The sequence below is a fragment of the Schistocerca nitens genome, chromosome 3 (assembly GCF_023898315.1).
Source record: "Schistocerca nitens isolate TAMUIC-IGC-003100 chromosome 3, iqSchNite1.1, whole genome shotgun sequence".
Lineage (NCBI taxonomy): Eukaryota > Metazoa > Arthropoda > Insecta > Orthoptera > Acrididae > Schistocerca > Schistocerca nitens.
In genome coordinates this window covers 305881635-305953723 of record NC_064616.1, presented here as the reverse complement: position 1 = coordinate 305953723, position 72089 = coordinate 305881635, and positions in this window count along the sequence as shown.

Genomic DNA, 72089 nt, shown 5'->3' with positions numbered 1-72089 from the left:
CAGTTCTGAAAGCTGTCATTGTGACAAGCAGCTTTCATCAGCTGAAATGCGAATAGCGTGTCTTCCAAGATGAATCAAACAATATGTGACTTCCTGTCACATAAACCTAATGAAATAATCATGACAGTAAATCAGAGATAACTAATCTCATATTGAGTCCGACCGACATTTGTTTTCTCCACACACCAGCCCCAGATTGACAAGAAAGGAGAGAAATGATAGCGGTATCAGAAACCACCTCCACCACAAACCATAAGATGGCTTGTGGAATATGGCTGTACACGTAAATGCTACACTCAGCCCTGAACACGGAAAAGAACGATAACCAAACAACGACCACCATAGATTAATATACGAAGAAGAAAAAATACTTGACAGTAAACATTTTAAAGCAAAAAAACAGAATTTACCAAGATATTTTCGAATATACTCTAAAATGCACCTAAATATTAAGAAAAGAAGCAAGGTGAACGTGTATTGACTGCAAAAAAAAAAAAAAAAAAAAAAAAAGGAATCTGCTTTGAGATTGCAGTATGGACTTTGGAGGCTATATTTACCGCTAATGATGTTTAACAGCATTTTCAAATATGCCTACGAGCCCCTGAGATACTTTTGAGAACTGACGGAAACGAAAATGGTATTTTTCAGTACGCCTTTTTTTTTTTTTTTTTGTTTTTGTTTTGCTAAACAATAAGATCGAAGCCACCCAAAATCCATATTTGATGAGCGATAGTGTTCAGGCCGTTGGTTTTCTAGTCGACTGCGCAGAAATCTAGGTTTTCACGCAGACGCCGTTGTCGCTGTAAAATTTTGTTTCACATGTGAGAAACAACTTTGATAGTAATGAAATGTCGTACTTTCCTCACCTTTCACCTTTACCCGTTTATGAGAACGATACCGCGTAATTTCCAAATATATATAAGAATAATACAAGACACATGTTTCGCTTACGTGCGACGGATCGTCATAGAGCTTTACATTCATGTTCTAAAACTTGATCTCTAAATCATGTAATGGTCCATCGTTTAGTATTGTATTAGGGTGATTCAGTATTGTGATTACTAACTAACGGAAGTTTTGTGTTGGGAGCATCAATTAATTCTCGCTGTTGACGAAGGTTGACAGTAGTTGCACTAGTGGAGCACTACGGACAGAGACACTAGACATATTTAATAGTAGAAACACCAGGCTTTCGCATATGTGTGTAGCTTTCGAGTGGAGTGAAAAGAACATGCCTTTTTAGTTACTTGAACATGTCGAGTTTTGTATCTACCAAACAGCATTTTCGGGAAGTTTTTCCCTTCTGCTTTCATATCAAGAAGTCTGCTAAGAAAACTGATAGTTTGCTAGTGGAAGGTTATGGAGAGCATGCTCTGTCGGAAAAAAAGTGCAGATATTGGTTTCGACGATGCAAAGACAACGATGTTGAGGTGAGTGACAAAATGTGTCTCGGTCTGTGTGGGGTACCATTATCTGCTGCTACCGGGTGAAACGGTGAACGTTGAACGCTACGGAGCGCAGCTACTCAGTTTGAATCGCGCACTTACAAACAAACGCCTGGTATATACTCAGATACATGACAAAGTCATTCTGCTTCGTGATAATGTCAAACTTCAGGCTCCAAATAGGGTGAAATAAACCTTGAAGTGACTTCGATGACATGTCTTAACGAATTCATCATATTCACTAGATATCGCCCCTCCGATTACCATCTCCTGTCGTCCATACAGTATGGCCCTTCTGAACAACACTACACTTATTCTAACGATTGGAAAACTGGCTCCATGAGTGAACTACCTCAAAAACTTTTATTTTTTTCTGTATCTCCAGCAAGCTGGGATGAAACAGGTCTCCAGCATTTATGTGATTACAATACCTGTTGGAGGAACCGTCTCAATTTGCCTAGGAAGTTTTATTTTCTTCTTTCACTTTTTGACATACAGCGGCGTTTATGTGAGGACACTGCTTTGTATGTTGCCACGTTTATATGCTTTTTGGCCAGTAACTTAGATGAACGTATGGTTGTAATGCAATATTTACGTACTTGGATGATCTGATAATGGACAAGCCATCCGAAAGTAGTCATCAGTAAATAAATAAAACTTCGCACGCAATCTAAAACGGTTTCTGTAACAGTTACTGAATTTTTTAACGTGGAATCCATTTGTTACTCGAAAGGCGAAAAAAGTTGTAACTGCCGAAAGACGCTAGTTTCAGTAACTTATCTTATGCCACTCCACTAGAGTATACATAGGTTTTCTGTCCAACAAACAGCGAGAATCAGTTCAGGTACCAAATATGTGTTCTGATTGATGCACGAGGCAGACGTCTTGGGTGAAAATAACTTTCGCATTAAATGTATGTATTTTTTGAGGTCTTGTTTACTACATACGCAGTATAGTGAAAGTATCTGCTTACTGTTTGTTACATCTTAAACAAGATGATGCTTTTTGTGGCATACGCGCAAGTAGTGGCAACGACCCATTCTCGTGGCACGATCTCAAAATCAATTGCTCGTCAGATTTGCATGCGAAATCGGCGCAGTGAACATGGTAGCACAGGCTGTTATTTTATGTTGGAACGCGAATCCGGCGGCTGCTAACCATGGCCACAGGTCATAAAGGCAGTGATTTTTGACTAGTTGAGGCACCAAGGAGGACTATGAGAAGGTAACATGTGAAAAGGGCATTTCCGGCAGATCTAGAAAATTAAATGTTTCTTGCATCTGTTGCCGACGATTTGATTGTAATCAAATGTGCAGCCTTCAGGTTCGCGGGTGTTATCATTCATGCTGTAATGAACTAAAGAAAACGATTTATATAAATTTTGAACTGTTGCCGAAAATCAAGGACGGGTCCTATATAGTTTTTTGCAAATAATTTATCTGATTTGGTAGCTATGCAACAGATACCAGAATAGTGTATGTCTGAATAATTTGACATTGATTTACGATACTCGATTTAGTTGCTAGAAATGTACAGAGCCCAATCAGAAACTGTCAATAGAAAAGGGACCTATCCACGATCTAACTAGCACCCTCAGGACCCCTAACAAGAAAATGAGGGTGACAGCAAGTTGGTTGGGGGGGGGGGTGCTTTGGGAGGGGGGGGCTGGGAGTTGGGGAGAACCTGGAACAAAATGTAATCCTTCCAGAACTGAACCCAGCATCCCTGCCTGAAGCACGAGTCACTCAGGAGGATTCGAATTAAGCTGCTACCTTGAAGCATGTAGAAGTCTTTTTCGCCCTGATCATAGCGGCGACGAATAGTGAAATGACCTGCACGAGACACCGAAAGCAACGGGAAGCCATCCTGATCCACACCCTTTCTGGCAGAGCCCACTACTCACGATGGTGAATTTGAGCTGAATCGATGGTGCATACATCCCGCTCGATGGTGTCCAAGATGCTCTCAATAGAATCGAGATCGGGTGACCTCGCTGGCCACTAGTGCTGGTTCCACGAATCATGTTGTCGCCGCTCAGGTGCGATGTGTTGTAAATTGGTTTGCTGACTATATAGGCCAAATGCTGTGTGTTGTAATCAGACAAACAGATGCATGCGAGCTGAGAGCTCCCGTAATATTTTCTGATGAATGGCGATGGCAGATGTATCAGGAGTTTCATATCATCCCATGTAAACATCTGTCGGACGAGAATACTTTCATTGGTTCAAATGGTTCAAATGGCTCTGAGCACTATGGGACTCAACATCTTAGGTCATAAGCCCCCTAGAACTTAGAACTACTTAAACCTAACTAACCTAAGGACATCACACACACCCATGCCCGAGGCAGGATTCGAACCTGCGACCGTAGCAGTCCCGCGGTTCCGGACTGCTGCGCCAGAACCGCACGGCCACAGCGGCCGGCATACTTTCATTACCGAAATGGATAGTATCACGTGGAAAAACTTGCTGCCCTTCTAGAAGCAGTTTATCGTAGGTCGCTTGGGGAGCGAAAGGTCCCTAGTGACTGGGAAAAAGTCATTTTCCTTTTCAAGAAGGGTCGTAGGTCACATACACATCAATTTAGGTCTATATCCTTGAGGCAACCATGGACCAAACCGTCGGTAGAATGGCTTGCGTACCTCGGCGATACAGATAGTCGTACAGTAGCTGCAACCACAACGGAGGCGTATCTGTTGAGAGGCCAGACAAACGTGTGGTTCCTGAAGAGGAGCAGCAGCCTCTTCAGTAGTCATTGAATGATTGGCATTTTAACATAAACCAAAATGATGTTACTGTGCTGGTACTGCAAATGGTCGAAAGCAAGGAAAACTACAGATGTAATTTTTTCCGACGGCAAGCAGCTCTACTGTATGATTAAATAATGATGGCATCCTCTTGTGTAAAATATTCCGGAGGTAATCAGTTCCCTTTTCGGATCTCCGAGAGGAGACTGCTCAGGAGGATGTCGTCATCAGGAGAAACAAAACTTGCATTCTACGAATCGGAGCGATGAATGTTACATCCCTTAATGAGGTAGTTAGGTCAGAAAACTTAAAAAAGGGAAATGAATCGGTTGAAGTTAGATGTAGTGGGAATTAGTGAGGTTCGGTGGCAGGAGTAACAGGATTTCTGGCACAGTGAATAAAAGGTTCCAAACAGAAAATCAAATAGGAATAATGTAAGCGTAGGTTTAACAATAAGAAAGAAAATAGGAACGGCGGTAACCTACTATGAACATCATAGTGAACGTATTATTGTAGGCAAGACAGACACGAAACACACACACACCACAGTTGTACAAGTTGATATAACAATTAGCTCAGTTGATGATGAAGAGGCTGAGGAAATGAATGACGAGATAGAATTGGAAAATTTGCGGTAAGGTCTCATGGGACCAAACTGCTGAGGTCAACGGTCCTTAAGCTTACACACTACTCAACCTAAATTGAACTTACACTAAGGACAACACACACCCAGACCCGAGGGAGATGCAATAGAAGAAATTAATTAGACAGTTAAGGAAGACGAAGATTTTTATTGTGATGAGGGACTTTGAATTTGATAGTAGGAAAAGTCTGCTGACTGAAGATCACAACAACAACGTCGTTGATGTCAATCTGCTATAGGATTGTGGAACGTGTTTTATGCTCAATAATTGTGACGTATTTGTACGACGACAATCTATAAAATTCAGCATGGACCCCGTAAACAGGGATCTTGCGAAACTCAGTGCCCTCTGTTCCTCCTTGGGATCCATAATGCTGTAGACAACGGCGCTCAGGTTGATGCTGCGTTTTTTGACTTCAGGAAGGTATTTAAAACCGTCCCATACCACCGTTTAGTGAAAAAATACAAGGTTATGGGGTTTCGGACTATACTTATCCATGAAGAAAGTGCCATAGAAGTCGCTTGTTCGACCAATTATTGAGTATTTTCATATATATGGGAGCCTTATCATGTACGACTGATGGACGAGATAGAGAAGATCCAATGACGAGGGATGCGTTTCGTCACGCGATCGTCAAGTCGGCACGAGAGCGTTAGAGACATGCTCAACAAACTCCAGTGGCAGACGCTACAAAAGAATCGTTGTGCATCACGGAGAGGTTTACTATTGAAATTTACAGAGAGCACTTTCCGGGAAGAGTCTGACAACGTATTACTTCCTCCCTAATACAATTCGCATTATGACCACTACAAGAATGTTCGAGAAATTAGAAAAAAAGGAAAGAGATTCCGATGTGTGTAGGGTCGGAAGCTTTGTATTTGATACTATTTACCACTTATAGAGGTGTTTCAAACAGCTGACTGCTACAATGATTAGGCAAGCGGTTGTAAGAGAACAGGAAGTGCCGAGTCACAATCATATTAGCGGAGCACCGTGACTTTAACTCGATAATTCATATAAACCGCTAGCCACTAAAACTCAAACGAAAGGAAGAATAATAAATTACGAAAATTTACTTAATGTGTGTATATAACATAGCAGTAATAATACAACATTAGATTTGCTTGTCATTTGGGCATTAATGGGTACGAAACATGGTACAGTGATCTGCCACGTTTGACAGCAACAATGGCTTTAAGCCGGATGGATATCAAGTCAAACTGAGCATTAATTACTTATAGGGGTACGTCATTCTCCGTTGTCATCAGTTGGCTGGCGAGTAGTAGATTGCGAGTCTCTCGGCTACCCATGAAGAGATTTTTTCATGGGGTAGGAGGTCTGGAGTAAGTGGGTAGGGTAACAGTCGAACACCCGATGTCTCAAGGTATGTCGGGATAGCACGGGGAAAGTGTGGTCTTGCGGTATCATTTTGAAAGATTGCCTCACTGAAACCTGGGACATACGGCTGAGCCACTAGCCTTGAATCGTCAGGAATGTAACGTCTTTTTTCCATATTACTAGAGGTGATCGTGTTGTGAACAAGCGTCATCCCGTATAATCACCTCACGTGCTAACGATAACGAATGCAGTCTCCACACACGAATACGTCGCTCGTTATGCTGTACATAGAACCAGGAATCGTGTGAAAAGCCACCGTTGTGTCATTACTGTGTCCAGTGTTGTCGTTGGGAGTACAACGGTCGGTCCGCGCCTCCCTTCTGTCGCTTCAAACCAACCCGCGACCTTGGAAACCACAGTGGCAACAGGTGGACGTCGTCGAACTGTCCATGCACATTATTTATTTTGTATCAATAAATACATAATTTCTGATTAAAAATCAATAAAACTGTTCATAAAGAAATGTGTTTCTACATGTATTGCTGCAAACAAGCCTAGTTCCTGATTCAAGGTATATGACGTGGCTGTACGACCTAGCACGCCCGAGGGACAAATGCGTGTGTCGCCTCTGGTGATAATCAGTAAGGACGTTGAGATCGTAAATGGAGTTGAGTACGCTCCTCCTGACCACACTGATTACATATTCGCTGGATAATCGTAGGATCCCACCCGACCAGTAACATCACGGAACTATGAACTGAAGTTTATATACGCAACGGTCCTGCAGCTATCGAATTCTAACATGTCTCGATAGACGTTTATATTTGTTACACGATGCGTAACATGATATTTTCACAAATAAGCAACTTTCATTTGTGATATCTGAATGAGAAACTTGTTGTTTAATGTATGCCTGCAGAGTCTCGCGTAATCTTTCCTTACGTACAGAATGTAGAAGGCGTTACTTCTACCTGCTTTGTGCACTTCGGCTGAAATTGTAATCATCTACTAATGTGATGTTTGTTACATGCCACGTGCGTAGTGTAAACTGTACACTGAAGATTTTCATGTATTAAAGCACACAGACATTTTGTACTGAAACCCGAGGGTATCAGTGTACTACTATTGGTCATCAATTTGATTGGTTAAGAATCACTCAGTTAAAAAATAATGTTTGCAAGTTGTGTTTTTAAACTCTGCCTTTTGCAAAATACAACACGTCCCTTTTCTTTCTATTTATCTGAAGATGTTTCGACTCCTTTATGTCATCTTCTATTGGTCTTTACTTATTTATGTAAAAATGTTATACAAAGTGCATGGTTGTTTTCCAAAAATTCTCAGAAAATGTATGCAAAATAACTCGAAGGAGATTCTTTCGATTATTTTGTAGGTTACATATACAATAGCATAAAAATAAGCCAACGTGTACAAATTAAGCTTCACAATTATTCTAGTTTCAAGCGAACAATTGAAAAAAGTGCAGATGTTATTGGCTCTAAAATAGGAAGACAACCCTGAATGTTATATAATATTTTTACAGAAATAAATCTAGACCGACAAGAAAATGGTACAAAGTTGTCGAAACATGTTTACGTTGGTAGAAAAAGGTAGAAAAAAATACTATTGGTTTTGCAGAAGATATAAATCGGAGTTTAACTAGCAAACTCGGCGAGAAATACATCAACAGGAGCTTCAGATCCCAGGAAAATCATTATGCTGTTTACACGATGAATACTTCTGTTACTTGTACGGGGATTAGAAGGGTGAGAGGGAGGAGACAGGTAAATGTGAGCTATGATAAGCGAGAGCGGAACCTGATCGTGTAATACCTAGCCTGTAGGTGCTAACATTGAGAGTGCAACGGAAGACCCTACAACTGTGATGGTATTCTTTATTTTATATTACTTCCTCACAAATGTTATCACCCTACTTCACTTTATTTCGGCATCTAAAATGCATTCGCGAAACACATGTAAGGTTCATGTGCATACAAGGCTTGTAAACTTTAAAACACGTGAAAAACTTTAATGTAACATAGTGTTAATTTATTGTTGCTTCCCAAATATTTTGTCTTTTAACAAATCGCTAGTTTCAAGGTATGGCGGCAGTTATTAACTGTGATTGTTACTTATTAAACACTCGTGCTCCGGTAGAACCAAATAAACATATAATTTGGCCAGTTAATTTCGCTAGCGAAATAAGTTCTAACTGTTTTCTTCAACTCAACATAATGAAGACTTTAAGTTGCACTTGGTTCACGCTGTCTACGCACGAAACTATTTGTTATGTTCGGTGTCCCATACACCAAACGCTTCATCTCTCCCCGAAAAAAAAAAAAAAAAAAAAGAATCCATAGTAGTGAAACCGGGTGGACGTCGTGGCTACGGCACTGATCCACGTTTTGCAATTCAGCAGTTGGAGAAAACAGTGTCTAAATGTGCTCCGACATCGACGGTAAAATGTGGAAGGGCCCCCACATTCTGGAACCGTAGTCGTTGCCCGGCTGCTAGCGGAACTTTCTCCAACATTTCCGGTAATACCTCACGGAAAAATATACAGTAATTTCCTCCACCAAACGTGTTACGCAGAAGATACGACCCACTCAGATGGACGTGAACAATACCAGCCCACACATTAGTGGTAAAATTCTGTTTTTGGAGGAACATACGACTTGATTTACAATTTTCCAGCTCCCAGGGATGGCTGTTGTTGCTTCAGAATACTTTTTTTTTCGTTAAGGCAGCTTCGTCAGTCAACAAAACACACGGGATGTCTAAAATTTGGGTCAAATACCATTGACAGTATGGCACGCGGTGGGAACAGTCATCAGCTCATAGGTTTTTAAACTTCTGATTCTTGAATGGATGCATGCCCGCTCGTCTAAGGAACCCTGTTTCAAGAAGACGGCTATCAAATCTTTGAAATTTGAAAAAGTTCTGCGTACAGGCGCCTTCATGCTCGACGGTTGGATCGTACCTACCCAGAAATGAGATGCATGCCAGAATACACGGTTAGGGCGTATGGCCTAATCAGCAATCACATACCTGTAAACATCAGGAGAAAATTGATGTGTTGGCAGAAGAGCCAACACCGTGTTGCTAGAGGAGGCCGAAATGCACGCGTTTAATCTTACGCAGACTGGCGTGTGGTCTGGAACAAGGTAAAGTAACTATCCTATGAAGAAAAGAACGTAGTTGATTGAATACTTAACTTTAATCCATAATTGGAGAACATCGCTCTTGATGATACATTAATTACAATCTCAATATAAACTGGTAATGGCGCCTTGCTAGGTCGTAGCAAATGACGTAGCTGAAGGCTATGCTAACTATCGTCTCGGCAAATGAGAGCGTATTTGTCAGTGATCCATTGCTAGCAAAGTCGGCTGTACAACTGGGACGAGTGCTAGGAAGTCTCTCTAGACCTGCCGTGTGGCGGCGCTCGGTCTGCAATCACTGACAGTGGGGACACGCGGGTCCGACGTATACTAGCGGACCGCGGCCGATTTAACGGCTATCACATAGCAAGTGTGATGTCTGGCGGTGACACCACAAAAATTTCATGTGAAGACAATTTACAAGATAATAATTTAACTGTCTATTCTGGGATGTAGATTCTGTAGGCTGTAATGAAATCTTACCCTTCCTAGCAGTAAGATGTACTGTTCTGCGTACGAAGCAGCCCCAGAACAACTGCCGGCCTTGCGAGTCTAGGCGCTACAGTCTGCAACGGCGAGACCGCTACGGTCGCAGGTTCGAATCCTGCCTCGGGCATGCATGTGTGTGATGTCCTTACGTTAGTTACGTTTAAGTAGTTGTAAGTTCTAGTGGACTGATGACCTCAGAAGTTGAGTCCCATAGTGCTCAGAGCCATTTGAACCATTTTGAACCAAGAACAACTCTGAATGTTATTCTACGGGGAGGCTCAAAATGGCTCTGAGCACTATGGGACTTAACTTCTGAGGTTATCAGTCCCCTAGAACTTAGAACTACTTAAACCAAACTAACGTAAGGACACCCACACACATCCATGCCCGAGGCAGGATTCGAACCTGCGACCTTGGGCTCACGGTTTCAGACTGTAGCGCCTAGAACCGCTCGGCCACCCCGGCCGGCTCTACGGAGAGGTATTTACCCCTTAAACAACCCCTGGCGAGGGAAAGGTGCACCTGCAACATTTTTTATCGCACAAGTGTTTTTTGCCTCTCCTAATAATTACACAAATCTGTAAAGGGCCCCCTGTATACGTAGACTTTTACACCTATTATAAATAAAAAGCCTTGAACATTCCGTCACAGCCTGCGATAAAACATTTCGTACCTCACCGTGTGTACGCAGTGTTCGATAGGGATGACTGTCTGTCCTGGAGACGAGCTGCTTGGTATGATGTGCAGCGTGACGAAGCCTCCCGGCGTCGCTTTTTCGAGTAAACCGGGCGCCAGCGGCGGCGACGTAGCGCGACTTTCACCCGTGGCGGTCCGGGCCGGCAGCCCTGACATATTAGCAACCTCGTATAGTTCCGTTCTACTTTCCGTTCGGAGGCGCTCCGCAGGGCTTTGTGATCGGCGGAATGCTCAAGGAGCTCTACCCGCGGGGAGATCGAGTCGGCATAATGCGCCGCGCCGCGCCGCGCCGAGCCGGGCGGAGCGAATCGTAAGAGCATTAGCGGCGCACTGTATTCACGGAGCGCGCCCAAATCTCGCACACAATGAGCGCCCCGTGTGCCATCGTTTCCCCTGCGTGTCTTCTTATATTGCAATCTCTGACGCGGCTGCCAAAAAGTTTCGACTTTTTTAATTATCCACACCTGGCGCTTCTGATCCTTCCTCCTCTGACAATGCTGAGTTAACTCGTCTATTGTTAGGGCAGTTCCAGTCACAAGTATTCTTCCCTGCTGGAATCTCGTACTGATCCTTGTCATTCTGCTCCGCGATGCCCTCTTACAGATTAGTTTGCACAATTGTTAACAGTATTCTCCTTTCCCAATCGACATTTTTCTTCTTTTCGGTTTTTGACGTACTTGTTAGTCAGTGGAGTAGATTTAAATTCACTCTTCATTCCAGCAAGGAGTCGTTCGCTTGTCGCGCTTATCTTTACGCCATCCGATCAAAAGTATCCAGAGACCAATTAATGGTCATTAATATGGAGCATGTCCACCCTTCACCCTTATCACGACTTGAGCTCTGCTGGGGATACTTTCAATGGAGCGTCTGAAGTTCTCTGATGGAATGGCAGCTCATCCTTCCTCAAGAGCAGAAACCAGAGCTGTGATGTTGACCTCAGAGGTCTGGAGTAAGGTCGACTTTCTAAGCCATCCCATTGGTTTTCCATTTGGTTCAGGTCGGGGCTCTCGGTAGGTCAGTCCATTTCAAGACAGTTATTGTCCACAAACCATTACCTCATAAGTGCAGCTTTATGGCAGGATTTATTGTCATGGCCGCGCGGACTGAGGTGCCTTGTCACGGTCCGCGCGGCTGCTCCCGTCGGAGGTTTGAGTCCTCCCTCGGGCATGGGGGTGTGTGTTGTCCTTAGGTTAAGGTAAATTAAGTAGTGTGTAAACTTAGGGACCGATGACCTCAATAGTTTGGTCCCATAAGACCTTACCACACATACACATTTATTGTCATACTGATACAGTCATCGTCTCTAAGCTCTTCCTCTGGTGTACAGAGTAGGAAATTCTGCAAATGTGTTCATGTTATAACGCATTTAGTGTTTTCCTAGACGCAATAAGGAGACCACCGGTAGCCACGAAAAACACCTCGATGACATGACATCACCTCTTCCGCACTTCACTATTGTCATTCGAGAAACCAGACCTTTCCATCGGATTGCCACAGGATATAGCGTGACTCATCTTTCCAAATCACGTGTTTCCAGAGTCATCGCTCTTTACACCACCTCAGCACTGACTACATAAATGTGTAGCTTATAAGCAACTGCTCGAACATTGCACTCCATTCTTTTTAATTCTCTACGCACAGTCATTGTACTCAAAGGACTGCTGGTAGCACTTTGGAGCTAACGAGTGATTCCTTCTGTTGATGTCATGCGATTTTCACAACCACCCAACGCAATGCTAGAGAACTCCTGTATAAACATAAAGTTTACTTGCTCTTAATTTAGCTGTGGTTGTCTTTCCATGTTTCCACTTCACAGTCACATCACCAACAGTCTACTTGGGCAGCTTTAGAAGGGCTGGAATGTCCATCATGTATTTGTTACTCAGATGACATCCAATGACTAGCCCACGTTCGAAGTGACTCAACTCTCCTGATCGACACATTCGGCTGATTATGCTTCTCTGCTGACAACACGACACTATTCGACTCATTTTATACTACTGAAGGAGGAGGATATTGGGGTTTAACGTCCCGTCGACAACGAGGTCATTAGAGACGGTATACTACTGGGACCGCCTCTTGTGACATGTAGTGATCAGTTCCATATTACGTAGGTGTGTCCGAATACTTTTTCATCATATAGTGTACGAGGTCTGTTCAAAATATTCCGGAACTTTGTCCACAAAATTTTTCTGCGTTTACCTTTTACTTGTGCATGGTCACCGAAATCCTCTCATCCACAACTGATACACCGCTCCCAACGCCGTTTCCACTTCCGGAAGCTAACTTGGTTCGCCTCTTGCTGTATCGCGTGAAGCGCCGTCTGCGAATTTTCTTTTCTGTCGTCCATCGTTGTAAATCATGGTCATTTCATGGGGTTTTCAACTTTGCAAATAAAGAAAAAAAGGTCGAAGAGGCCAGGTCTGGAGAGTACGGAGGCTGAAGCACCACAGTCACGAAGTTTTCTGTGCAACTGTCACGCACCAACAGGGATGAATGTGCGGATGCGTTATCGTGATGCAAGAGATATGAATTGTTTCGCCACATTTCAGATGGTTTCCTTCTCACATTTTCCGGCAGGAGTCGTAACACGTACTGACAGTGCCATCGATTTACAGTTTGTAACTAATCCTTCAATGTCAAAGAAAACTATCAGCATGGCTTTGACATTCGACATGACAAGACGAGCTTTTTTGCGACCCATTGCACAGAATGAACCTTAGTCTCAACATCACAACCGTAGGCCCACGCCTCCTCATCAGTTATGATTCTCTTGAGGAACATCTCATTCTCTCTTGCGCGATCCAAAAGCTCATCAGAGTTTGCGAGGCAAAGGTCTTTCTGCTCTTGACTCATAAGACGATGGACGAACTTGGCGTCAACACGATGCATTCCAGGATGCTGTGTCAGGATTTTATGACAAGATCTAACTGAAATGTTAGTTTCTTCTGCAGTCTGTCGGAGAGTCAGTCTACGACTGACACGCACAATATCGTTGACGTTCCAGACATGAGCGTCGTCGGTAGACGTGGAAGGACGTCCAGAACGAGGGTCATTTTTAACTTCCGCACGGCCATTTTTAAACCGTGTGAACCATTCGTAACACCGGATACGGCTTAAGCACTTATCACCAAAGGTTTCCTGCATTATTTAGCGTCTCTCCTTAAAGGTTTTCTTGAGTTTCACGCAAAATTTAATGCAGATTCATTGCTCCTCTAACGCTGTCATCTCAAAATTCGCAAACTGTGCGACACAATGTTCTCCTCAGTACTGCAGTGAACAATAACTATCAGCCATACAACAACGAAACTTCCGGCAGTTACACATTAAACATAGGCGTGTGCAGGGATACCAGTCGTATTTCGCTCCAACACACCACTGACGTGAAATTACGAATGTTCATGAATTTTTTGAGCAGACCTCGTATTTTACTTCGACTATGTAGTTCGTATGTTCACAATTGCCCGAATCGGCAACAGTTTTAATGAAGTTTGCTTCAGATTTGATAGTCAACAGGCTACCTTCACACCCGTTTTATACAAATGACATTCTGACCAAAATCAACTATCCGCTGTCGGTGAGCACCACGTGCTTGCGTGTGAACCAGCCGCCAACCACGTCGCGAGGGCATAAGTGGCGTCAATGATCAACTCACAGTTCCGTCGTCTGATAACGTCGGCAGTTAACCTATTCTAGTTATGCTGTTACCTATTATAGTAATGGATTATGTGCTCCTGTGTCTTCTAAACCATTATTTTATTGTTTGTTTCGTGACATATTACAAGGGCTGCACAATGGCCTCCAACTTTGGCTACAAGTGTCATCCCATAAAACGCAAGAAATATCTGAAAGTAAAAAGGCATATACGTTTCACTGTACCAGGAAAAAAAGCCTACACTACGCATAAATACACTGATGTGAGAAACTCGACCTTATATGGCGAGAGATGGGAACACTTAATGCAGCCGAAAAATCGTCCAACATAATCTTTTTGGTGGTCAAGTGTTATGGTGTGAAGTGGAATATTGTTGCATGATCGTACTAACCTCCAAATCTTTTAAAACGATACATTCACCGGTCTACGTTATTGTGAAACTATACTCCTTTGCCATGTGCGTCTATTCAAGGTTGCATTCGACTATGCATAAACTGAATCATAATGAATAACGTGGCAGTTTTTCAGGCATCTCAGTGCATATGAAGTAATATCTCCTGAACTATGTGTCGTAAAATGATATAATTTTGCAGCCACATCCAGTGGTATATGCGGTTATTGTCTACAAAAGTTAGTTGTAAAGAAGAAATAAATTAAAACAGCATGCGTTAAGCAGCAGTAATTCTGCATGACCACTGAAAATTTAGCAAGTTATAAACTGGTTTCCTCTCATCATTTTGTCGGTAGCGTCAGTGTGTAGTCTCGGGAGTGTTTGAAATAATGCGTTAAGTTTTATGCGAGTCACTAAGAGCTCTCATTGTCAAAGACTGCATGAATATAGACTGACTATTTGCGCGTCCTGAACCACAATACTTTTTCACCCCCGCCCCCACTCTTTTGATAGGAAGATGGGGCTTAACCCCATAGTTATACTTTCCAGACAGTAAGTGATATGTGTACCAAGTTCTGCTTAAATCGATCTAGTTTTTTAGGAGAAGATGTGTAACATATATCGATTCATACATTCATACGTACAAACATAAACACGTACATACACTTTACTGATATCTATGGATACAAGATACGTTTGAGGTTGCGTGTATCAACCGTTGCACGGTGTTCTTTGAGGGATACCCTGTGCCGGGATGACCGACGGAATCGTAGTCCCTTCGTCCTGGGCACGAGTCTCTAACCGACGACAAAACGGTTTGTTGTGTCGACGTTTTGATGAAGCAGAGTCGCAGTATAATTGTGTGTTCACTATCAGTGAACGTATGAGTGGTATTCACAAACATGGTGAGAAAAAGAATGTGGAAGAGCATAGATGGTAAAGGAAAAGTTGTACGACATTGTATGAACAATGGATGTGATTATCCGTGGCCTCTATCGAAACGTAATTACTATGATTCTCGACTGTTGTAGAGTTCTTCTGTCAATAAAGTATCTTTCACATCTCAATACGTTTCACTTGGGCAATCCATGTAATTTGTGATGGAATTAGTTGTGTTCTCTACTCTTGTTATTTTGTCTAACATCGATTACAAGCACTTGATCTAAATCTCGATCTATATGTAGTCGACTGCTAACCTCAACTTCCTATCAACGTATTTCAAAAATTAAAATTTAGACTCGTCCAGGTGTTTTCAACATTGTATTATACAGCCCACCGCTTGCAAGTAACTACTACGTGCACTGACCTAGGTTTTGACATCTACTAAGGGTGTCTTCATCAGAATGAACCTTTTGACAAACCGTAAAATTACACTGCGAAAAGGCAATGGTCAGAAATTAGAGAATCTATGCTCTAGTTACTCTAATTTCTGACTACTGCCTTTTCGCAATGTAATTTTACGGTTCTCAGAAGGTTTTTCTGATGAAGACACCCTTGGTAGGCTCGAAACATAGATCAGTGCACCTAACAGTTACTTGCAACTGGTTGGCTGTATAATCCTATGTTGAAACTAGTATACAGCTGCTGAGTAACAGCCATGATTAAAACTGTAAATTATCGATGTGTCTATAGTAGCGTAGGTTTTCAGAATTGCATATGACATCACGGAAAGATGTGGAGAATTAGTTCATACGTTTAAAATGCACTATTAAAACTTAAATAAATTAGTTAGCTTGTTTTCCTTTCTGTAGCCTTCTCGAAGTTTCTTCAAGCTGTATCAAAGTCGGGGTATTTTCCAGACTTATTAGGAAGAATTAGGAGTTTTGGTTACTGGTACGTAAATTTTAAAAATAAAATATTACAGAAACTGGTTGGTCCTCATCATTTACGTAATTTTTTGTTTCCACAATAGCCTCCAACATCGAAAAGTAGTGCACATTAAGTCATTACAGAACTGAACAGAGCACCGCTATTCAGTACCAACCACAGCGTTACAGAGCACAGCAAGTATTCTAGAGCCGACTTGACATGCCATACCGCATTACAGAGCAGTGTAAAAAAAGTTAACATAAAAAAAAGATCCGACGATGCTCATCTCACAGCGCAAGGATATATATATATCTGCGTACCGATCTTTAAATCCTAAGGTAAATGTTATATGGAAGTAAATTTCTTAGAAAATTTCGTTTACAGATGCTTTTCAAATTATAATCAAAAAATATATAAATAATAGTAAAATAACAATAATAATTTTGATAATTGTACAAGCCTGTTTCAAAATTAAGCCAAGATATTTTAACAAAACTTCTAGTTGTTTGATTCTTGTCTTGAAATAATTTCTTATTACACATTTAATATCAGTACCTAACTAAAATAACAGTCGAAAACTTATTTAGTTATAAAAAAATATGATCTCTGAAGGATGTCCGCATATCGTGTAGTACACTCAACTGAGTTGGCCGTGACGTACATTAAAGGAAGAATCTGTCACTGACCAGTTCCACTACAAGACGGAAGGCTCCTCTTCCATCATAACCTGAATTTTGTCTTGATAAAAGATGAGTTTAGTGCTATGTAACACAGGCTTTGAGCTACAATTTATTATGGCTCGAAATCATTCTTTAATTTCTCGACTATCATCACGTGATTCAATATTCAACATTTGATTTCCTGTTTGTCTCCAACATTACTAGCATTTATTGGAAGACAGAACCAACTCTTATTCACATTAACATAAAAGTTTTTGTGGTGGGATATCTGCCATGAACGAATCCCACGAAACCTGACACGAGAGCGCTTCCTCAATTTAGTTTTCGAGACTTTCTTTAAAAATGAAGATCAGTAGCTCGGCTAAAAAGAGATACAGTGCTAAAATTTATGATTCCATTCAAAGTGGAAAGATGCAAATTTTTCCAGTACGGCTTCGTGAAGGCATGTCACCGAGAACTGCAGACACGGAAAGTAAATCGACGAAGTCGAAACGTGGTCACGAACCGGATCATGTATCAGAGCCTAATTATTCAATTTAAGTAGAAGTGCTGATTTCAACAGGAATTTGTAGCTTGTATTTCGTCCTGTATTCCAAGGGGTTATCTCTATTACTCACAGAAAGTATGCGGTTGAAAATTTAAAAGTTTGATGATTTCCTAATTTTCTTAACATGTGGACAAGGTACAGCAGGTATTTCAAAAGTCGATTACTAACACATGGAGGAAAAATTTCTAAAAAGAATGACACTAAAACTCCAGGCTCTAAGCCAACGCCAAAATCCCGTACCGCGACGAATATTGGCACATTAAGTGGGTGTAACCTGAGTTGCTTAGGTCATCTATGGATGTCGCATTCTTTGCTGGTGACGTGGGCAGTGCGATAGACATGCATCCAGATCTATCGAACTCACTTCGCATAGCCAAAATGGTGGTGAAAGCCACAAACTGTCAAACTTCTCATAAAAAGAAATATGTAACTTCAATACGCCACAAACGATCGACATTTTCACGAAAATAATTATAGCAGTGATCAAGACATCAAATTATTCTCTGTCTATAAACACGATCGCATAATTCTCTGATCCTGTTTGATTTTCATTAATAAAATTCAATAAATTATAATAATGGAAACGTCATGGATAAAACTACAAGGATAGCAATAATATCTGCATCAAACTCTTCCTGTACTTACTCATCTCGCATTAATAACAGAAAGGACTTTTTGGTCTGTCATTACAGTCTCTACGTTTTCATTATCTTTATATCTGAGTAGAGTATTATATACGTGTCGCTAAGAGCTTCTCTTTAACAAACTGTTTTTTTCCATTGTCTTTCTCTGCACAAATGTTTCGAAGTATGGTGACTCATTGGTCTATTCCTCCTTACAAGAATTACGAAATTTTATTTCAGTGGAAGTTCAGTAAAACAGTTTCGAACGCAACAGATGTTTATTATAGTTTACAACCGGTTTTGGTGTATAATTTAGACCACTGTCAGGCCGCAAGCACTGCAACGCAATAAAAGTAGATTCTCAGAGGGATCTCTGTACAGAGAGATGGCAAAATGGCTAAAAACGTCTAGAATAAAATCTACATTAAGCTCAAAATACACGTTATACCGCATGGTAGCGTAGGAAGATCCGTAAGAACACGGACATCAAATACTGAATAAGGCAGCTGTACTCGAGAATATATATTGTAAACTCCGCCCATCGCGTACGGCACTACATCATCGACAACCAATAACGTACTCATTACGAGAGGTATGTCACATTAAACGGTATACTCGGAATTTAGAATTTATTTTTATTTTATTTAGCGTATGGCTCATAACATCACAGTAAAAATTACAGAAACTACACGATTTAAGAAAAATCACATATGTATAAACAGAGCAATAAATAACAGTTTGTATATAAGAACACCGCCAATTGTAAATTTACACTCACAGAAGAGCAATCACAAGCAGACGTCCAGCTTAGATAATAAATAGTCGATTGCCTCTTGGGTCGCCATTAGGAAATCCCGTGGGTCACCCTCGTATGCCCTTAGTGGGCATTCCTGAACGATGTGTTTGACCGTCTGTCTCTCAGCGCCACAGTCGCAAGCGGCCGAAGGAAGTTTACCCCATCTGTGTAAGGAGTCGGCGCATCTCCCACAGTTGGTTCTGATGCGATTAAGAGTTGACCAAACTTTGCGAGGGCAATCAAATCCTTTTGGTTTACTAAAGTTGCATGGCATACTGTGGCAGTTTACTGCTGTTCTGCTCTCCCATTTCTCTTTCCATCGGTCATTTATTTTAAAGTTGGTTTGATGCAGAGCCTGTGCGGTCTTTAGTGGAGGATGCCTAGACCGGAGTCGGTTTCCTTGGATGTCGTGAGTATCTTCATGGATTTTTAATTGAGGGTTGGTCATGATTTTTTGAAATTCTCTAACCAGAGCGTGTTCACGGCGCAGGTTAGGAGGGGCTATGTTACTGAGAACGGGCAGCCACACTGTAGGAGTTGGCCTGATTGTGCCTGATATAATACGCATTGTTGCATTAAGTTGGCTATCTACCATGTGTGTGTGTTTGCTGTTGAGCCACACTGGGGCACAGTATTCTGCCACTGGATACACCAAGCCAAGTGCGGATGTTCTTAAGGTAGATGCTGTGGAGCCCCAAGTGGTGCCACAGAGCTTCTGCAATATGTTGTTGCGTGTTTTAAGTTTCGCTGCAGTTTTCGTCAGGTGTTCTTTGAAAGTGTCCTATCTACGGTAACCCCAAGGTACTTTTGGTGTTTGTTGTGATTTAGTAATTTCCCGTCTAGATAGACTTGTAGTTCTCTGTTGGCCATTTTGTTGTTCAAATGGAAGGCAGATACTTCCGTCTTTGTAGCACTAGGTTGTAGCCTCCATTTTCTAAAGTACTCGCTGAGAATCCCTAGGTCACTTGTAAGGATATCTTCGGCAGTTTCTATATTTCTGTGGGCTGTTGCTAGAGCCCAGTCGTCAGCATAACCAAATTTGCGCGATCTGGTTGCAGGCATGTCAGCGATGTAAAGGCTGAAAAGAAGGGGCGCAAGGACAGAGCCTTGTGGGAGTCCATTATTGAGTTTCATCTGTTTACTTCTCTCATTCCCCATTATTACTTGGAAGGTTCTATTTGACAACATATCATCAATGAGGTTGGTTATCTTCTTGCAGGGGACGGCACAAATTAATTTGTACATGAGCCCCTGTTTCCAAACTGTATCATAGGCTGCTGTTAGGTCTATGAATGCTACAGCTACTTTATGTTTCTTCTGGAACCCCGCCTCTATATATGTTGTCAGTGACAGGACTTGATCTGTACTGCAGCGATATGGACGGAATCCTGCTTGTTCGATAGGGATTTTTTTTTAGTATAGTCTGGCCTATTCTGTTGAGGAGCAGTCTTTCTAGTAATTTATAGACCATACTGAGAAGAGCAATGGGGCGGTAACTCTCTGGTCTATCGCCCGAATTTAGAAGAAAAATGGATACAGAAAAATACGTAATTGCTCACAAGAAATCCTATATAAAATAGGATCCTATATAAAATAACGAAACGCAATAACAGACATGATCTGAACAGTTTTACTTGTAGACCACCCTCTATGGACATCTGCGTGAACTCGTTGAACGAAGTCGTAGCAGAGGTGGTTGTACTGGTTACCACAACAATAGTTTGCCGGTATCGATAGTTACGCTCCAGCGAGGGCCACGCGAGGCATCGTGGTAGAAGACGGAACGCTGAGGAGGCGGTTGCTACCCGATGACTTGGAAATCGATAGTCGTGTTTCAGCTTTGATAGACGATTGTTACGAAAAAAATAACCGACAGAACTCGGCCCTAAGTGATCAGAAGAAATAACTGAAGCGATCACTTGTAAGCCTCCCCCCCCCCCACGTGGGCTTCCCCTCCCCCCCTACCCTGATACCTTCTCCCCTCCCCCTCCATTCTCCTCTGTCACTGGCATCAACACTCTCACCCTCACCTTCCTACCCACACCTCTTCCCTTTGGCAGGTGCCCGGCTTTGTGCGTGAACAGTGAATCTTCGTGCGCCGGAGATCGTCGCCACTGTTTGTGTGTGTCTTCGTGTTAGCGCTTTAGTGTCTCTCCGTTTGTACTCCACCGTTCACGTGTATAATTTCTGTCTTCTCCGTCTGTGTACAAGTGATGAACGTTTTTTATTCGGACAATGCGTCTGTGAACAGCTACATGTATTTCAATATGTCTGTCTACCGTCTTTATCCACCTTGTTTGTTTTGTTTTTCTCTCTCTCTTTATTGTGTCTGTGTTATCTGTAGCCGAAGAGTGGCATAGATAGGCCGCTGCCAGCCTACCTTTCATGTAAAGTTCTCAAAATAACAATAAAGAAAAAAAATCATTCGTAAGGACTGCACAACGACTGTCAAGGAAAGTGGTTATAAAACCTGGACATGTGCTGGCTTCAGTATGTCTACTTACTATTTAGTATCATACGAAATTTTTCCTATAATGTAATAGTACAAGTGCCTCATAAATAAATTTTGTGTGAAATAACCTAAATATAAGGTCCTCCAGATGTTAGAAACGAACAACGCAAAATATGGTATACATTCTGGAGTAATGCTGCCTTATTCAGCAGTTGGCGTCTATGCTCTTATGGATCTTGCTCCATCCACCGCCACCGGCCGCCATCATGAGTATAACGTCATATTTTGTTATTATTATAGCTTTTATGCTAGATTTTGTTAGCTGTATTGCCATCTCTCTGTACAGAAATCTGTCTGAATATGTGTTACTATCGTATTGCGGTGCTTACAGCCTGAAGATGGTCTAAGTTACAGACTGAAACCGGTTGCCAACTGTAATAAAAATCTGTTGCCATCAAGACTGTCTTACTGAATTTCAATATTTTATACCATTCGCTGTTAAATCTCCAGTGAAACAACGCTTTACAAAATTTTATTTCCTATGTTATGAAGCCCACTGGATCCTATAACGATTTTACATCCTTAACTGCATCTTATCCTTTGGATATATTCTTCTTACCTCTGTAATCGGAAAAATAATCTGACATTCTTTCACAGGAACGAGAAACTACTTTAACAGAATTCTGTGCAGCAGACTGTTCAGCATTACGACCAATTATCCTGGTTATAACTAGTGAAGACATAATTCAGTGGTTAGCTTAGAAAGGAGCAAATAGTGGTTATATATACATCTTCAGCCCCAAAGATGAACAAAGGGGAGCATGGAAACCCGTACCACAGGTATCCGGCGCAACGAGAAGCGGAGTGACAAAACTGAGGGAAATAAAATCACTCTTGTCAAGTGTTCATACAAAAACGTTATCATAATTTTATCACTGTAAACAAATTCGTTAAATGCCCTATCACCCCTTCGTCCTTTCCCCTCCCTTTCTCTCTCCTCCCCCCTCCACCCCCTCTCCCCTCTCAGACTACAACTATGTACAGCTCAGTCTTGTCTGGTGTTTTGTTTTCGAGAGTGTTGTTTATACTAAAAATGATTAACAGAGGAATGCGGTGTAAACGTCTCGATTTAATTCTTTAATTATTTAGTTGTTGTTACAGAGAAAGCAGATGAGGTCCTTGTTTTGTAGCTTCCTCGACATTTGACAGAAAAGTTATGTCCCGTTTCTCCTGCAAGAAATTAATAGCGAAAACAATAAATGTGCGACTCTTTCGAAGAGCAATGCGTTAAGGTCACAGACAGACGTCTGTAAGAGTGTGGGATGGAAATGAAATGTTACAATGCATAACGCTTGACAGCAGTATTATTGAGTTCCCTCAGTAATAGGAGTCAAAGCATTTAGAAATTCGTGGATAACCAGTTCACATAAAGTATCGGTTAGAAAGAACGACACGCTGTTTTCGTTCGAGAAGAGAACAGTCTGATGCTCCTCACTACATCACTCCCACTAACGGTAAACGAGTGACTTTAAGAGAAGAGTAATGACAACATAAGCCGCCTGCGCCTGCTGAGACTGAAACGCAACACGTAACGAATCAGTGAGCGCCAAACCAAGGCCCTCATCTTTCTGCTTCCAAATTAATTTATGGTTTTCTTTTTCCTGATCATATTATGGCCTTCAGGTCATTTCTTACATGGGGTCAGGAACCATACGTACCATTCACCTGAGGTATATTTATGAGGATATTTATAATTACCAACACAAATAATAATAGTTAATAGCAATAACAATAATAATAATTAGTTCAGCACTTTTAAGTCGTTTTATATGTTATCAGAAACGGAAGGAATAATAGCAGAGGAGACGATGGAATTGACTGTGACAGTAGCTGTTAAGGAAGAACAGTCTTTCAATAGTGGATTCTATAGGTAAGGTGGGGTTGGGGGAGGGGGGGAAGGAGGAGGAGGAGGAGGAGGAGGAGAAGGAGGAGGAGGATAGTGTGACTAGAGCGAGCTGGAGATATCTGTAAGAAATAGCTGTCGTGATAGAAGGTGGACCAATAGCTGCCTTTTGAATTCTTTGAAGTTTGAATGTTATTTAATTTCTCCACTATTTTGAGGAATGACATTCTTAAGGCCACTTCCTGATACAGCAAATGATTTTGATGGCTGCGTTATGCAGTCTTATGGAGAGAATTTTCTTTCGTTTTTGTTAATAGCGAGTATTTTTGTTATGCAGTTCAGAGAGTAGTGTTAGCGCTGAAGATAAATAAGAGGGATTGCAATGATTAAGCCTCTCATATGATCTAGAGTTCACGCACACACAGGAAACATAGGCTGCATCACGCTGCGTTAAATTGGCAGCGATGTCATCTACAGCTGTAACCTAAAGCTACTTCTTAATGAGAGTCGTTGCTCTCTTAGTTCTCCACACACAGTAACCTACAGTGTAATTGTTGTTAGCTGATATCCGCTTCATTTATCTACGCAACGCGAAGAAACGGGCTATTTGTGTGAATGTGTACCTATGAGAATTACGTGAGCTGTTAGCCTCCTTACGCGACCAATACCATTACCCTTAAGCTTCTACAGAAAATCAGCTTCTGAAACTGCAAACTGAAACAAAAATGAAGCTTGTTTCCCACATCTCAGAGTTAAGACATCTCTTCGTGTTAACTCCTGGTAAATCTCTCCCACCTCTTCCCCCTCTCTCTCTCCCCAGTCCTCCCATTTTTTATCCGTAAAGGGTGTCAAAGAAAGTTATGTAAATGTTTAGAAACGTTCCACTACAGTTTATAACTTTCAAGTGGTGTTATGGTTCTCTTCCCACAGACAATTTTAACGACGAAATATTTGAGTAAATGACAGATATCCTTGTACCTTTGTCTCCTAAATGTTCACACTACCTCTTAGGTGATCCTTGTTTGTCAATGAAGCCAAACACGTGCAAACGTGTATTGAGGGCATCTGTTGTTAGTTCTGTGCGCATTGTTTAAATGAATAAAGCATATGGTGAGTGTTCAGAGACAATCCAACACTGGACTGTAACTGTTCACAGTGTTTTGCTAGTTAAAGAAATAACCCGTTTCTCAAAAGTTTTGTGGTAAGTTCCTATGGGACCAAACTGCTGAGGGCATCAGTCCCTAGGCTTACACACTACTTAATCTAACTTAAATTAACTTACTCTACGGGCAACACACACACACCCATGCCCCAGGGAGGACTCGAACCTCCGACGTAGGGAGCCGCGCGAATCATGGCAAGGCGTCTTGACCGCGAGGCTACCCCTCGTGGCTATCACCTCTGTTTGTAAAATAATGTAGTCTGTAACAAAACAATGAAACACTTTTTGAATCACATGAAATAAACGAATTCAGATAGATGTTTTCTGCCCAGCTGCATGTTCGCTGTGAATGAGGAATCGTGGTCATTCAAACTACTTAAGTATGTGACACAAACTTCACGCATTATTTGCAAGTCTACTAAAGGTTCTTATTTTTCTGTCCGGCAAACGACATTTTCAAAAACCATACCTGTAACCTGCACACAAATTATGTATTATTCTACCAGTGTTCGGGGGTAGCCAGTTATCAGGAACCTTATATTGCCGCTATTCACATCCACGTTAGCATAATGTACCCTGTCGAGCAACTCCCATCTGTCACCGTTGATTCTTCTATTTTTGTATTTTTAGCTGGAGCTGTATTAATGCACACTGTGGAGCACCAGAACCCATGAATTCAGTGCAACTGATCTTGAGCACTTTTAAAGAACATTAGTAAGCAGAATGCGATTTTCACTCTGCAGCGGAGTGTGCGCTGATATGAAACTTCCTGGCAGATTAAAACTGTGTGCCCGACCGGGACTCGAACTCGGGACCTGCCAGGAAGTTTCAACATTAGTAAGAATAACCCCTACGGTGTCATATAAAACATTAGTCGTAACCTATTTAGTAGTGCAAATGAATTCCCCGATATTTGGTGCTGGGCTGTCTGCGTACATCCACAGTTTCGGTAGCCAATGGTTGTGTGCAGAATGGTTCAAAAAGGCCGTAGAACATGAGGAGATGGGTCAGGCCACACCACCTAGACTCCCACCTTCCCTCCATGAACTTTGGAACAGGCGGATGCGGCGTGGATGGCTTTACCACGCCATTCGCGCCTTAAATGCGTCTATGTCACCATGCATGGAACAAGTTATCAGTGCCCATGGTGGACCCTGTTCCTACTAGGCAACAGGACAGAGGCTGAGCCAACGCGACTGAAATGCTAATCATTTCTTCAGAACATACTAATGCACATGTCCTGTGTATATGAACGTCTTATCTCTCGTCGTTCAGGGTGTTCTGTTTTTTTTTTTTTCTAAACATCGGTGAATAATCTCACGTAGTTCTAGATTTACATACATTGTTGTTAATTTTGATATGTTGTGTACAGATTTGCAAAGAAGTCATCACTGGTCACTACTCATACTACACATAAAGTCACACCACACTGTACTTTAATACACACGTACGCACGCATGCATGCATCCACTCACACACACTGTTTCGGCTAGTATCAGAACTTTGACGATACTTCTGCCATTCCACCACATTCTTTACGTCCTCCCTTTGCCCAGACTGAAAAAGCTGACTCAGCACCTCACCTCAACGATTGAGACGTTGAACTCAAGAAAAGGGAAAAGGGTATAGATTTATACATCACAGACACTGGGCATTTAATTTTACAGCAAGATTCATTAAAATATGACAGTTTATTGAAGAATATCAGCTGTTTACAATTAAATAATATTAATTTTTTACCATTCCCTGTTTTGCGTTATTTAAATAATCGTTGACATTGTTGATGATTTCATGACACAAAGCTTTATGCCTCGCCTGGGTCCGTCAACACCGACTTTGGACTGCTGATGACTGGAAACAGGTTTCCTGTTCGGATGAGTCTCGTTTCAAATTGTATGGAGCGGATGGACGTGTTTGGGTATGGAGACAACCTCATGAATCTATGTCCCTGCGTTTTAGCAGGGGACTGTTCAAGCTGGTGGACGAGTGGAGATTGAGTGATATGAGACCCCAGATACATCTAGATACGACTCTGACAGGTGACACGTACGTAAGCGTTCTGTCTGTTCACCTACATCCATTCATGTCCAATTTGTATTCCGATGGAGCTGGGCAATTCCAGCAGGACAATGCGACACCCCACACTTCCGCTGGCCACCACACTCCCAAGACATGAACATTATTGAGCATATCTGGCATGCCTTGCAACGTGCTGTACAGAAGAGATCTCCACCCCCTAGCACTCTTACGGATTTATGGACAACATTGCAGGATTCATGGTATCAGTAGCCTCCAGCACTACTTCAGACATTAGTGGAGTCTATGCCACGTCGTGTTGCGGCACTTCTGCGTGCTCCCGGGAGCAATTATGCACTAATCGGCAGGTGTACCAGTTTCTTAGGCTCTTCATTGTAGTTGTCTCTATAATCTCCTTGGGATATTTATTGTATTTACTTGTATAAACTGCTGTTTTGTGATTTTTATTTGTTTATTAATGGTAAATGTAAGTTTGGCCGTGATGTTCCAGCGGTTTGTCCTCTACTCTTCGTCCCTGGAGGTCTTGGGTTCAGTCCCGGCTAGGACAGCGGATTTCTCCTCGATCCAGTTCCTGCAGGATGTCCCCAGGACCTCTCAGGCTGCTACCAGACTGAGTACTGGGAATCTGCTCCGGGGTAAAAATTGCCAACGGTGATCGGCTCGCTACCATCATCACCCTGCTAGTGCCTCAGCAAAGGAAAGGCTGCGCTCAACTTGCTGCCAGGCCAGAAGGACGTTCACGGATTTATCTGTTTCTGAGATAACTGCTGATGCTCTCTCTGATGTGCACAACAGATTGGTGGATGTACTTATATGGTGCAGTTGGAATCCTCAGCAATTTAAACATGTCTTTAAAGGGAGCTTGTGTGGTAGCTTTCCATAACTAAGGAAAGAGTGCATGTAGGAATGGTATGTAACTACAAAACACAGTCTGTTGCACAATGATGTCGGGTCTCTAAGGGCATGGCATGCTGATAATACTTTCTTTGCTACTATATCTGTCCGTTCATTCCACTTACAGTGAAATTCATATTAATTCCAAAAATGTGTTTTTTTATATCCTAGAATCTATGAAATTTTCATCCACGTTTAATTTTATATACATATTTTCCTTCTTTAATCGGAAGTTAGTGCTGATTGTGTTCTTCATATTCAGTTTATGTTTAGTGAATTGTAAACATCCTTTAGCGTTTTATTTGCTTTCTCTGCTAGAAGTTGCGATGTTTTAACTGTGATTACATTCATTGCTTAACTGCTGAGAATGACTTGACATAGATCTTCACCAACCTTGACGAAATTCAGTGTGTGAAAAGCCGTCCAAACCAAGGAATAGTACGGCAACCCGGTATTCAAGTTATTGAGTGAATGATACACACCCAACATGAATGGGACCGACTTAAAAAAAATACAAATAAACAAACAAAAATAGAAGGAAAAATTGTAGGAGAATATGAATTGGCGGAAAAGCATTAAAGAGGAAGACTACTGACAGAATTGCATAGAGCATAATTTAATAATCGCTAACGCTTGATATAATAATTGTAAAAAAGAATCTGTACGTGGAAGAGACCTGGAGGCACTGGAAGGTTTCAGATTGACGATATAATGGTGCGATAGAGATTTCGGAACGAAATTTTACACTCTAAGACATTTCCAGGTTAGACGAACACAGCAGAAGACGAATGGATAGTTCTGAGAAGTGAAACAGTGAAGGCGGGGGAGGATAACATAGATACAAATCTCTGGATATCATAGGAGATATTGAATTAAATTTATGAAAGGAGAATAAATAAAAATGCAGCAAATGAAGAAGCCAAAAGGGAATACAAATGTCTAAAACACGAGATGGACGTTAAGTGTAAAATGACTAAGCAGGAATAGTTAGATGACAAATGAAAGGCTGTAGAAGCATATATAACTAGGGGAAAGACAGATACCACTGCGGGAGAATGGCAGAGACCTATAGAGAAAAGAGAAGCATCTGTATGCAAAATACTAATACAAAGCGAAGAAGGTAAGGCTGAAAAGTGGAAGCAATATATAGAGGGACTAAACCAGGGATATGAACCTTAGGTCAATATTATGGAAAGGAAAGTGTAGATGAAAATGTGATAGGAGACATACAGGTAATACCGAGAGAAGAATTTAATAGCGCAATGAAAGACCTAAGTGGAAATAATGCCCGTCGGGTAGACGGCATTCCCTCAGAATTACTGATATCCTTGGGAGAGCCAGCCATTACAAAATCATTCCACCTGGTGTATGAGAAAAGCAAAATACCCTCACACCTCAGGTGGAGTGTAATAATTCCAAGTCCAAAGAAAGCAAGTTCTAACAGACTTGAATATTACCGAACTATCAGTTTAATAAATCATGGTTGCAAAATACCGACACAGAACATTGGAAAAACTGGTAGAAGAAGATGACGGGGAAGATTACTTTTGTTCCGGAGAAATGTAGGAACACACGAGGCAATCTTGAACCTAAGACTTATCTTTGAAGACAGTCTACTGAAATACATTAAGCTTTTGACAGTGATGTGCGGAATACATTCCGGCCGGCCGCGGTGGTCTCGCGGTTCTAGGCGCGCAGTCCGGAACCGTGGGACTGCTACGGTCGCGGGTTCGAATCCTGCCTCGGACATGGATGTGTGTGATGTCCTTAGGTTAGTTAGGTTTAAGTAGTTCTAAGTTCTAGGGAACTGATAACCACAGCAGTTGAGTCCGATAGTGCTCAGAGCCATTTTGAATACATTCTCTGAAGGTAGCTGGCGTAAAATACACGGAGCGAAAGGTTGTTTACAACTTTTACAGAAACCACACGGCAGTTGATGGGCATGAAATGGAAGCTGTAGTTGATAAGGGAGTGATACAAGTTTGTAGCTTATAGCCGATGTTACTGAATCTGTACATTGAACAAGTAGTAAAAGGAACCAAAGAAAATTTGGAAATGGAATTGAGGTTCAGGAAGAAGAAAGAGAACCTTTGCTGATAACTTTGTAATTCGGTCAGAGACAGTAAAGGACTTGGAAGAGCATTTGAATGAAATGGATAGCGTTTTGAAACGAAGAAATAAGATGAACATCAGCACAAGCAAAACAAGCACAATGGAATGTAGTCGAATTAAATCTGGCGAATTTGAGAAAATTAGATTTGGAATCAGACACTAAAAGTAGTAGATGAGTTTTGCCATTTGTGCAGTAAAATATTATTGATGATGTCCGAAGCAGCGAGGGCATAAAATGTATCGTGGCATTGGCGAGAACAGCGTTTTTGAAAGAGTGAAATTCGTTAATATTGAATCTACACTGACGGGAAATTAAAATGCATTTTACTTACAAGTTATGTGACAGATACTGCTTCATTGTAGGAGTACAACATAACAAATTCAAAACAAGTGAAACACACATCTGGCAGTAAAGGGTGCCCAAACAGTGGCATCAGTACATAGTGTGCTCTCCTCTGGCGACAACGTAGGTGTGCATTCCCGCAGGCAAACGATCTTAAACGTGCTCTATGACATTCTGCGCTAAGTCGTCCCAAGCATCTTGCAACTTTTGTAGTAATTCGGCAATGGATCTTGCATGCCATGGAGAAAGAGTAACTTCCAGGATCACCGTGTCCCATGTGTGTTCAGTTGGCGAAAAATGTGGTCGTCTCTCTAGCCAGGGCAGTTGTAAACCACGAAGACCACGTTGCGTCGCGGCAGCCGTATGTAGACGAGCTTAGTCCTGCTGAAACAGCACGTCACCTTCCTGTCGAAGAAAGTGCAGTAGCACGGGGATAGCTACCTGTCCAATGTAGCGGTGACTGCCTACTTTATCCTACATAATGCCAAGTGTGACCACAAGCTAAAACTGAAGGCTCTCCACGCTATAAAGTCTGGGGTCAGACCTGCGTGACGCGGATGAGTGCACTACGGAATATGCCACTTATCAGGCCTACGCCTACACGTGTACGCCCATGACTCGCATACGGTCAGAAGCAGCTCTCCTTTTAGAAGATAACAGAGCTCCATTACACTCCGCTGTCAACATTTTCACGACACCAGAGTAGCCCTGCTAGGCTGTGTCGTGGTTCAGTCATAACCTGGACGGAGGCACACGTGACCTTAGTCCTGCATCAGACAGTTCCCAATAGTCCTTGGTGACACGGAAGGTCCAACATTTGCCCGGATTTAGTCCCTGGAAGACGTTCAGTCGGTCACCGCTGAACGCACGACCTGTCGATCTTGAAATGCGTCTGTACTGCGCAGGCGTCCAGAACGTGATCTGCGAGTGTGAGAATGTTCCACAAACTACTGCTGAAAGCACTGACACACCACTATAACAATCGGTCGATACGTCCATCCAGCTTCCCGCGTGTCCCAGTGTGAGCGCGCTCTACTGGCTGAACCCATCCAACAGGAGTACGTACAATGATCGTGGTTATACTCGTCAGTGAATGTTGCAAACACTGTTCCCCTCTAAACTCAGCATAGTTACTGCTTGCAGAGTGAAAAAAGAGGTTGCACAGACTGGCTCCTGAGCGCAATGCCATAGCCGATGATCATGACACATGAATCTCTAACACTGCAAACCCTCAGTATCCGCATATGACAACCTGGTGCCAATGAACACAATCACATGAAGGTGTTGCATTTCTCTATCCGAAGGTCAAAATTTAAATGTTAGGAACAATTTTCTGAAGACTTTTGACGGGAATATAGCCTTATGTGTAACTGAAATGTAGACAATAAGCAGTTCAGACTAGACGAGAACAGAAGCTTTTGAAATGTGGTGCCACAGAACAATGCACACGATTAGGTCGGAAGATAGCCTATCTAATGGTGCTGAATGGAACTGGGGAAAAGAGAAATTTGTGGCACAATTCGACTAAAACAAGGGATCGGTTGACAGGAACACATCCTGATACTTCAAGGGATCGTCAGTTCAGTATTGGAGGGAAGCGTAAGGGGTAAAACTTGTAGAGGGAGGCCAAGAGATTAATACAGTAAGCAGATTCAGAAGGATGAATGTTGTGCCGCGCAGGATTAGCCGAGCGGTCAAGGAGGCGCAGCAGTCATGGACTGTGCGGCTGGTCCCGGCGGAGGTTCGGGTCATCCTTCGGGCGTGGGTGTGTGTGTTTGTCCTTAGGATAGTTTAGATTAAGTAGTGTGTAAGCTTAGGGACTGATGACCTGAGGCCGGCCGCGGTGGCCATGCGGTTCTAGGCGCTTCAGTCCGGAACCGCGTGACTGCTACGGTCGCAGGTTCGAATCCTGCCTCGGGCATAGATGTGTGTGATGTTCTTAGGTTAGTTAGGTTTAAGTAGTTCTAAGTTCTAGGGGACTGATGACCTCAGATGTTAAGTCCCATAGTGCTCAGAGCCATTTGAACCATTTTTTTTAATGATACATAAGATGGCGCGTTCATGCCACCGTTCACACTTCAACGGTGTTCCCGCCACACCTGAATATGGCGGTCAGTTGCGCTGATGAAATATCGTGGTGATACCACAATGTCATCCGACCTTTCACCCAAGAACAATTTATGAAACTAGTCCGTCTGGAAACCCTAAAGCAACAAAATCTAGAAGGCTTAACAATAAATTATGCGACTGCTGCAAAAGGACTTGTGGCCTGATACCAGTCCCGCAGAAATATAAGTAAACATTAAAGCAAGGAGCCTTGTCTTTGTAGATACAACGTCGTTCATCAGCTTCACACAGGATGCAGGACACCGTGAATGCAATATATTTTTATGGGCTTTAGCCTTGTAGGGAAGTGAAAAATGGGTGATAAACGGTTCAAACAAGAAGAAAATACAAATAAATGTGGTACTATAGAAGACTGCTGAAGAGTAGATGGTCAGATCGAATAACTAATGATGAAGTACTTAACTGAGCTGTGGAAAAAATTAATTTGTGGTAAAACTTGACTAAAAGATAGAATCAGGATATAGGACCTAATTTGACGCATTAACGAATTGTCGGTTTGGCAGTGGACAGAAATGTCTCGATAAAAAGTTATAGAGGGAGACCAAGGCTTGAATACAATAGACAAATGTAGGTTGCAATAGTTTTGTAAGTGTGAAGAGACTTGCACAATATAGACTACCGTGGAGAATTGCTCAGGTCAGTCTTTGGACTGAAAGCTGCAACAACGATAATTAAAGATAAAATTTATGTTAAAAGCCCAAATAAAGATCGGGAAAAATTTTAGTGGTTGCAGTTTATTGATATCTCTTACATAAATTCGAGGACCGTTTGAACACATTTATTGAACTTCATTCAGTTTCCTCAATGAGTAATTTTTCTCCAGTCTGCTTATGTGTGGCAAATATCAACTCTGCACACAGGCCAGCAGTCCGTTAATCGCAACTCACAATAAAATAGCCGGTTATTGACGAGCTTTTCTAAAATAGATTGGAATAATTTACGCATCAGGATCATGATTTTCGTGCTCTTTGTATTACATTAAGCTATATGTACCAGCCCCATGTCCATCACATGGCAAACGTCATAATGAGTTTGAAGCAGTCACGCATTTACGATTCAGCACTTCACATAATATCCCAATACCTAATCTGTTTGCCGGCCGCGGTGGTCTAGCGGTTCTAGGCGCTCAGTCCGGAACCGCGCGACTACTACGGTCGCAGGTTCGAATCCTGCCTCGGGCATGGATGTGTGTGATGTCCTTAGGTTAGTTAGTTTTAAGTAGTTCTAAGTTCTAGGGGACTGATGACCACAGATGTTAAGTCCCATAGTGCTCAGAGCCATTTGAACCAACCTAATCTGTTTGATTAAAAGCAAGAAGCCTATAGCGTTCCGTTTTTGAGGCTACAAATACTTTAGAACTTGAATGGTAAAGTCCACACTACAAACTTCAGGATGCCCCTCAGTCAAGATCCATTTCCCATGGAAACAAAATAGGTTAGCACTTTACTTTCGCCGATGTTTGTACGGTTAAGCAACGCTGAAACTTGCTATTATTGTTCAACCATTTCAATGGAAAGTAACATGCCAAGATCTCATTTTTCTTTTCGAAGCACTCCCAATATTTCCATCTTGTGTACGACGGCGAGGCGCATTACGCTTTTTTGCTGGCCCCGTGGCAGGTGTGTTTTCCGTGAGTAAAACTGGCGCCTGCCACCGCCTGTCCAAACACGAGACTCCCCGGCTTAATCATGAATTAATTGGGTCCTGTGTTGTTACGCGGCTGATCAGGTAAGGTGTTAATTATTTCCTGATGGATAACGTGTGTGATATTCGCTGCTAGTGCGGCCGCTTCGAGTGGGACGCCGTTTAATACAGGAGGGCCAACATCGGCTAGGAACGTGAAGGACTCAGCCAACTTCTTTTTATTTATTTATGCTTTTTTGTTAATACGGAAAAGCGGGAAGATTCCTGTTCGTAAGGCCTATCGTATACTCGTCATGTAAGACTGCAACCTGAGGCGGACCGCAATCGAATATATATCAGTATGGTGCCATCCGGCCTGATGATGGTTTTTTCGAGATTTTCCATTCGTTTTTATGGAAATGACAGGCTGGTTCATCATTAACACCTCAGAAACGCAAGTAATTTACTGTGTTCGGACAGTATTCAGCAACAGAATTATGTCAAAATAATTTCCATATCATGGCTGGGTGACTGTCTCTTACTGATAAACACTGTGCCAGTAGAGTGCACCTGAAGAGAAATTCGGAAAATTAGTAAGATAGCAGATATGTACAGAGTGACTATAAAGTCCGTTAACATTTGAAGATGCACAGATCCACGGAATAATGTAGATAGAGAGATAAAAATTGACACACATGCTTGAAATGATGTGGGATTTTATTGAACCCCAAAAACGAGTACAAAAACTTGGCAACAAATGGCGCTGGACAGCAATACGTCAGTCACGCCGCATGAGAATCGTGTATAAAATGAGAAGGAGTCAGACACGCCAGCGCCACCCCCCCTCCCCACTTCATTTTTCCTCTCCTTCCCTCCTTTTTTCCCCCTCATCTGCCCACGCCCCCCTCCCCCCGCCCCCATCTGTCCATGGCTGTGGTGTGTCATCTTCGTGTCAACTTTTTAGTGCAGTGTTTTAAGTGAGTGGTAAGTGATGTGCGTCTTTTCCAAAGTGTTGCGAACAGAAATCATACTGTTACTGGGTGTGATTTTTATATCTCTTGCGAACCGAAACCAGACTTTCGCCGTGTTTTTTTTTTTAATTGTCTGTCTACTATTTTCCCTGTCTGCTTCATGTGCACTTTATTAGCATCGCCAACCCATTGTTTTATGTTTTAACTTCCACAATTTTCCGCCACTTTACAATTTAAGTCACCGTTTTTAGCGCCTGCTTTTATTGTTTATTATCTTCTTCTTCTGTTTTAAAAATCTGTAGGCTGAAGAGCAGCGTACTAAGCTGCTGCCTGAAAAAAGGAAAAAAAAAGACGCTCCAGAAATCGCGGTATGTTGACTTAGGTGAAGCGGCGCTGTGGCAAGACAAGATGCGCTCTCGGGAGGACGGCGGTTCGAATCCCCGACCGTCGAGGCCGATTTTTGAGTTCCGTGTTTCACTAAATAGCTTAAGGCACATCTCGGAATAGCTCCTTAGAAAAGAGCATTGCTGATTTCATTCCCCATCCTTTCTAAAACACCCAAGCTTGTGCTCCGTCCCAAATTACCTCATCGTTAACGAGAATTAAAAATCTAATTGTACTTAATTTATTTTCTACAGGTTAATGCTCTACCACAGAGAAGAATAATTCTTAGTCATCAAGTTCCAGTAACCAATGTGTTTGGAAACCAACACTTGCCCTCCTTCCTTCATAGCTATGCTATTCCTTGAAGAATCCACAAGTAGTTCGCTTGAGGAGACGCACGTAAGAGGTAGAATAATTATATGCCGTAGTCATACTTCCCACAGACTTTGCCTATAAAGATCTTAGATGCCATCACAGTTTTCTTTAATTATACACTTGTACTTCTTCCCCTACTCAGGCACCCACCGTTCCGCATTACACGTTTAAATGATGCGATCACTGCTACAACATTTTACCTGCCATCTTTTTATGTGAGGTCTGAGCACCAAATAGACGCCTGGAAAACTTCAAGTAGTATCTTTGAGGGCAGATGTGATGAATTTCCTACAGTCCCCTAAATATGTATTACACTTAGATGGTGCAAATAAATTGAGACAAAGAACAACACGTATATAGTTCTTTTCGCATTCCATCTGTGAATGGAACGGAAAGAGATCTTCATTATGGTAGAATAAAAAGTTCCCTCTGCCACGATTTCACAGAGATTTGTAGAGTATAGCTTTAGACGTCAATGAAGGGAATGACTTCAAACTTTTTCCATGTAAAGTGACGACACTATTGTTCTTGAATCGGTGTTCGCTCTCATCGTTTTCAGTTTGTCATATTTCCTCGTTTGCTTCGGCGTCGTGCCTCCGCTACATTCGTAGCCTCCTGTTGCTTGATCTCTGAAGTAGGTCATTCGCCTTTCCTGGTTTGTGTAATATAACTTAAGGTCCTTTCACTTCATTCAGCCTCAATCATTTTCGTATCTTAGTTTATCTGCTCAGCTGCATTCTCGAGTACTACTCTGTTTTTTTTTCATTTTCTAAAAATTTTACCTGCCGATTTACATTTCCTACCTTCTCTCTCACACACAGTTCAGCTTTTCACGCCTGTAACATTATAACTTGTTTCATACAAACTCTTTTTTATAATTATCACGAAGCTCAGAAATTTCATTATATCTGAACATCGAAATCGGCTGTTTGTTATTTCTTTTTGAACTTTATTGTGGCCCATCGGTATGGGGCAGTTTGCCGCTGAACATGGGCATAACACCCTTCACCGATCCATCATAGAAAAATTAAAAAACAACCCATCTAAACTGATTTTGAGTTTTGGTCGCCATGAACATTATACGTAATTTACACCTTATTGAACGTTTGTTTCATCCCGGTTCACTGTGTTATGCCTTTTACGAAGTTATGAAATTCGATCATTTATTTCTGACCTGCTACAATCGTCGAGGATCTCATCACTATGCGACTGTGGAACAAACAGCGTACTTAGCTACCCTAATGTAATTGATTTCATCGCTCTCATAAGGGAATAATGCAAGACACTAAGCGGGACACAGGGCTGCCATTTACACGAATAAATTATACTTCTATGCAGTTGGTATTTGCTGTGCAAACATGTAAGCGTAATGTTCACTTCGTCTGCGGAATAATTTTGTTAGTGCGTTGTGGTCTTCATTCCGAAAACTGATTTGTTGCAGCTCTCCACGCTACACTATTCTGTGCAAGCCTCTTCATCTCCGAATAACCTATGAAACATACATAAAAAATGTTCAAATGTGTGTGAAATCTTATGGGACTTAACTGCTAAGATCATTAAAAAAATGGTTCAAATGGCTCTGAGCACTATGGGACTTAACATCTGAGGTCATCAGTCCCCTAGAACTTAGAACTACTTAAACCTAACTAACCTAAGAACATCACACACATCCATGCCCGAGGCAGGATTCGAACCTGCGACCGTAGCAGTCACGCGGTTCCGGACTGAAGCGCCTAGAACCGCATGGCCACCACGGCCGGCCTCAGGTCATCAGTCCCTAAGCTTACACACTACCCTCACGAGGGCCGGCAGCCGTCTCTGGCGGTGAGCGAGTAACTACGAGGGGCGTTCAGAAAGTAAGCTCCGATCGGTCGCGAAATGGAAACGACTATGAAAATCCGATAAAGCTTTGCACAGATGTGTTGGGTAGTGTCTCTAGTATAACCCCAGTTAGCATCACGTCGTTCTTCTCATTTCTGAGCTCGCAGTGAGTGCGTAAAGATGTCTAGAAAATAGTGTCTGCCGCCAAGTACGAGGGCCTGGTGAGAAATTTCGCCTGAAGCTATGCAGCTAACATTACATAACTGTCGTGCTGTTTCTTCTTCAAGACAATTCTCAGCCGCATTCTGCAGGGGCAATGAAGATGCTCCTGCATCGTTTTCAAATGGAAATGTGAGATTACCCACAATACAGTCCGCAATTGTCTCCCCCTGAGTTTCATCTCTGGTCACATGAATCGCTGTCTTTGAAGACAACATTTTGACACAGACAACGAGGTGTAGGCCAGCGTGGAGAATTGGCGGAAAGCACTGGCGGCTGCCTTCTATGATGAGGCTATTGAAAAGTTGGTACAACGCTATGACAAAAGTCTAAGTCAGAACGGCGACTACGTAGAGAAGTAGCTGAAAGGTGTAGCTAATTGTTACAAGTAAAACATTTCTGATGTTCACTGTGGTTTCAATTTGGCAATCAATCGGAGCTTACTTTCTGAACAGGCCTCGTATTTTAGACGAGTTTAGTAATTATTAGCTGTGCTTTTAAAGCATGCAAGCTCTCGATAGCACAGGCCACAGTTAAGACGTGTAGTGGGTACCTTTTCATTAACATATTGATTTCCCGTGAACCCTGCACGGAGCCAAACGTTCGCGAAACATGGCGGACAAGGCGACTAGTGCCACTTTAGCTTCGTTGCGGGGCCCGTATTTCTCGTGGGTCCCGCGGAAGAGACTGTTAGGCCACATGTCGGACGATGAACTAAGAATTTCGGCGCACGTGCAAAGGCTGTCAAACATACTGTGACAGGCCGTAGGCGCCCCACCGCCCTCTGTCGGGAGCCGCATGCCAATATAGCCTACGCGTCCACGCTGGAGTGTTCCCATCCCCTATTATCTATTTATTTATTTATTTATTTAACCTGATCAGATTAGGGCCATGAGGCCCTCTCTTACATCGGACCAGTGCTCCACACATGCAGCGTTTCACACAACAGTTACATCATGACAACAGTTTAAATAAGAAAATTAGATTACTCTAGTGACAATATCAATAAAGAGTAATGACTAAGACCTAATAAAGTAAAAGCTGGCAGTATTTTTACAACAGGTGCTAGACATACAAATTATGATAAAAGCAATAATAATAACAGTAAAAAAATCAAATTATAACGATAAACATGAGAAAAAACTGGCAATAGTAATGAAGATTTGTGCAGATGTACATTAATGTCTTGGTGTGTAAAGTAGAGGTTTACTAGTATAGCGAGTTTTGGGGCAGGGAGATTTAAGGAGGGGGAAAGAGGGAAGTAATGAGGTGAAGTGCACTCATGTACAGAGGAAGGCATTACTGTTGCTTAAGGAGATACGTTATTAACTGTTTTTTGAAGCCGGACATGTTTTTAAGTTTTCTAACATAACGAGGGAGGTTATTCCAGAGTCGGGTTCCCGCTGCTGTAAAGGACTTGGAGAAGGTGACTGAGCGATGCAGTGGAACAGAGAGGATTTTATTATGACGGAAACGTGTGTTTCTGTCATGTTGCTCCGACATAAGCGTTAAGGACGAGGAGAGATATAAGGGACAGTGTACATTTATGAGGCAGTAAATGAGACAGAGTGTATGGAAATCTCTGTGTTTGTCTGCACGTAGCCAGGACAATTTTGAATATGCTGGTGAAATGTTATCAAAAAGTCGAACGTCACAGATATATCGGACGCAGGCATTTATCACCAGTTCCCAGACGTCGCGAATTTTCCTGAGAGAGGCCTTGTAGGATAATATCGCTGTAGTCAATGATTGGGAGTAGAAGCGTTTGTACTAATTTCTTTTTCAGATCGAAAGGGAAGAGTTTTTTATATTTTTGTAGGACATGAAGGGATGCTGATGCTTTTTTACACACTGCAGTTACGTGCTCTGTCCAATTTAGATTTTCATCTATTATTAGGACCTAATACTGAGCCTTGGGGAACGCCTGACATTACCTGCCGCCATTGTGACTTTATATTCCCGGACAGGACGCGTTGCTGACGAGACGTCATGTATGAGCGAAACCATTGCACTGCACTTGGTAAGAAATTTAGACCGCTAAGTTTGGCTAGTAAGATGTCGAAGTCGACAGTATCAAATGCTATGCTATGTCGCCAAAGAAGCGTCATTCCTTGTGTGCCCAGTAGTTCCCTTTTGTGGTGGCTGTGATTTTAACAAGGCCATGCGCTCGATCCAGTTCTGTGCTATGTTGCTATCCAGTGTCTCTATTCAGCAGATTCGTCGAGTAGCTAATTTCCATTAGTTCTTTAATGACACTGTCGCAATACTAAGACGTCGACGAGAGAACTTTGTTATCTTTTGCAGTTCATATTGTTCCCCATACTGATATCCGGACGACATCTTTGTAATCTGGCCCAACGGCACTGCATCACTGGATGCATTTTTACAACACATAATTTCTGTTCATTCTAACATCAAGTTTAAAATGGTGATGGATAAAAATGGCGATCTACTGTCCCTAGTTACGTTTATGCCCGGAGAAGAGGAAGGTCGTATGACAACGGCGAGAATGGGTACAAGCCAGCGCGGACTCGTATATTGGCATGCGGCTACCGACTGAGGTCTGTGGAGTGGCTGAGGGCAGCACACAGTATGACCGACAGCCTATGCGGGTCCGCCGAATTTCTCAGCTGATCTTCCGACAAGTCGCGTAGCTGTCTCTCCCAGTACCGATCAAGAAATCTTCGCTGTTGGTCACCCAATTTTGGACGTTCATGCCAGCTGGTTTTCTTCTTTGAATGGCATAAACAGGAGGCTCAGCAGTGTGTTCACTACCCCTGCAGATGTCTCTCAGCCATGCAGATTTCACGACGACATCAGACGTTTGGCCTGAAAACAATTTATACTACGTTATAGGGTTGCCACAGATTTTTCTTTCAAATTTTACTGTAATTGTTATTTGGTTTTAAGCACATCTTCGTTATGTTAAAGATGAGGTAGCTTGCTGATAAAGTAAAAAGTCAAATAGGAAATCTTGGTTTAGTGAGAACACACGATAAATCTAGTGAAACCTATTACAAAATTCTGAAGTTCACTTAAGTTTACAATGAAACTCTTAAATTTCTGGGAAATCCTAAACTAAAGCTTCGAATCTAAATAAGCCAAAGTCTGTAAAATGGTTAGGTATCAAGAATACAGTTTACCTGAAAACTCATCTGCCTAGAACAGAAAAAATATGTCTAGCCATAAGTAAGAAAACCGTTGACATTCAAAATAGCTTCCTTTCTTCTCAGAATGAACTGATACAGTTCCTGTATGGTTTGCAAGGGAATCATACACAAGCTTTCCTGCAATTCTCTCCAAAGCAGACCACAAAGGCTCAGTAATATTGAGATCTGGAGACTGTGGTGGCCAGTCTAGATGCAACAGTTCACCCTCACGCTCACAAAACCAACCCTGGACAAAGCAAGCTGCGTAAACTTGGGCTCTGTCGTCTTAGAACACAGTATCACCATCGAGGAACAAACATTGTCCCGTGAGATGGACCTGTTCAGCCAAACGGTCACGTAAGGTGGGCGTAACTCGTAGTGAGAATTTTTTTTGGAAAAGTGGGAGGGAAATCGAGATAATTGGTTATAAAGTTTCGCCTCTGTTGAAGGGTAATTTTATTATTGGAGACAATTACGCCACTGGTTGTGTGATACAACTTCAAGAGTACTGGTTGTCGAGATTCTTGGTGGGAATAGGGGTGCAGTAAGTTGTTTACTGACTAGAAATAAGGATTTTGCCTCTGAACTGGCTGCTGAACGGATTGGTACTTCACAGGCTTCGCTCTCAACTGGAAAGGCAGATCCCATTAGCAGAGTGGGTCCAACGTCTGAGACCTTGACAGAGTGTTTCCAGCGAAGTAATAGATGGAAGCCAGAAACAGTGTCACTGATCTGCTCGTATCACAGCGCTCGTAATGGTGAGGACAACTTGTAACCTCGGCGTGTTACGAACAACGCGAGCTAAACGCTCAGAATCATATTCTGATTTAGTTTTCCGTGTCCGTCAGCACATTCTCAGGTGCAGGTGTTTCTTAGTTTCTCCGGTCAGACAATCACTGTAATTGAGGTGTATGCGGGTCGAGTTAAATTTCACAAACTTAGATATATGATTATGAGCCAATTTTGAGCCCCACGAGTAACTTAAGAAAGCGATAGTTCACTTACCTATTTGTCACAGTTAATATCCTATGTTTCATGACTTATTTAGATGTTTATTCATTCTCATGCCTTTTTATAATAAACTAAAGATTTCACTTAAATTATGTCTTTCATTCGAGTAGATGTTGCCTCCCTGATCATATTTAATATTTTCTATATATATATGTAATATATCTGCTGAAGATGTATATTTCCCAATTTAAAATTCACTGCTGAGGTTAGTATCTCATATAGCGTTAATCATCCCGTTTCGTACATATATTCCAGAAGGAATAGTCCTGATTGAGTTAACTTTACCACACACACACACACACACACACACACACACACACACACACAAGGTGTTTTGCAATAGGAGATGGTTGGTGCGCCAATGTAAAAGGCGTAAGGGTGCCAAGAGAGGAACTATAATCATTGATTCGCTAGTCTTTATGCGAACTGGCGTAGTCGTTAGCACACTGGACTCGCATTCGGAAGGACGACGGTTCAAATCTAAGTCCGGGCCATTTTTATTTAGATTTTCTGTGGCTTCCCTAAATCATTTGAGGCAAATGCCGGGATGGTTCCTTTGAAAGGGCACGGGCGACTTCCTTTCCCATTCTTCCCTAATCCGATGGGACCGATGACCTCGCTGTTTGGTCCCCTTTCCCGCATCACCCAAACCAACCAACGGTCGACATCGTGGCGTGGAAGCGAAGCTAAATTATCTGCTGTTTTTCTGTAAATGAGCCTCGGCTGGAAGCATAACCAGCTTACTGCAGTGAAGAATGTTTGCGTAATACTCCATGGTGTTTGGATATGGAAGGATGATTTATATTTCAAAAATGGTTCTGAGTACTACGGGACTTAACATCTGAGGTCATCAGTCCCCTAGATTTTAGAACTACTTAAACCTAACTAACCTACGCACACCACACACATCCGTGCCCAAGGCAGGATTCGACCTGCGACCGTAGCGGTCGCGCGGTTCCAGACTGAAGCGCCTAGAACCGCTCGACAACACCTGCCGGCAGGATTTATATTACAGCACATAGTGTGCTCAACCACTCATGCATATACTAGTCAACGCCGTCACCGCTGGGGCTCGTCGTCTCCAAAACGTTGGTGCTATAGTATTCTGTTGCGTGAATACACTTTTAAAGGCGGAATTTAAAATTTCCGCTTTCTATCTGCTGTCTTCCGTTTAAACGCCAGACGGATCCATGAGTGTATGAATGAAAAGTTTAGATCTGTTCATTGAACTTTACGAGTACCAGAACTTTTGGATTTTCTGACAAATCTTTCACAGGGATCTGGCCGTAAAAATTATCATAGTATTCAGGACTACCCTTCTTAAATATGCAGGATTTGCAATTAACTTTTCTCCATCACAATCAGGAAGTACAAAAATGTTCAAAGAATTTCATTTCAGGAAAACAGAAATACAGATCACTTGGAAATGAAATAAATAGGAACTTAAGGCGAAATGTCTGCGTGAAAAGTATGAAGAAATCGAAAAAGAAATGATGGTCGGAAGGACTGAGTCAAAATATATAAAATCAAAACAACCTTCGGTGAAATTGAAAGCAAGGTTGGTGAAATTAAGAGAGCGATGGGAATTCCAGTGTTAAATGCAGAGGAGAGAGCGAATAGGTGGATAGAGTACATTGAAGGCTTCTATTAGCGTGACGACATGCCGGATGACGTGACAGAAGAAGAAACAGGAGTCGCTATAGAAGAGAGAGGGGATCCAGTATTAGAATCAGAAATTAAAAGTGCTTTGGAAGACCTCAGATCGAATTAGGCAGAAGGGATAGATAACATTCCATTAGAATATCTAAAATCATTCGGGGAATGGCAACGAAACGGCTATTTGCGTTGCTGTATGGAATCTATGAGTCTGACGATATACCATCTGACTTTCGGGAGAGCATCACACACACAGTCCCGAAGATTGCAAGATCAGACAAGTACGACAATTAAATTAGAATTATATTAATACCTTCAGCTGCTAACGGTCGTTGATATATATCAACGGGGACAGGTGAAAAATGTGTGCCCCTACCGGGACTCGAAACCGGGATCTCCTGCTTACATGGCAGACGCTTTATCCATCAGAGACACCGAAGGCACAGACGATAGCGCCACTGCAGGGACTATCTCGCGCACGCCTCCCGCGAGACCCACATTCTCACCTTTATGTCCACACACTACATTCGTAGTGTCCCACCCCAACACACCCCTTACTCGTGGAAGACATTCCTACCAATTCCAGAAGAAGAAGGTCATGGCCAGTGTTGCCAGAACTATATATCCGAAAGAACAGACACCATATCCATATAAGTATATAGTACGAGAATTATCGCACAATCAGCTTAACAGCCCATGCATCCAAATTGTTTACAAGAATAATATACGGAAGAATGGAAATGAGAATTGGGGCTGTGTTAGATGATGATAAGTTTCGATTTGGAAAGGTAAAAACACCGGAAAGGCAGTTCTGACGTTGCGCTAAAGGAAGTCAAGACACGTTCATAGAATTGGTCAACATACAAAAAGCGTCCATAATTGTCAAATGGTGCAAGATGCTCGAAATTCTGAAACAAATAGGAGTAAGTTAAAGAGCCAAGAGGGAACAAAAAGAATGGAATACCAAGAACGAAATGTTCGGATTAAAAAGGGTGTAAGACACGTATGTAGTCTTTTGCCGCTACTGTTCAATCTATATATTGACGAATCAGTGGCGGAAATAAAAGAAAGGTTCAAGTGTGGTATTAAATTCAGGGTTAAAGGATATCAGTGATATGATTCGCTGTTGATATTGCTATCGTGTGTGAAACTGAAGACGACTTACAGGACTTCAGAATGGAATGAACAGTCTAATGGGTACAGAATACAGATTGAGAGTAAACCGAAGAAACACGAAAGTAATAAGGAATAGCGGAAATGAGAACAGATAGAAACTTAATATCACAATTGGTAATCTCGAAGTGAGCAAGGAGAAACAACAGTACTAAGACTTAACTTCTATGCTGATTAATGTACTTAGCTATAAAAAAACTAGTATATATGGAAAACGTACAAGCTGCTTATGGAGCCCTAACACATTTCCTTTAAAAACAGTTTTTCATGTACGTATATAACTAATGGATATTTATACTGACGTCTTAGTTTTTACGTCATGTATGGCCTGCAGAAATAGACTACGAAAGCCACATTGAGAAAGTAGCACTGCTATGCCGTCCACATAACAGTGGGCTGAGGAATATGGGTGCAAATGTACTTAATAAGCAACTATGTGAGGAGAAAAGTTAGAGGTAAATGGCTGGAAGGATTTATAAGTCTGCAATTCTTTCGTAATACCAATTCTCTGCTAGAACATAATCCTGGAATGCTATAAATTAGTGGAACAAGTGTTTTGCTCTTCATTCCTTGAAAGATAAGTGCATTCTTCAAAGTTTTTTCCAATTCTGTCCTCCTTAGATTCACAAACATTTCTTCTTCAAATGTAGTTTCGAAATTTTCAGGCACTCTTAGAGCATAATCTCCACAGCCCAGAGGCATTTCATTGAATTCCGTACGTCTCTACCCGCCAATGATTTTAAAATTTCCGCATGTTATTCGTGTAGAGAACTAAATTCAAACCACAATTCCAGAAACCTTCCATTTTATTCAGCGATCACGATTTCACTAACTTAACTGCCCTGAATCTCGGCCCGATCCCGTATTTTCATACCCTAGGTGAAAGGCGGCTCCGATTCACAAGTAGGAATTTCACGGAAGTCGTTGCACATAATCCAATAACCCGGGCACGAATTTCGCTTTTCTTTAGAGAAGGCCAATTTCTTATTCATAGCGCAATGTCTCAAATATTGTTTTACTGCAGTCATTTATTCAAATCGAGTCTCTGGAATCTAGGTACGCCATTTACCCGGGGTCATAACGCGCTTTATTACGGCATTGTTTTATAAGGCAAGGCTCGTCCAAGTGTTGAATCGAAGGAGGTCACGGGAAGGACACGTGACGATACAGATTACCGCTGTGGATGCACGTAATCGAGTAATGCGCCGTGTCGGGACGGCACCTCAGAAATACCTTACAGATCGAGCGAAACAAAATGTTATTGTATAACGGAATTTTTAAACTCGCTGTAATCATCCGCATTAATGTTCGATAAACCATTATTTACGAGACTATTATTTTCCGCTCATCTATTAACATACGCTTGTCTCTAAGCTGTCTGCAGACAATGACACATCTCTGCGCCGTACAATACTCACCCGCACATCTCAGTGACCGGCGACACGTTCCGTATGATAAGGGTTATTGTATGTTGTCGTCAGATACCCGAATCAAGCTCAGATGTTTCGAGCACGATGAAGTAATTTTATCTACAGAAAGCAACAATTTATCTGTCCAGTATGCTACAAATACAAATAGCGGCTCCTGAGTAAATTTCCAATCAATATAAGGATAAAAATAATGTCATGAATCTATGTACGTCTGTATGTATATACGTCCCACATCTTCTCCTAAACCGCTGGATCGATTTCAACCATACTTGGGATACATATCACTTACTATCTGGAAAGAAGAACTTTGCGTATAGTGATGAAAAGAAGTTCCGCAAAAGTATAACTTTGGAACACCTGAAGTAATTTTAAAAAATGCATATAGGTGACAAATTATTTGTGTAAGTATACTGTAGGCGAAAGATACTACTACTACCTCAAAGGATATAAGTGGGCATGACACGGGCTGCCATGTAAAAATATTCAAATACGACCTGTTGGTATTTCTTTCCTGCATTTAAGTGAGTTGGGATACTTTAAAAGTATGAAGCCCAGTCTGTCTGCTACTTTCGCTGTTCACTGTGACGACCAGCTCACGAGAGTAAACACTATCGTGCACCAGCAATTTTGTTAGTATGTTTCAGGGCCAAAGATCATGCCAAGCGGCTCAAAACCACAGGTACGTATCCATGTTGTGGCTGAAGCTCATCTTTTATCTGTCTTTGCTTTCAGATATATAGTAAAATATGACCCTGCCTTGACCAAACACTAATTCGTGTTTACTACCTGTACATATTTCGGTGAAGTTTCACCACCGACAGCGGATTAATTTCATTTTCTCAACATTACGCATTGATGTTTGTGTGCCTGTCTGTCACTCAGAGTACCCACTGTGACATAAAGCGAACGCGGGCTAAGACGCAGGAAAAAAGATCGTCTGCTCATATATTGATAATCTATACTTCCATTAAGAAACATTCTACTCAGTGACGCTGTTTACATTTATTACTAGTATTCATTTTCAGCCCGAATGGATAACGCAATGTACAACAAAGGTCATTTCAGAATATTCGATCTGTCTTTCTTTGTATCCACATTACGTTTGTCGTCTCATAATGGACAGTTTTACTATCTTCTGATCAGGTTGTTCCAGCCTTCATTGGTCTTTGTTTTTGGCCAAATATCGAATCGTGAATTTTCTAACAAAATGATTTTCTGGTTTATAATTGTTGTTGTATTGCTTCTGCTTCTTTCACACCTTCTTTCACTGCTGCTATTTATTTTATTGCCTCAGTTTTAGTTTTGCTGCGAATTTCGTATATTCCACAACTTTTTTGATTAATCAAAATGGTTCCATTCTTTCAATAGATGCACTGAAATGTAGGCTGTATTTTTTCATGTACGACATATTTTCAAATTTCAAATGGTTCAAATGGCTCTGAGCACTATGGGACTCAACTGCTGAGGTCATTAGTCCCCTAGAACTTAGAACTAGTTAAACCTAACTAACCTAAGGACATCACAAACATCCATGCCCGAGGCAGGATTCGAACCTGCGACCGTAGCGGTCTTGCGGTTCCAGACTGCAGCGCCTTTAACCGCACGGCCACTTCGGCCGGCTATTTTCAAATTTCCTTATATGCTCATAGTTTGTATGTTCCCTCTTCACTGTACTGTGGACATTTCTTTTTCTGTTCAGAATTTGTTCAATGTCCTATCTACGTTTGAAATATTTGTTTCAGCTCCATAAATACAATCTGGTGGTCTGTTAGCCGCGTTGTTGTGCTTCAGTGGAGCGTGTTTCGAGACCCAGTTTTTCATTGCAAAAACCTTTTGTGAGTCTTAATGCTGTTTCCATTTCGAACCAACAAATTTCATAAAACGGTATTTCCTTGGCCTGTCCCTCGCTCGTGTGCTTTCATCTAAATATTTCATCAGTCAAATTCTCTTGATCTTCCCTCATTTAATTTCTGGGACTTTGGTGTCAGCTCTTTAATAAACATGAACATTGATTTTTCAAATGAGATTTGGAAACCTACTCTTCCTATCGTTACTTTCACAATTTATATTGATTTTTATGCTCTTTGAATATACTATCACAGAAGCGCAACTCAGCCGCAGAAGGTGGAGGTCTACGTATTTATTTTGTAAGACTATAGCCACATGGAATCATGGAGGAAGGTTGTACACGTGGAAGAGATCTGGAGACACCAGAAGGTTTTAGATTGATTGTATAATGGTAAGAAAGAGATTTCTGAACCAGGTTTTAAATTGTAAGACATTCCCATGGGCAGATATGGACTCTGACCACAATTTATTGGTTACGAACTGCACATTAAAACCGAAGAAACTGCAAAAAGGTAGGAATTTAAGGAGATAGGACCTGGATAAACAGAAACAACCAGAGATTTCAGAGAGTTACAGAGAGAGCATTAGGGAAGGATTGACAAGAACAAGAGAAAGGAATACAGTTGAAGAATGGTTTGCTTTGAGAGATCAGATAGTGAATGCAGCAGATGATCAAATAGGTAAAAAGACGAGGGCTATTAGAAAGCATTGGGTAACACAAGAGATATTGAATTTAACCGATGAAATGAGAAAATAGGAAAATGCAGCAACAGAAGCAGGCGAAAAGGAATACAAACGTTTAAAAAATGAGATTGAAAAAAAGTGCAAAATGGCTAAGCAGGAATGGCTAGAGGAAAAATAGAAGGGTTTAGAAGCATATATCACTAGGGGAAGACAGATACCGCCTATAGAAAAACTAAAGAGGGTTTTGGAGAAAAGAGAAGCATCTGGATGAATATCAATAGCTCAGATGGAAAACTAGTCATAAGCAAAGAAGGGAAAATAGAGAGGTGGAAGGAGTGTATAGAGGGTCTATACAAGGGCGATATACTTGAGGGCAATGTTATGGAAATGGAAGAGGACATAGGTGAAGATGAAATGGGAGATATGACAATGCGTGAGGAATTTGACAGAGCACTGAGAGACATAAGTCGAAATAAGGCCCCGGAAGCAGACAACATTCCGTCAGAACTGCTGATAGCCGGAGAGCAAGCTATGACAAAATTCTTCCATCTGGTGAGCAAGATGTACGAGACAGGCGAAATACCTTCAGTCTTCAAGAGGAATATAATAATTCCAATTCCAAAGGAAGCAGGTGTTGACAGATGTGAAAATTGTGGAACTATTAGCTTAATCAGTAAATGTTGCAAAATGATAACACAAATTCATCACATAAGAATGAAAAAACTGGTAGAAGCCGACCTCGGGGAAGATCAAGTTAGATTCCGTAGAAATGTACGTTCACGAGAGGCAGTACTGATCCTACGACTTATCTTAGAAGATAGGTTAAGGAAAGGCAAACCTATGTTTATAGAATTTATAGACTTACAGAAAGCTTTTGACAGAACTAACTGGAATTCTCTCTTTCAAATTCTGAAGGTGGCAGGGGTAAAATGCAGGGAGTGAAAGGCTATTTACAATTTGTACAGGAACCAGATGGCAGTTATAAGAGTAGAGGGGCACGAAAGGGAAGCAGTGGTTGGGAATGGAGTGAGACAGGTTTGTAGGCTATCCCCGACGTTATTCAATATATATAGCGAGCAAACAGTAAAGGAAACAAAAGAAATATTTGGAGTAGGAATTAAAACACAGGAAGAAGAAATCCAAGCTTTGAGGTTTGCCGACGATATTGTAATTCTCTCAGAAACAGCAGGGGACTTGGAAGAGCAGTTGAACGGAATGGATAGTGTCTTGCAAGGGGGATATAAGACGAACATTAACAAAAGGAAAACGAAGACAATGGAATGTAGTCGAACTAAATCAGGTGATGCTGAGAGATAAAGACACTAGACACTTAAAGTAGTAGATGGGTTTTGCTGTCTGGGAAGCGAAATAACTGATTATCGTCGAAGTATGGAGGACATAAAATGTAGAGTGGCAATGGTAAGAAAAGCGTTTCTGAAGAACAGAAATTTGTTAACATCGAGTATAGATTTAAGCGTAAGGAAGTCCTTTCTGAAAGTATTATTATGGAGTGTAGGCATGTATTGAAGAGAAAAAATGACGACAAAAAGTTTGGACAAGAAGAGAATAGAAGCTTTTGAAATGTGTTGCTAAAGAAGAATGCTGATGATTAGATGAGTAGATCACGTAACAAACGACGAGTTACTAAACAACGCCTCCGGGAGTGGCCCCGGGATTTGAGGCGCTATTTTACGGATTGCGCAGCCACTTCCGCCGGAGCTTCAAGTCCTCCCCGGGGCATGGGTGTGTGTGTTGTTCTTAATACAAGTTAGTTTAAGTAGTGCATAAGTCTAAGTGCTGATGACCTCAGTATTAGGTCCCTTGGGAATTCACACACATTTGAAGATTTTACTAAACAGAACTGGGGAGAAGAGAAAGTTGTGGCACAACTTGACTAGAATAAGAGCTCGGTTGTTAGGACACATTCTGAGGTATCAACAGATCACTAGTTTAGTTCTGGAGGGAAGCGTGGGAGGTAAAAATAGAAGAGGGAGAGCAAGAGATGAATACATTAAGCAGAATCAGATGGATGTAGGTTGCAGTAGTTACTCGGAGGTGAAAAGGCTTGCACAGGATAGAGTAACATGGAGAGATGCATCAAACCAGTCTTTGGACTGAAGACCACAACAACAACGTAGCCACATGTGGTTCTCGGAGCACTAACCACCGTTTAATATAGTATCATAACTGCGTTAACGTTTTCTGAGTCTCCGTGTCTGATGACGTATGTATTGGACTCTAGATTCGAAATAAAACTTGTGACTGTTACTTAACAAACGAGAAATAAAACACATTAATGTTATTTATTGGTCCCATGGTACGTTTCGACGATTCCAATATCCTGTCTTTATATGAACAGTCGTGCTACAACAATTATGCGTACCCGATGTGGAATTTTGTTGCTTATTTGTGAAGAGTTATGTTTGTATTGTATATATTTGCTACAAACGAAACAATAAGTACTTTTTTCACATAACCTGGCGTTATATATTAATTACAATAACACTACGTCACAGAAAAGTTATCCAGGTTGTATTACGTCGATAACTAACTCCCATCTTGTTCTATACATTGGCGTAGGGAAAGCGATATGTTTTGGTATGTTCTGTCTGAGTTAGTCGGTCTCCACAACATTCACTCTGACAAAATAATCTGTCGCAATGAGAGAATTCTTTTCAGAACACTTTGATTGTTGGCATGTATTACACCAATGCATGTTCTTCACCTCACTTCAGAAGAGTTGGAGAAAGTTGATGGAGTCAGAGTATAGGTTAGCATTTAGGAAATCTGGCTTAATATTTTGTTATGTACCTACGTTTCCAGTTTTTCATATAATTCCACTATGTAAACTGCTAACTGGAAGGTTACGTAAAGTTCATCAAAGATGCTGTGGAAATGTTTGTTTGGCTATAGCAAATACGTCAGGTGTCTTGCAAATACAACTGTTTATGTGTCTAACACGCAAAATGCGACAGTTCGTCCACTGTAAACTCTTGGACTACTTCGGCATGTATCTTGACACTGTTCCAAAGAGTGTTCACTTTCCTTTCGACATGGTGTTTCTCACAATGGTTTCCTCTTTTTCTGGTTATTTCATTATTATTGTTGTAACATAAGAATAATAGGCTTTACACCCCAATATTTTACTACCGTTTAGTATAGATTTATGGATCACGTACGTTAAAGATAATAGGAAACTTAGCTCTGAGAAACAACGTTTGATTTATTACTGCACACTTGAAAATAAAAACATTATTACACTTACTTGTATCTATGAAAAAAAAACTGGAGTCGTCGGAATCATGATACAAAAGATCAAGTATTCATAACAACTTATTATTCCAATGCTTTGTAAACATTTTCTCACAAAAATGAGGTCTAAACCAAAAATATCAAGTTCTCTACAATTCATTCTGAACTGAGGTTTCAGTGTACAGTACAGATAATGTAATCGAAAATTTATGGGCGTAAGTTGAAGATATCTCTCCGAAATGCATCGTGCATTTGAGCATTAAATTCTTCTTTTCTCGCTTTGGATCTACTAAACGTGCAGTGTAATATCTGCCAACAGTTTTTATCGGCTTCTCCTTATCCGATTATTTTAATTACTTCTGATTTTAATGGATAAAGATTCAAGACAATGCCAAATTACTGCTGATTCACAAGCAAGTGTTCTCTGTGCTTAAGTATTTTCGAGATAGTGAGGCTCGCAAAAGGGATGAGAACGAAATACAAGCTATAATGATTGTAAAGAAGAAAGTTGAGGTAAATGATTAGGTATGCGGCGTGGATGTACTATTTCGGGCTTCGCAACGCTCTCAGAATGGCCAAGCGAAACGTGTGCGCGCGCTCGCACACATACACTCACACACACACACACAAACACCTCTCTGAGAAATTAAAAAGAACCGCCAATGACATCTTCAACTGTTTCACTGTCTACCACCTTGTTTTCACACCTTATGCTGTTCCACTGTCCGCCATCTTTTTATTACAGTTGGTAAACAGTGACAACTCAATACACAGAACTTGACAATGAAGAAGATGACGAAGAAAGAAACCGTAAGTGAAACATAATGTAAATAGATACACACACACACACACACTCACACACACACACACACACACACACACAAAACCTTTCACATGAATTATTAATCTCAGATAGCCACAACAGTTTAGAAATCGTAATTTTTGAGTAAATGTTTTGCCTACATTAAGTTGCAGGTGACAAGCAGGAAAGAGAAACAGTCACTGTAAGAACGTAATACAGCAGGAAAACCACACCGTAAAGGTAAGAAGGTATTAATACACAATTTTATGTGCTCTTCAAATACCTGTAATCACGATTTAGAAACTAATATTAAAATGTATTTAAACAGTACAGAACATTCATTATGTTTAAAAGCCATAACAATAAAAATCCCACTAATGATGGTGCAACTGCAGTGAAACATATCTGGAACAAAACACCATATTGGGTATCGCTAAAGGTGGACACCACTGAAAAACATATGACAGAGAACTAGTGTTCATCGATAGCTGTAAATAGTGATCGACACAAAAGGTTGCAGTGTGATCAAACTAATGAACTTGATGAGTTATATGTGAACTGAGATTTCTGTGGCTTGTAGCTTTGAGTGCAAATATGAAATACTGGTTTAAATATGTAGATGGTGGCCTGTGTATGTGGACTGGTACTTCAAGACAACTCAACACATTTTTTAACAATCTAGTCAACATAAAAATATTCAGTTCACACGGAGATTGGCAACAAATCCATAAACTTCTTATATCTCACCATTAACATCAGTACATAGTCACATTATTTAAAAATTTATAGAAAAACTACAAGTACAGACACAGAAATACCTTCTTGCTCACAGCACCCCCATAGCTCGCAATTATGCAGTTTTCCACTCAATGGTACACCGTCTCACATCTGCACCCATGTCCACAGATGATTTTAATGCAGAGTTAGGTACAGTGAAATTTATTGTCTCAGCCAGTGGCTACAATCAAGTCCTCGTTGACCACATCTCGCACAGAAAACAAAACGGAAAATCATACCCCTCCTCTAGGCTCAGTCTGCTTCGCCATTCACCGTCTGCAAGAAATGGAATATGTTACCATGTATAGGAGAGACATCACTGATTGTAGCCAAAGCACTGAAAGCCTGCAAGTATAGGCTTTCCTACTATGTTAAGAACACCACAGCCCAGTGTATATTCAATAGCAAAGATAAGATCCCGTTATTAGTCAACAATGGGATACACAAAACTACCTGTTCTGATTGTGACAAGTTTTGCATTGGTCAGTCAGGCAGAGACATAGCATCTAGGCTGGCAAAACATGAATGCAGCTGGAGGTTGCAGAATTCTGATCCAGCATTTGCTGAGCGTGTACTGAGTGAGGACCACAACTACCAGCCTGAGTCCCATGTCCTTCACTTAGGCCATAAACTCAACCTACTGGAAGCCCTGGAAATTAACAAACATCTCGCTCTCAGTCCAGATCTAATCCTAGATGACCAGACACAGATCAACACTTCCTCTCTCCTAAACTTCACATAATCCTTCCTGTTTTTCATTACTTCCTAATACTGTCTGTTTCTACATATTCGCCCGTTTTCCTGTATACATTGAGTCCTTTTATTTTATTGAAATTGTCTATATAATCCATATATACTGTTGTTTCTATTATTGAGGCTTTATTCTGACTGGTACTTGTATTACTTTTCGTGTTAAAGACCTTATGTAGTTGTCTCATCAAGTATTTTATCTAATACAAACTGTTACATAGTCACAATTTTCAGTATAACGTTAATGTTTTTCGTGATTACTCCTTTGGTATTTGTGTATTGTTCAGCCTTTTTTACCTTTTAAATACCACACTTTCAAAGATTGCATTTACTGTATGTTCTCCCACACTCCTACATTTTCTTACATTTATTCATTTCTGTTACCTTCTTGATATTGCTTAAGTTCCTTATCTATTCTGTAGTTACATTGATAATTTTTTCTTCTTTTAATTGTTTGTGTATCACTCTACATATTCTCCTGAAGTAGGCTTATCAAGTACTGGGGGGGGGGGGGGGGTTGTTTGGGGATGGAGACCAGACAACGAGGTCATCGGTCTCATCGGATTAGGGAAGGACGGGGAAGGAAGTCGGCCGTGCCCTTTCAAAGGAACCATGCCGTCATTTGCCTGGAGCGATTTAGGGAAATCACGGAAAACCTAAATCAGGATGGCCGAACGCGGGATTGAACCGTCGTCCTCCCGAATGCGAGTCCAGTGTGCTAGCCACTGCGCCACCTCGCTCGGTCCTTATCAAGTACTAATTTTATTTTATTTTATTGGTTTTGTTTATTAATATAAGCTGTTATGTAGGCCTGCTGTTCCTGTTTTGTGCTAAAGTTTTTTCCTGTTTACTCCGTTTTTATTTATTTACTGTTCAACTTTTTACACTGCATTATCACCACATTGTCAAAAATGTTATTTACTGTACATTTATGCTTCAATCTAGACGTGTAGCTTCTCGAATGTTGTCTACGAACGCTTAACTTCTTTTGGTGACAGTACTCAGTAAATGTCTGAAGATTGCCTTGTAAGCCGAAAACTGATTAACAAAATAAAAGTAATCATGTATAACTAAAGTAAAATAGCGCTTTTCATTTATTTTCATAAATAATTGATCGAAGTCAATAACAGCATGTAAGCTATAGTAGACAGAAGTAGACAGTTCTGTAGTTATTACTGATAATTCTTTCTTCTTTTAATTGCTTGTGTATGAGTCTCCATCTTCCAAATAAATGCAGAATTTTGCCAAGTGATACGTATTGTCCTTTCTAGTTTCTCCTCTTGAAAGTTCGTGTTTCTGTGTCACATGATATTAAAGTTTTATTTTTGACACTTGATCAAGCTTCAAGGCTGTACATTTCGCAAAACCTCCTAAATGAAGCAAATTTCTAAGTATGCCCAGTTGCCTTGAACCTATGTTGTTTCAAGGCACTCCGGCTCGTTTATAGTTTTTGTTCTCCTTAGTGAGTTCCTCTCCTACTCTTATGTAATCTGCACGAAACGCGCAATATGTGAAAACTTAGACGTTTCCACAAATATTTCTTACAGGAAATCGTACCGAGTATTCTAACGCATTCGCGTCTGTTCCTGTGCATAGCACTTGGGCCGTGGCATCATTTGAGGGACTCACAGGCCTGCTTTTATGTAGGCCTCAACTGAGCACCATGTTTCATTATCTTTTATTGAAGTACCGTAGAGTAGCAGCATACGGATGTACGTACTTTCCTTAGTGTCAGAAAGATAAGTGAATTAGATAATGAGTGCATATTTCCTATCAAAAGTCAAAGAGTCCCATACCCAGGGAATGACTGAAATGCAGCAGGTGCAGGAATTCTGGACCGCCGTTCTTGGCAGTGTAACTGGGGAAAACCATGGCTTTCCTCAGACCCGTCATGAAGTGATAAGTGGGTCTCTTTGTCGAGTTTATGACTACTTTCATTGTGTAGTAGTCTTGGGTTTGTGGTGTTATGGGTGAAGAGAAGTAGAGGGTGAAACCCAGTGGGGCTGCATAGCTTACTCCTCTCGAGGTGCACCAGAAGTGCCGCGGAGCTAAACGTTCACATCCGCCGGACGGATCACGATCATCAGCATTAGATGCCCTCACATCGTTAGACACTACGGAGAGTGGCGCTCATCAACCTTACGTCACCACCTCTCTTCCCGTTGGGAGCCAAATATTGTCAGTGAAAATATTCCGTCACCAGGATTCAAACCAGCATGTTTCAGAATCCGGCGCCAACATACTGGCGTGCGTTCATGAGCTTCTGAAATTTTGTTTACTTCAGTCCTCGTCCGATGGACATTATCCCTGACTTCGCCATATTCAGAGCATTGCACGCCTCGATACTGTGTGATCCAGTCGAGGAACCTTTGCACCTCCTCTGCCGATCGCACGAGGAAAAGCATGTCGCCGGCTAGTGTGGCCGAGCGGTTCTAGGCGCCTCAGTCTGGAACCGCGCGACCGCTACGGTCGCAGGTTCGAATCCTGCCTCGGGCATGGATGTGTGTGATGTCCTTAGGTTAGTTAGGTTTAAGTAGTTCTAAATTCTAGGGGACTGATGACCTCAGATGTTAAGTCCCATAGTGCTCAGAGCCATTTGAACCATTTTGAAAAGCATGTCTTCCGCATATGCTCGACATCAACATCTGCATGGATACTCTGAAAATCACAATTAAGCGACTGTTAGAGGGTTCATCGAACCACCTTCTCAATAATATATTTTTCCAATCTCAAAGAGGGCGCAGAAGAAAGGAACATCTATATCTCTCCGTGCGAGTTCCGATTTCCCTTATTTTATTGCGACGATCGTTCTCCCTATGTACGTCAGCGTCAACAAAATATTTTCTCATTCAGAGGAGAAAGTTGGTGATTGATATTTCGTGAGGAGATCCAGCAGCAACGAGAAACGCCTTTCTTTTAATGATGTCCACTCCAAATCCAGTAAATCCTGTATCAACTCAGTGACACTCTCTCCCCTATTTCTCGATAATACAAAACGCGCTGCTCTTCTTTGAACTTTATCGACGTACCCCGTTAATCCTATTTGGTAGGGGACCCACACAGCGCAGTAGTATTCCAAAAGAGAACGGACAAGCGTAATATAGGCAGTCTCTTTGATAGATCTGTTGCATATTCTAAGTGTTCTGCCAATAAAACGCATTCTTTGGTTCGCTATTCCCACAACATTTTCTGTGTGTTCATTGCAATTTAAGTTGTCCAGAATTGTAGTTCTTTGGTATTTAATTGTTCTGACGGCTTTTAGATTTGATTGATTTATCGTGTAACCGAAGTTGAACGGATTCCTTTTAGCACCCATGTGGATTGCCTTGCACTTTTCATTATTTGGGTTCAACTGCCAGTTTTCGGAACATACAGATAATTTTTCTAAATCGTCTTGCAATTTTGTTTTGATCTTCTGATGCCTTTACTAGACGATAAACGACAGCGTCATCTGCAGACAATATAAGACGGTTGCTCAGATTGTCTCCTAAATCGTTTACATATACTGAAGAGCCAAAGAAACTGGTTCACCTGCCTAATATCGTGCAGGGCCCCCACAAGCCCGCAGATGTGCCGCAACACGACGTGGCATGGATTCGACTAATGTCTGAAATAGTTGTGGAGGGAACTGTCACCATGAATACTTCAGGGCTGTCCATAAATACGTAAGGGTACGGGGGTTGATATCTCTACTGAACAGCACGTTGCAAGGCATTCCAGATACGTTCAATAATGTTCATGTCTGGGGAATTTGGCAGCAAGCGGCAGTGTTTAAACTCAGAAGAGTGTTCCTGGAGCCACTCTGTAGCAATTCTGGATGTTTGGGGTGTCGCATTTTCCTGCTGGGATCACCCAAGTCCGTCGAAATCGACAATGGACATGAATGAATACAGGTGATCAGACAGGATGCTTACTTACGTGTCACCTGTCAGAGTCGTATATAAACGTATCAGGAGTACCACACCATTCGCCCCATACCATTAGTCCGCATCTCGTTGTATAGTGGCTAGCGTTGCTACCTCTGGATGAAGTGACCCTAGTTCGATTCCCGGCCAGCTTGGGGAATTTCTCTGCCCGGGGACTGGGTGTTAATGTTGTTCTCATCATTTGTCATCATCTTTCTTGACAGTGGCTAGATGGGACTGTGTAAAAATTGGACTGTGTAAAAATTGGGACTCTGTACGGGCACTGATGACCGCGAAGTTGAGCGCCCCACTAACCAAACATCATCATCATCACACACACCATTACAGCGCCTCCACCAGCATGAAGAGTGCCCTGCTGACATGCTAGGTCCATGGATTAATGAGGTTGTCTCCATACCCGTACAAGTCCATCGGCTGGATACAATTTGGAGCAAGACTCGTCCGACCAGGCAACATGATTCCAGTCAACAACAATTCAATGTCGGTGTTCACGGGACCAGGCGAGGCGTAAAGCTTTGTGTCGTGTAGTAATTAAGAGCACATGAGTGGGCCTTCGACTTCGAAAGCCCATATCGATGATGTTTTGTTGAATGGTTCACACGCTGCCACTTGTTGATGGCCCAGCATTGAAAGCTGTGGCAATTTTGCGGCAGGGTTGCACTTCTGTCATGTTGAACGATTCTCTTCAGTTGTCGTTGGTCCCGTTCTTGCAGAATGTTTTTCCGGCCCAAGCAATGTCGGAGATTTGATGTTTTACCGGATTACTGATATTCACGGCACACTCGTGAAACGAATGTAGGGAAAATCCCCACTTCATCGCTACCTCGGAGAAGTTGTGTCCCATCGCTCGTGCGCCGACTGCAACACCACATTCAAACTCACTTAAATCTTGATAACCTGCCACTACAGCAGCAGTAACAGATCTAACAATTGCGCTAGACACTTGTCGTCTTACATAGGCATTGCCGGCTGCAACGCCGTATTTTGTCTCTTTACATGTCTCTGTATTTGAATACGCACCCCTACACCAGTTTATTTGGCGCTTCAGTGTAGATAAGAAACAGCAGAGGGCCTATAACACTACCTTGGGGAACGCCAGAAATCACTTCCGTTTTTCTACATGACTTCCCATCAGTTACTACGAACTGTGACCTCTCTGACAGGAAATCATGAATCCAGTCACATAACTGAGGCGATATTCCATAAGCACGCAATTTTGAATACAACCCGCTTGTGAGGTGCAATGTCAAAAGCCTTCTGGAAATCTAGAAATACGGAATCAATTTGAAATCCCTTGTCAATTGCACTCAACACTTCTTATTAGTAAAGAACTAGCTGTGTTTCACAAGAACGATATTTTCTAAATCCGTTTTGTGTGGTTGTCAAAAGACCGTTCTCATCAAAGTAATTCATAATGTTCGAACGCAATATATGTCCCAGCAGCCTGCTCGATATCGACGTTAATAATATGGGCCTGTAATTTAATGGATTACTCCAATTGCCTTTCTTGAGTATTGGAGTTACCTGTGAGACATTCCAGTCTTTGGGTACTGATCTTTCGTCTAGAAAATGGTTGTATATGGTTGTTAGGTATTTAGCCATTGCATCAGCATACTCTGAAAGGCATCTAATTGAGATACAGTCTGGACTGGGAGACTTGCTTTTATTAAGTGATTTTAGTTGTTTCACTACTCTGAATATATCTACTTCTAAGTTACTCATGCGGGCAGCTGTTCTTCATTCGAATTTTGGAATATTTACTTCGTCCTATTTGTTGAAGGAATTTCGGAACGCTGTGTTTAGTGTCTCTGCTTCAGCAGCACTGTCATCGATAGTTTTTCATTGCTATCGAGCAGAAAAGGCATTGACTGTGTATTGTTGCTAGCAAACTTAACGTACGACGAGAATCCCTTTGGATTTTTGCCGGATTTAGAGACAAACTTTCGGTGTGGCAACTACTATCAGCACTCGCATTAAAGCCTGCGCTAAATTTCGAGCTTGTGTAAAAGATTTTGGAGATTTTGCATGCGTTTGAATCTGGCAAGCTTTTTCGTTGTTTCTGCAACAGTATTCTGACCCTTTTTATGTACCAAGAAGATCAGGTCCGTCGTTTGTTAATTTATTTAGCATAAATCTTTCAATTGCTGTCAATACTATTTCTTTGAATTAAAGCCTCGTCTGATCTACATTTTTTGGTACATTCTTAATTAGACTGTATTGGTGCATGATCTCCTCCCCCACCAAGATGTCTGTTTGGGCACCAGTGAAGAGCAGACGAAATCTGTCCAAAAGTCCCTTTGTGTCTTCTAATGCCGAAAATCCATGATCGATCAACGTTCGGCTAACACATCTTTTTTCGAGAAACACATGATGCACTGATGGAGGTTCCCCTGCTATACCGTCCAAGCATCTGGCCCGTATAGGCAAGCACTCTATCCTTCATCACGTGATCGTGATAATGTGCGCTTTAAAAAGGTTGACTTCAGACTGACGGTGAGGAGACGGGGCTTGCAAAGACAGCTCACAAAGCACCGGGTAATAATACTCCACGGTTTCCTGGTGATAACGCGTTTTTGTGTCGGCCGTACGTAATAAGGGCATGACATGAAGCTGATATCATGTATCCTAGCCACCACTGTGTAACCACAGCGAAAGCTGGAAGTCACCGCTCACATCCGGCCCACACGATCGCAATTCGCTCATGATACTCTCGGTCTTACAATATCGAAATGTTTAATTTCGAAGTTCCTTGACTGAGCTTCACAGTCTGTCGTGTCAAGTTTATGGTGCAGTAGTATGCTAACTGAATAGTAAAAGCCGTGGGCCACATATCAGCAGCAGTCGTTGCTTCCTGTAGTACACCGGAGACATAAATACGTTAAATATGATTCGCAGAGTGTCCGTTGAAAAATGTGAAATCTTCTCTGTTCCCGTGGATCCGTTCCCATGTGTTTCACATGTTCATGTCCTGGGATGTCACTTGTAGTTCCTTTCCCGCATTTAAACTGAGCCGGCCAGTGTGGCCGAGCGGTACTAGGCGCTTCAGTCTGGAACCGCGCGACCGCTACGGTCGCAGGTTCGAATCCTGCCTCGGGCATGGATGTGTGTGATGTCCTTAGGTTAGTTAGGTTTAAGTAGTTCTAAGTTCTAGGGGACTGATGACCTCAGATGTTAAGTCCCATAGTGCTCAGTGCCATTTGAACCATTTAAACTGAGAGTTTGATCCTTCGGAGCCAGGACGCAGTTGAAGTCACCGCCGAGGGGAAAGTGATCGTACCTGCCGGAAAAGAAAACTTCCACATTCAGAAAGCCATCGCTGAAAACAAACATGTGATAAATGAGCAAACACACATCAGTACAGGCTCCATACTACACTTAATAGAAGAAATGATAAGATAGAAATCGTCGCTCCCTCACAAGCAGCCACAAAAAAAAAAAAAAAAAAAAAAAAATACAACTCACCAAAACAAATAATATTTACTCAAAAATTGGCAATAACATTCGATCTTTGGCAATAATATCCAACAGTCGGCAACACAAACCTAAACATTGCATAAAAACGAGTGTTCAGTTCCTAGTGCTGTGAAATGTGGAAAAAACTGCCAGTGACAATTATAAGAAGAGGAACGGCACCAGTAAAATATGTATATATTCCATCCCACCGAAGATGCCTTGCAGAGAATAAAGGCGAAACGCGTATGGCACGAAAATTGTGTTCCATTCAGTTGTAGTCAGACGGTACAAAAAGTAAGAATTACCAATATGCCTTAATATTACACGCAACTGAGGAAGACAGGGCAACAAACGTTGAAGATGTGTTTGTAGTGGTTTCGGGTAGGATATTCCGACTGGACTTTTGATGTTACCTGAAGGTTGCTGGATCTGATTGTGGACATTATACGAAATACATGTATATAAAAGATCTCCGAATAGTTGTTCAAGAAAAATAGGTGATCTTTTATTACAGTTCCTTTCAGCAAGAAGAGAGCTTGAGAAGAGGAAGTCCAGTGTCACCATATACAAGGTAACGATCAAATAAAATAAGAAGAAAAGCAGAACATTATTAAACTTCCGTTGAATCAAGTACATCCAGTCCATCAGATACACTACAGCGCATGCTTTGTGAAAGATGTACAATTGTAATACATACATCAAAAATGTTTTGCATCACCCTGGTTCCCAGAACTACTGAATGCAGACGTTGACTGTGGATGTTGTGTCACAGACACAGTCCTTTTGACTGTTCAGAGATGTCACTAAACCCGCCCAAAGATGTAAACGACCATGCATGAACAGCGCCTATTAGACGGAGGGGGTCCGACAGCCGATGAGTTCCAGTCATTACACCAGGTAGGAAGTACACGGCTCGTGTTGTCTGTAGTTCAACCATGCCTAGATGGTCAATACCGCGGCTCGATCTCATCCACATTGTTACTTTGTGTCAGAAAGGGCTCTCAACAAGCGAAGTGTCCAGGCGTCTCGGAGTGCACCAAAACAATGGTTTTTCGGACATGGAGGAGATACAGAGAGACTGGAACTGTCGATGTTATGCCTCGAACAGGCCGGCCAAGGGCTACTACTGCAGTGGATGACCGCTACCTACGGATTATGGATCGGAGGAACCCTGACAGCAACGCCACCACGTTTAATAATGCTTTACGTGCAGACACAGGACGTCGTGTTACGACTCAAACTGAGCGCGCTAGGCTGCATGGTGCACAACTTCACTCCCGACGTCCATGGCGAGGTCCGTCTTTGCAACCACGACACCATGCAGCGCGGTATACATGGGCCAAACAATATGCCGAATGAACCGCTCAGGATTGGCATCACGTTCTCTTCACCGATGAGTGTCGTATATGCCTTCAACTAGACAATCGTCGGAGACGTGTTTGGAGGAAACCTGGCCAGGCTGAACGCCTTAGACTCACTATCCAGCGAGTGCCGCAAGGTGGAGGTTCCTTGCTGTTTTGGGGTGGTCATGGAAGGCGCCGTAACTACTGCACGATACGTGAATGCCATCCTCCGATCGACAGTGCAACCATATCGGCAGCATATTGGTGAGGCATTCGTCTTCATGGACGACAATTCTCGCCTCCATCGTGCACATCCTGTGAATGACTTCCTTTAGGAAGGATGGCCAGCATGTTCTCCAGACGTGAACCCTATCGAACATGCCTGGGATAGATTGAAAAGGGCTGTTTATGGGCGACGTGACCCACCAACCACTCTGAAGGATCAACGCCGAATTGCCGTTGAGGAGTGGGGCAATCTGGGCCAACAGTGCCATGATGAACTTGTGGATAGTATGCCACGACGAATACAGGCATGCACCAATGCAAGAGGACGTGCTGTTGGGAATTAGAGGTACCTGTGTGTACAGCAATCTGGACCACTACCTCTGGAGGTCTCGCTGTATGGTGGTACAACATGCGATGTGTGGTGTTCATGAGAAATAAAAAGGGCGGAAATGATGTTTCTGTTGATCGCTGTTCCAATTTTCTGTACAGGTTCCTGAACTCACGGAACCGAGGTGACGCAAAAAAAAAAAAAAGGTTCAAAATGGCTTTGAGCACTATGGGACTTAACATCTAAGGTCATCTGTCCCCTAGAACTTAGAGCTACTTAAACCTAACTAACCTAAGGACATCACGCACATCCATGCCCGAGGCAGGATTCGAGCCTGCGACCGTAGCAGTCGCGCGGTTCCGGACTGAAGCGCCTAGAACCGCAAGACCACTGCGGCCGGCGAGGTGACGCAAAACTATTTTTGATGTGTATAATGCGCTTATTTTGAAAACAAAAATTTTTTGCTCTTATGTGTAAGTTAAATTTTACGCCAAGTTTCTTGCTTTATTCCTAGAGAAGATATACTCTTGTGAAACTCAATGAATCTTTTTGATACAGAGAGTAGTATGGTTTCGAATACATGGAACCTCCTAGTATATTTTTGGTCCTGCTTGTAGAAAGCACCTCAAATCTGTGAAAGATTCTGATACATCTGTCTCATAAAAGTGTCGTTCCCGTTCGCATATTCTACAAACAGTTACACTAAAGGTTAATTTGTATTCTATTCCTATTTAATTTTTTCGTCATAGCAGTTATGTACTTGGTACTTCTTGGCAATTCCGAAGCTATTGCTGGGCCATATAAACGCACAACAAAATCTGTCAAGTGTGATAAAATAAACTGAAGATTTGTTAACACAACTACAGGTGCTATCCTACCGTAGATACAGGCAACACAAATAATATCATATAATAAAATTACAAACAATCTTTAGTATCTCTCATCTGATACGTTGGCTTCCTAGATAAGTAAGCAACTTCAATTAAAGCGTGGACGAGGTGATTTCGTTACTCGGGGTCAGCCTAACATAGAGTGAAATCACTTGAATAGACCACGGATTTTCGACCCAGAATCTTGCATGGCGTCCGGTCTAGGCGAGCTGGCATCTGTTAATTTCCGCGTTTTCAGTAGCAAGCATAAATTTGCTTACTATGTTCAATTCTCTCCAAGCACCTGTATTGTACTGTGGCCCGTACGAGGAACACTTACATTACTATGCTCCACAACCCACAAACTTTTTCGCCAATGAAGACTATCTGCATGAAATGAGGATTAATGAAGAGAGCGTTTGCTTATACGTTTCCTTCTCTTGCAATTTCATTATTTTATGCATCTACATTTCTACTCCGCAAGACACGTTAAGGGGTGTGGTGGAGGGTACACCTAGTACCATTTCACGAATGAGCTTTACTCAACGATCTGCATGCACATAACAAACACAGGAAGCTCCACTTTTAACGGACTTTGACAGAGGTAAGATTGTGATAGCTCAATGAAGCTCTTTAGAAGGTCTCCTGCCGTTGACATTAGTGTTCATTCGTAGTAGACGAATATCATCGAAATCTCTAATGCACGATAAGGCAACGGTCGTAAATGCACCTTCTAGATATATGAACGAGATGAGACTATCTGCTCTGAGAAGTAGAACAGGCGAAAATCTTGTAACTCATATGCAAAAAAGGTAGAGGAAGATTAGGGATTAAGGTCCCGCCAACGCTGAAGTCATTAGCTTGTACTTCCGAAGGATGTGGAAGTAAATTGGTCGTGTCGTTTTCAAGGGGACTATCGCTAAATTTGCTTAAGTGCTTTAGGATGACCGAGAGGGGATTTGGACCAGCGTCCTCCCGAATGAGAAGCCAGTCTGTCATCTCTTTCGGTTTCTGGCATCCAAGCCACCTCAGGTGAGGGTGTGGCTTTGAAGTTGTTGTCACTTTGTGTGTCATGGCTATGACTTTGTCACCCAAGCGCAGTGGAAAGAGCGGAAGGCAAAAACTTAGAACAACATAAATCACCTACATTATAGCTTCAGTAGAATGTTACCGGTTCTTAATAAAAAAATTAATCGGAGCGTGATCCTGCAAAAAGCCAAAGGTACTTGTTATTTCTGCAATGTATCATGTCTGGTTAATTTTCTTGATATTAAAACGGTCGTTCATCATTGAAGGATTAAAAAGTAATAACATATAGGTACAAATGGCCTCTGGTAAGGTGCTGCAACGAGCCCCTCTTATCGTTTTGCAACAACCTTGGACTGATGCTTGTGCTTTCATCCAGTGAGATTTATGGGAACCGACGTTTTATACAGTTGTGACTAAAATGTGGTGGCAGCTTTCTGGGTATAATGAGGATAGGTAGCTGAAACTTACCGATTTCAGGAAGCACTTCCCTCACCTGTAGTGCAGCGGTTCGCGCTAGTTATTTAGTTAATTTATTTTATGTGAAGCCTCCTTCTAGCCTATCACCTCGTCACTTTGAGGCGACAGAGTCAGACCTACGACGAAACTGGCGTTCTGAGTCAGATATTCACAAGCGGAACCCTCTATCTATTGAGGTAATCGCATCATCACAACCCTTCTTTCGCCTGCAGCCTTACGCGCCATTCATTTCAGTTTCGCCAGTCTCAGCCGTGAGATTGGGAATATTAGATACTACACTAGTGAGCAAAAATAGTTCAAATGGCTCTGAGCACTATGGTACTTAACATCTGAGGTCATCAGTCCCCTAGAATTTAGAACTACTTAACGCTTTGTTTCCTGACATAAGAAAAAATTTACTTTTTAACATTTTATTTGCAGAATTTATGCTATTGTGGCCTCAAATGACGGTAGAATTTTTGTAAAATTTTATTTTATTTTTTACAACTTTTTTCACTCCTGGTACTCAGAAGTACCGTCAGACTCCATGGACAGAATCACAACATGCGCAGAAAAATGCTCCAATTTTTATAACTTGTACTTTATTCCACATAAATATTAAATATTCTCACATTTTTTTTTTTTTTAAGCTCCGTCTTTAGGCCACAAGTGGCCCTTCCGGGACCGTCCGGCCGCCGTGTCATCTTCCGAGGAGGAGGCGGATAAGGAGGGGCGTGTGGTCAGCACACCGCACTCCCGACCGTTAGGACGGTATTCTTTGACCGAAGCCGCTACTAATCGGTCGAGTAGCTCCTCAATTGGCATCACGAGGCTGAGTGCACCCCGAAAAATGGCAACAGCACATGGCGGCGGGATGGTGACCCATCCAAGCGCCGGCCACGCCCGACAGCGCTTAACTTCGGTGATCTCACGGGAACCGGTGTAGCCACTGCGGCAAGGCCGTTGCCGAAATATTCTCACATTAGAAAATTAATTAACAAAAATATGATATTTCTGATATTTTTTTTAAATTTCGCATAAATTTACCTTCTAGAGCAACTTCACAATACATAGTAACTTAGCTATACATTTCTGACAGTATATACATATCACATATTTAGTGATACCTCATGAAATTGTAGGAAACAGTTCTTTTTCTCATTGCAGCACAAATACACTTTAGATGTACTACATTGTGAATGTGGTCTCGACTGCGTTTTATTTTTCGCACACATTTCGCATCGTCCTCTTTTACAACTGAACACTACAAAATGGTTTCCTCCGTTGCCAAGACGTACATCCTTAGGAACAGAAAAGTTATCTTTCCTTCACTATGGGGGAGCTATTTCATCTTTAACAGAGTTTCTCTTTTTGAGATTTGGCACTTGCTGTTCATTGATTAGCCCTAGTGCCACAGCACGCCTGAATTCCAGCAGTGGCAGTGCCCCATGTAGATCACTGAAAATGACGTAAGCGTTGACAAAAGCAATTTCTATTGCTCCTCAGAAGAGAAGGTGCCACCATTTCTTTGATCGCCTGTCAAGACCATAAGTTGAACGTAATCTGTTGCATGATCCACACCACCCATGTTTTTATTCTAATCACATACAATAACTGGACATGGTATAGTCATCCTAGTTCCATCTTTCCGTTTTCTTGACACTACGGCTCTGTTCAGTGCCATGGAAGTTTGACGCAAAACACTACTTTATTGTCCGTCCATTGAAATACTGTTAGGTCTAAAGATGACACTCTGTGATTTGATTCCCCACGCTTTAGACATTTTTCTTTAGGTAAATCCGCTGGAAAACCTTTCCTGTTCGCTCTCATTGTTCCACAGGTTTTAATTTCTCCAAAAGTGGAATAGAAGTAAAAAAATAGTCAAAGTACAATTTTCTGTACTGACCCCAATACGGTTTCGACAATTTTAGTACTACTCTCTCCCCTAAACCGTACCCTTCAAAGTCCTTCTCCAGTGTCTCATTTCTACCTTGATACACTTCAAAATGGAGTGTGTATCCTTTTTTATCACAAATTGCCTATAGTTTATAGCCTCTTTTGATTGATTTTAATGGATTATATTGCTTTATGCTACTTCTTCCCTTGAAGACAATCATTGATTCGTCAATACTGAGTTCTCCAGTGCCCCTGTATATGGACATAAATTGCTTATTCAAAGCAGTCAGAAGCGGGCGTATTTTATACAATTTATCAGTGTTACTCTCTGGAATTTTGTGTTATCTTTAAGATGTAAATTTCTCAAAATAAAATCAAACCTGTCCCTACTCATCCATGGCCTTACAATATAAATACCAAGGTCATCACATGCAGACCAGTAGTGTTTCGATGGCGGCAACTTCTGGTAACCCATAAATAAATTTTTTCCCAAAAAAGCAAACAGCTCATGTTCCTTCAGATTTAAAATTTTTCCCTTCTGTGTTGCGTAAAGGTTGCTCGGGAAAATTGTCTTCTACAATTGGCTTCAAAATGAAAATAAAAACATCAGTAGCTGTGTGGTAATCCTGAAATAATTCCTCCATAGGCCCTGCAAAACGAATACATGAATGGCAGTAGTACTGCAGTTGTCACAGACGGAACAGGATTCTAGAGTAATTTGTGAAATGAAAAAGAAGATATTGACTAATGCTGAAAAAGAATTTTTGATAACCTTAGTGTAAGAAGATACCTTCACTATATCTGTATTCACAGTTCCTTGTTTCAGTGTGTTTGTCCCTCCACTTTCTGTTTGTCCGATATTCACATTGAGGTGAAGGTGTAAACGGCAAAGAACTCTCTGAGGCATCATTACCCGAACAAGTGGAGTTTGTTTCACAATCTGCCTCTTGCAAATTACACAAAAAAGCTTTGTCAAAATTAACATTTTCGTCATCATCTTCGATGTCAGTATCCTCTGCAGTATCAGAGGGAATGTCCTCATACAGAATTGCTTCAATCTCTGCATCACTCAAAGGTCGAAAGTAGCCAAGAATTTTACGATTTTCGTCCATCTGTGTGAGAAAAAGTGGACAGAACAACTAGTGAGAGGTAACGCATTGTCGCTACAATAAAGTGTTCGCACAACCTGACGGTACTAATAAGTCCGCTTTATATTTTCCACTTTATCTCACTCACTAGTAATGCTTCAAACTATTATAAAAACAAAGAAGGTAAGAACTTACAATGGAAAACTCAACGGAAGTTTCAATAAATTGAGCACAAATTCAGGCAACACCATGGAAACAAGCACATACAATCTTCTGTTTTCACAGCAGCGCGCGAAAAACAAATTCAAGCTCTGACCGCCAGAGAGGTCTATGTATTGCACAATGACATCTATGAAACAGTAGAGCAGAGTTACTGTTACGTACCTACAGGCTCTCAGATCACGAAACAGCACCACGAGAAAATAATGAGAGTCAAAACTTACTGGTACTTTTAAGTACCGTCAGGCAACAAAGGGTTAAACCTAACTAACGTAAGGACATCACACACGTCCATGACCGAGGCAGGATTCGAACCTGCGACCGTAGCGGTCGCGCGGTTCCAGACTGAAGCGCCTAGAAACGCTCGGCCACAACGGCCGGCGCTGGTGAGTAAAACTTACAGACGCAAGTACCATTCGAATGATGTGACACTGCCAAGTAACATTGCTCGTTGGGACTTGAGCCATGCCGGCCGAAGTGGCCGTGCGGTTAAAGGCGTTGCAGTCTGGAACTGCAAGACCGCTACGGTCGCAGGTTCGAATCCTGCCTCGGGCATGGATGTTTGCGATGTTCTTAGGTTAGTTAGGTTTAACTAGTTCTAAGTTCTAGGGGACTAATGACCTCAGCAGTTGAGTCCCATAGTGCTCAGAGCCATTTGAACCATTTTGAACTTGAGCCATACATACAAACAACAGCTTCAGTATAATACAGCATGTAACTAAAATAAATGTAAATGGAGACCTAAAGAAATGATACTTTTATTCAAAGACAATAATTACAATGAAGCCACCTCAATTTTTGATGGTCGCCTGGACATTATAAAAGGCAACAATGTGCGTCCACGCCTGTCACAATGTTGGTGAGGAGTTCTTGCCGTAGGCCTTTCCTTCCTCCATCAGCGCAGGTGACAACAGCTGAACGGTCTTTGGTGCATGTGGATATGCTGCAGTAGTCTCCCAAACGCGTCTCACACACTCTGGATTGGATTTAAGTCGGACGAACGGGCAGGCCATTCCATTCGCCGAATATCCTCTCGTTCCAAGAGTTCCTCCACCTGCGCAGTTCGATGTCGTTGTCATCTGCAAAAATGAAGTAATGGGCGAATGTAGCCCTGAAAAGACTTACATGCGGAAACGATACTGTGTCACAATAACCTTTACCGCTGAGGGTATCGTGTTCAAAGGTTTGGATGTCAGTACGATCATGTAACATTATGCCTCACCACACCTTAACACCTGAACCACCAAATCGATTATATTCGACAAAGCTGGGCGTACTTTCACACGGCGAGAGACGGGAACACCTAATACACCCACGAATCCTCGCTTGTGGTGGTTAGACGTGGTCGACCGCAATATTGACGACGAGTATGCCCGCCCTCACGTTCCCAAGCAGTTAACATAAGGATGCTGTCACTTCCTAAGGCCGCAAAAAACTGGATATTTCACGATTCGACCAGCCGGCCATGTGGAAACCCATAATAGAGCCCCTTCAAACTCTGTCAGATGCTTATAACTCTGTCTAAGAAGAGTACGCGGCATTTCAGTATCCTTCACAGTGATCAGTCAATATCTGAAGCTGTTCAGGCATCATGTACATCGTACCATGCCTGTTAACAACACTAGTTTCCTCTTGTGTCTGTCCTATCTGTTACTGAGAATTGTAACTCTAATCATTTACATAATCGCCGATGGTGTGTACGTCCACAAAGTTACTTTGACATCTGGCCATGACCTCAGGGTGTTCCACATTTTTCATCAGGGAGTGTATATTTACAAGTTTGCTGCAGCATTCGGCAGCTTTCGTGTTCGTGTAAGAATGTGTTATGATTCTCGTCGTCAGTTGTTATGATGACAGGTTCAAAAAATGGTTAAAATGGCTCTGAGCACTATGGGACTTAACTTCTGAGGTCATCAGTTCCCTAGAACTTAGAACTACATAAACCTAACTAACCTAAGGACATCACACACATCCATGCCCGAGGCAGGATTCGAACCTGTGACCGTAGCGGTCGCGTGGTTCCAGACTGCAGCGCCTAGAACCACTCGACTTGCCCGGCCGGCTATGATGGCAGGTGGCCAATGATAAATAGAAACATATACTGCAGGTTTGGCAGTGAAGTCGGTAAGGTGCTGGCTGCATGTTCTGTATCTGCAACGACTGAAATAATTAGTAGTCATTGGTAAAAAATAATATACCTAGTGAGTCACCTAACATTACCGCTGGATATATTTCGTAAACCACATCAAATACTGACGAATCTATTCCACAGACCGAACGTGAGGAGAGGGGTTAGTGTAATTGGTTAATACAAACCATAAAAAAATGCACGGAAGTATGTTTTTAAAACAAACCTACGTTTTTTTAAATGGAACCCCGTTAGTTTTGTTAGCACATCTGAACATATAAACAAATACGTAATCAGTGCCGTTTGTTGCATGTTAATTACATCCGGAGATATTGTAACCGAAAGTTGACGCTTGAGTACCACTCCTCCGCTGTTCGATCGTGTGTATAGGAGAGCACCGAATTACGTAGGGATCCAAAGGGAACGGTGATGGACCTTAGGTACAGAAGAGACTGGAACAGCACATTACGTCCACATGCTAACACCTTTTCATTGGTCTTTTTCACTGACGCACATATACATTACCATGAGGGGTGAGGTACACGTACACACGTGGTTTTTTCCGTTTTCAATTACGGAGTGGAATGGAGTGTGTCCCGACATGTCAGGCCAATAGATATTCAATGTTGTGGCCATCATTTGCTGCACACAATTGCAATCTCTGGCGTAATGAATGTCGTATACGCCGCAGTACATCTGGTGTAATGTCGCCGCAGGCTGCCACAATACCTTGTTTCATATCCTCTGGGGTCGTAGGTACTTCACGGTACACATTCTCCTTTAACGTACCCCACAGAAAGAAGTCCCGAGGTGTAAGATCAGGAGAACGGGGTGGCCAATTTTGCGTCCTCCACGTCCTATGAAACGCCCGTCGAACATCCTGTCAAGGGTCAGCCTATTGTTAATTTCGGAATGTGCAGGTGCACCATCATGCTGATACCTCATACGTCGACGCGTTTCCAGTGGGACATTTTCGAGCAACGTTGGCAGATCATTCTGTAGAAACGCGAAGTATGTTGCAGCTGTTTGGGCCCCTGCAATGAAGTGAGGACCAATGAGGTGGTCGCCAATGATTCCGCACCATACATTTACAGTCCACGGTCGCTGTCGCTCTACCTGTATGAGCCAGCGAGGATTGTCCACGGACCAGTAATGCAT